The sequence below is a fragment of the Copadichromis virginalis genome, linkage group LG3 (assembly GCF_057382275.1).
Source record: "Copadichromis virginalis isolate Kocher_CV1m ecotype Utaka linkage group LG3, C_Virginalis_male_GT1.1, whole genome shotgun sequence".
NCBI classification, from domain to species: Eukaryota; Metazoa; Chordata; class Actinopteri; order Cichliformes; family Cichlidae; genus Copadichromis; species Copadichromis virginalis.
This window is the reverse complement of record NC_140620.1, coordinates 326,710-398,798: the sequence shown is the minus strand read 5'-3', so window position 1 is coordinate 398,798 and position 72,089 is coordinate 326,710. Positions and strand designations below refer to the sequence as shown.

The window sequence follows — 72,089 nt, the reverse complement described above, 5'->3', positions numbered from 1 at the left end:
CACTGGTCCGGCCGGGTTGAGTCAAACGATGATTTTAATGATCACACGCGTGGGAGATGGACACTGATGCAGACAGCATCAGATCTCAAAATGGTGGAGCATTGATCAAACTCTTATAGCCTCTGGTGCCCCCACCTTATCATAAAAGCCTAAACATTCACATGCTTTCTCTCACACGGCGCCTAAGCTACGACCTTGGCTCCCTGTTTATCTGCTCCTGCTGAGATGGGGCAGAAAACTCCAGTATGTTCCGTTCTCTTCTAATCAGACAAATAAGGCGATGACTTTCTGCAACCAGTATTTCTTATAACTCAGCAGTATAATGCATCATAAAACAATATCATTCATTCACAATAAATCAGCAGTCTAACAAATGCAATAGTTATCACCTTCTTCTAATTCAGGAGAATAATGCAAACCAAAACTACATAATAATTCACAATCTTTAATTAGGGGTCTAACATGGCATAAAATAATATTATAATCCAACATTCCCCCTGATGAGCTCTGGAGAATCCAGAGCTCACCTACACCCTGCAATCCAGTGCAGCCGGGTCCATTTCGACTTACTCCTGAGGCCCTTTGTCCCTCTGTTGGGCGAACCATATGTGAGATGACCTCTGTGTTTGCGTGGTTCAGATGCAAGAAAAACTATTATTACAACAACAATAGCAGGTACAGATGACACTCCCATCACTCCCCAGTTCTCCCACAGCTTTATTTTGGTGCTCCCTTATACCCTTCAGACGTACTCAGACTAGAACCTCTGTCCAAGGAGCTTTTAGCCTTTATTTTATTGCTGCAGCCACCAGTGTCGGCCAGTTGGGTGATCCTCTGCTCTTCTTTCTTCAACCTCAGGGGTTAGACAACCCTTCAGTCGTGGCACAGATCAGGGGATTATTCTGCCCCGATTTCAAACAACGATCTGTGTATCCTCCAGAAAAAGGAACCGGAACGTGTCCCCCTCTTGCCCCAGAGCCTCTCGAACCTCGTTGGTCTGGTATTCCCGGATTTCCGCCAACCCCTTCATGGTTATTGCTGTATTTATGGGATCCATCCTTTGAGGTGACTAATCGGAGCCCAAACGCCATGACCCTTGGACCCAGTTGGTGTCTCGGCAGTCACTGTGTCTGTCTCTGCTGCGAAGGATCCTCGTATCTCTGTGACCTCGTCTGGTGTCTGTTCCTTTCTCTGTAAGAGACAGAAAACCAAAACACCTCTCTGCCTAGCCCTAATAATCTAATGTTGTTATCTACTGACCTTCTAGTGATTCAGAATTGGTTTAGAATATTCAGAATGTCCCAGGGACTTATTCTTTTTTTTTTTTTTTTTTTTTTTTTTTTGTGTCCCGTTTGGATCTATAGCCATCAGAATTGTTGTCTTAAGGCCAAGAGAGATGCCAAGCGGATTTATTTTACCAAGTGGATCATCATGGCCTTGCCATATTGGTCCATTTGATTGACCTTTATTATAATTATGAATTTATTTTATTTTCAGTTGCTACAAACGGGACAGACATGACTGGGGGATAGGACAGGGAGAAAGAATGAAAGAAAGAGAGGGAGAGAAAGAAAACCAAAGGGGAGAAGAGAGGGTGAGAAGGGGGGGGAAGAAAGAAAAAAACAAAAACCAAAAAAAAAAAAACCAAACAAAACACCTGGGTCACCTGTATGGAGAAAAAAAAACAGAAGAGAAAGCAAACAGCAAAGAGCAACATCATAAAAAAAGCAGCACCATCACAATAAACTAGCTAGCAGCCAGGGACCTATTCTAATCATATCCTATGTGTGTGTAAGCGTGTTTGCATTTAGCCCTCTGCACTCAAGGCATTTCCTACACTTTATCAGTCCGGACCATCACGCCGAACGAAGCTTATGACCTTCAAAAGACCGAGTGCCAACTCATTATAAGCACATTTGCAAGGTGTGTAAGAAAATTATTAGAACCACTCATTTTAACAAAAGACATCAAAAACAAATTAGCCATTTTTAATCCCAACATTTGCCCCCTCCCCCCCAAAAAATTCAGTTCATTTCAATGATTAACGCTTAACCCTGGAAAAATGATTTATGAAACCTCTTGGGTCTTAAGCTTTACCAAACCTAAGTTATTAAAACACCAATGAAGTCATAAAACTGTTCATATCACCCTTGTTTCATGTTAACACTCAACTCCCCCCCTTTTTTGACACATTCCCATGTGTCAAATCAACGGAGCTAGAACATTAAAAGGTTAGTGACCTCATATCTTAGAAAGTATGAGACCTTCCCCTATCCAGTGTCGTTGCTCCAGTGTTGTCATCCTGTGTTATGGATTGAAATCAATTTAATTGACATGTTAGATCTGTTTAACTCCTGGCTCCACCCAGAGCCTGCGTCCTTAGAATTGCCAAGAAACAAAACCTGCATTAATATGAACTTCACTTGAATATGAACTCGTTGACTACTTTTTGACACAGCAAAGGAATATTCTCCTTTTCTCGAGGACAGGCACTGACTCCCCCTTATCTCCTGGAGCCAACTGTCCCTTATGGAGACACAATATTGCAGCTACAAGGCTTTGCAGACTGTTAAGTTGATCTGTGTGTAATGTTCTGAATCAGGTATGTAATATTAAATGAATGTCGTTTAATTAACTGCCACTACTTAAAACTTATCAAAAGATATAACTGAAAAAAGATCACAAAGAATAACATGATATCAGTGTTATGTAAGCGCGTGCGGCCTTCTATGCTCAAAGTCACTCCACTCCATAGATCAGCCAAACACCGCGCTGACTGTAGCTTTTAACCCTTATTAACTTGAACACAACTCTATAATGAGCAACAAACTGCAATATGTCTAAAAATGATCATGATTACACCTGCAATGGGAGATCATATGATTATCCTGACACCTGTAAATAGAAGGTTAACCTCAGGTTATAACAATCACTGGAACACAAAAGTTAGTACAATGTCAAAAGCTTCAATAAATCATTAATGCAATGCTTGTTATATGATTCTGATGCAATAATAATGCTGATGCTGAAATAACAGTAAAACACCCCCTTTTTATCCCTTCTACTTCAGATATAAACGTTTATAATTGTATCTTTACCAGCCTCTTTTAAATTTTATTTCCCCCCATTTTTCCCTCACTGACCACAGCAGGGGAAACTTAGTTTTGATTCAGCCATGGATGAAGCTCACCTGATTCATCACTGAGCCCCACCGGCACTGGCGTCTGACGGGGTGGCACCGCATGCTCTTCCTTTAATGTCACTATTTTCAACCTGTTAATTAGAGTGCTTAAACATGAAGCAGACTGCGTCCACAACAAGTCAATACAGCTGTAAATGTGGCCAATTATCAATCTATTACTATTATTAATGAGTCTGTCCTCCTTCCATGCCCTGGTAACTTGTCCATCCAGAGCCATATGATCATGAAATATACATACAACAAGCCAAACCACACCTTGGTCACACCAACCCTTTTCCGCCCTGAAGATGTCCAACGCCATCTTAGTCTGGACTGTCAAAGGGTGACTTTAACGCTGACTGTTCCGACAATCCATTTCATAACATTTCCTGGTCAGATTTGCCAATCTCTGCACACTGGAATAAACATAATCAACATGGTCAACATTTTACTGCGTGTGATTTCACCATCTTATCGATTCCAACGCTCCATCCTTATGTGGTTTGCGACATTATATTTATCTAGACCTCCACTCTGTCTCTAAATGTATGAAGAATCTTTCATGTTTGGGGTCAAATTTTGAGAATTTGACCATAAGTGAAAGTTATGGTGTTGTCACCCCCTTTGGGGCTTACCTTTCCCAGCTTTGAGTCCAATTCCTCCCTATTCTTTGCAAGTACCCCCTGTTGGTGGCGAGAAACTGTTGGTGTGGTCAAGTGGGTGCTGTAAAAACAAAAGCTCAGAACAGAACAGTTATCAGTCATGTACTTCATATAAAATTAGCATATATTGAATTTCATATTGATCCTCTGAGTGCAATGGTACATTTTAATTTGAATTTCTCAAAGCTAAACACAATAATTTTCTTTATTTTGCTCTTGTTCTTGTGCAGCACCACCTCTCAGCACATGCCCCTGTCGGTTATATCCTACTTTTAAATTGCTGACTATTTCAACAAAGCACCTAAAAGACGGGGCCCAGTGTTTATCATTACATATCTCCATTTTGAGTGTGACAAGTCTATCATTCCCCTGTTATTCATTTTTTGGCCTTTTTTTTTACCGCTATAAAAGTTAATTGACTCTTTACAGTGGCCTGCTATGGTTAATAATAACATGTTCAGTCATGAGTGAAATCAAACCTTTTCTTCACTTTAGCATTTAACATTCCCAACCATATAATCTGATACATTAATCGAAACACAGCTACTAAAACACAATTTTCTTAATGCAAACATCAGTAACTCAAAATTAGCAACTAAAGGGTTCAGTCTGCAGTTCACACTCCTGTGAAGCTACAGCCTCCCCCTTTAGTCTCTCTCATCCTTCTGTTCTTACAAAAACAAAACAAAGCAAGACAAAACACCCACCCTTCTTTTACAGGCTGGGTGAATTGTTTGTGGACATTCACTAATCCTAAAGTCGGTACCGTTTTTGTCTCAGTATCAAGTCAGTTAAACTTTTAGTCGTCAGTCCATCACAGTCCAGTCACATGCATACATCCACACACATTCATACCAGATATTGCTGATAATGGAGTCTCACGCGCAACCTATATCAGCAGGGATGATGAGACAGAGTACCGGGCTGTGGTCGACTCCTTTGTCACGTGGTGTGAGCAGAATCATCTGCAGCTCAACGTGGCAAAGACCAAGGAACTGATCGTGGACTTCAGGAAGACCAGGAAACACTTGACCCCTGTTTCAATCCAGGGGGTCAGTGTTGACATTGTGGAGGACTATAAATACCTTGGAGTACACATTGACAATAAACTGGACTGGGCTAAAAACACCACAGCACTTTACAGGAAGGGCCAGAGTCGTCTCTATTTTTTGAGGCGACTGAGGTCCTTCAACATCTGCCAGAAAATGCTGAGGATTTTCTATGAGTCTGTTGTGGCCAGTGCGATCCTCTATGCTGTTGCATGCTGGGGGAGCAGGCTGAGGGTCGCAGATGCCAACAGACTTAATAAACTGATCCGTAAGGCCAGCAATGTTGTGGGGATGGAGCTGGACACCCTCAAGGTGGTGTCAGAGAGGCGGATGCTGTCCAAGATAAAGACAATGTTGGATAACACCTCCCACCCACTCCATGACATGCTGGTCAGTCACAGGAGCACGTTCAGTGAGAGACTGAGATTACCGAAAAGCACCACTGAACGACACAGGAAATCATTCCTGCCTGTGGCCATCTCCCTGTACAACGCATCCACTTAACACACTGGTTACTGCTACAACTACACATGTTTCTTTTCCAAATATTTATTTATGAGTGACTTATGTATGTATGTATGTATGTATGTATGTATATATATGTATATATTGTACTATTCTTAGTTAGTGTCTTGTCTGTCTTGTCTTAATGTTGGTTTTAAAATGGAGCACTGTAACAAAAAATAATTTCCCCCAGGGATCAATAAAGTATTCTGATTCTGATTCTGATATTCGAGCCTACATCACCAGCAAGATGACGTCATCATTTTAAAGGAAAACAGTTCCTCGGTTTTTGGACTGGATTGACTCGCTGCAATCCTTTTAGGCTCAGGACTTCTCATGTGATCAATGTCCCATCTAAGTGAATTTCTCCCACGCCCATTATAATCATGGAGAAAACACTTTGCGACTGTTTTCAGAAAGAATATTTTATAGCGCTTTAAAGTTCAATCTCTCAGGCCTGGATTAAAGAGCTGATTTGTTAAATCAGGAACTCACAAAATACCAAAATATCACCACCGGTGGATCACACCTCTCTGATGTTCTTATCTCAGTGCACTGTAACAAAAGCAAAAACAAACCTAACCAATAACATACTAATAAAGTAACAAATACTGGGGCCCATTGCAAACATGTCCAAGCATAAACCATCTTTCTCTCTCTTAGAGAAAGAAAACAATCCAAACCTCACTGATAAAATACACCTAGTGTCAAACAAAACCCAAAAATCAACCAAAACTTCACCAGAAAGTTTTTCTCCCTCCCGGGACAATACTGTGTAGGAGCACAGATACCGTAACTCCTTTTTGCACTGACAAAAACATGTTGGATTTACTTGATTCAATAGTGGACACTGGCTGCACACAAATGTTTTGCTTTGGTAGAAACTTAAACAACTGAGTTAAATCAACACAACCTTTTCATATTCGGTAAACCTGTGCCTTTTGTGTTCATAAAACACGATTGAAACATGTTCAGATGGAGTCAGTTGAGCTCCTGGAATATTTTAATCCTTCAATTCTGTCAGTTTATTTCAACACTATTCAATAACTTTTATCCAAATACTACTTGGTCACTTAAATACTACATGTTGTCTTCACATTGCATGCGGTTCAACAAAGTCTACATCATGGTTACCATAAAAATTGAAGGGGTCTACAACAACTACTATCCTCCTATCTTTATCCTGGTTGCAGCAGGGCTGGGAAATAACCCTGAAGTGATAGGTTACCAGGCAGGGTACACCCTGGACAGCTCACCAGTCTATCAGATAGAAACAAATAACCATTTACACTTACATTCATGGATAATTTAGAATCATTAATTAACATAGCTCTAATAACTGTATGGCTTTTCACTGTGGCAGGAAACCAGAATACCCAGAGAGAAACCACTGCAAACTAGCCAGACTGTGGATTTGCACCCAGGACCTTCTTACTGTGGAGCAACAGCACTAACCAGCATGCCAACAATGTAGGAAATACAGGAAAGCTATGATTTCCTGTATTTGATGCAGAATTCTTTTGTTCTTGCCCTTGACAGGTTAATCCACAATAAATAGCAACAGCATGCATGTGGTGTGTGTGTCGTTGTCTGCCTCTTATAACTCCAGTGATTTTCCTGTAGTTTGAAGTCTTATGCGGTGTTGTGAATTCCGTGAGTTCAGCAATAACCACTCTTAATAGATTGTATCGTGTCATCTCAATGAGAACAAATTGAGTTGTTGGATTTCGTACAGATCTTTAAAGCCTGAGGTAATTGTGTTAAATACACGCGAGATGCTTACGTAAATCCAAGGGCTGGCCCCTTTTTTTTCAGTGTGTTCCTCCTTCAATTAAATCTCACTCACAACAATGTGGCGCTCGGAAATAAGGCTCACACCGTTAATTCATCATTTTCACTCTGTACCACTGCTCCTTATCAGGCCGTGTGAAGCACAGTAAACAATTCAGTGGAGGCCTTAAGCCATAAACAGACATCACGCACAGACATTGTTTTCATAACCAAACCGCCTTAGACCTTGTCCCCCAAATCTACACAAATGCCCTCTGGGCGGCATGAAATGCATTTAACCAATAAACAATCAATGGCTTCTTGTTGTTGTAACAGATTCTGTATTTGGATGTTTGTGTGCAGCATTTGTTAGTAAAGCATTCTTCATTGCATCAGCGTGTGTGTGCGTCATTTCTCACTCAATCAACGAGTGCATATGTGTTCATGTGTGTGTTTCTCTTCGTTCTGAGTCAGTGCATGTAGATGTGTGTGTTTGTGTGTGTTTGTGTTCATCACTTTCCTGTTCTGGTGTTCTGGGTAAACCGCGGCCTGAAGCGTGCCCTGGGGTCCTGCCCTCCTCCATCTCAGTCTGTTTGCATCCATTGATGCTGCTGCTCAAAGTTCTGTCCATACTGGTTCTGGCCCCAATTGAGGCAGTCCTTTTCTCCAGTGTCCTGCATCTTCTCCTTGTTCCGCTCCTCCTTAAGTTGACCCTTTTGCTTCTGTAGCTCCTTCAGGGTTTGCTCCTGCTGTTGGAGCTTTTTCGTCAGATTTGGCAACCTCCTGCTCCAGCAAGCTCCGGCCTGATTTCAAGTCCTGTGTCTGGGACTCCAAGCCTGATGGGTTCGATTATCAGCCAGCTCCTCCTGAGCCATGCTCAGTTTCTGCTCTGATGCTTTGAGCTCTTACTGAGGGCAGAAACCTCAGAGTCTTCTCCGTACAGGTCAGAGTGAAGTCCATTGATGTTTCCCTTGCTTTGTCCACGGCCTTCTGCGGCTCTGCTGTTCGGCTCTTCTCAGAGGTCAGCTCCTGGCCGAGCCCCGACACCTGTGCCTTCAGCTTATTTTCTCCTGGTGCTTTTGTCCATTCTGAGGTACCTCCTGACCTCAGTTACTCCTCCTGTCTCTGGCACGCCCTTTTTGCTGCCCGATCATCTGTGTTGGTCCGTCACTGTCCTGCACAGTTTTAATGCAGAATTGTTAAGGTCAGCATTGTTTTGCTCAGCCTCACTTTTCCTCCGGGCTTAATGGGCGTCTCGTCACAGCTCTGTCAGCTGAAGCTGTCTGGAAATCTCCCCCGTGTAGTGAAACGGGCCTTGGATTTAACGCTCTCCGTCTCCGCTGCATGAGATCGTTTTCCTGCAGCACTGTTGACGTTTTCAGGTTGTTGTTGTGGGTCCAGCTGCTGTAGCATTTGGTCAGGGTCACATCAAAGATGGTAGAGGAGTGAGCAAAGATGGTAGAGGGGAGAGCAGGAGTCCAGGGTCCGCCTCGGCTTTCCGGGCCGACAAAGCAGCCTGTAATCAAACATAAAGAGAAAAAACAAAACAAACACAAAACAAAAACAAAACAAAAATTGGTTAAAAATATTTAACCAACTCAAAAAACTGCAGGCAGATGTTGTCCTTTTACAAGAGACCCACAGACCTCTTAGAGGTTCGAATGAACTTAAAACACCTGAGTTTCCTAATGTGTTCTCAGCTTGTTATAATTCTAGACAAAGGGGAGTAGCAATTTTAATACATAAAAATATTAATTTCACAGTACTTGATACAGTTATAGATCCAGAGGGCAGATTCTTAATCATTAAACTATCTATACTTGATAAAAAGCTATGTATTGCAAGTGTATATGGTCCAAATGTTGATGATCCCTCATTCTTTCACGGTTTTTTCAGTGCACTCTCTGAACACTTAGATGGCACACTTGTTCTTGGAGGCGACCTCAACCTTGGACTAAATGAAGACATGGATAGGCTCAATACAGCGGGAACTCAGCGTAATTGGCAGTCCACAAATATAATCAAACAGTATATGAGCGACTTTGGTCTTTGCGATGCATGGCGCTCCCTTCACCCCACCAGTAAGGAATATACTTTTTTCTCACATGTCCATCACTCCTACTCTCGTCTGGATTATTTTTTGGTCAGCAGCTCACTGCTGAGCGACATTTCAGACACTGAGATTCACCCTATAGCTGTCAGCGATCATGCTCCTGTATCTTTAACACTAATGCACAAGAATAATACTACGCCAAGTAAAAACTGGAGATTTAATATATCACTACTTAAAGATGAATACTTTATTAAATATTTTAAAAAAGAGTGGACTTCATATTTGGACTATAATGACACTCCCGAAACATCAGCTTCTGTTCTATGGGAAGCAGGGAAAGCTGTGATGAGAGGTAAAATAATTTCTTTCTCATCACATAAAAAGAAAAAAGAAAACAAAAATATTCAGGAATTAGAAAAAAACATCAAATCACTAGAAGAAGCCTACACGTCCCACCAGGATCAGGAAACATTGAACAAAATACGCAAAACAAAACTAGAATTAAATGAGATAATTGATAAAAAAAAAAAAAATTCTTAGTACAAAGACTACGCCTACAAAATTATGAACACGGTAATAAATCCGGTCAATTTCTAGCAAACCAGCTAAAAATAAATAAAGAAAAAACAACTATATGTGCTGTTCAAGATTTATCTGGAACACAATATATGAACCGATACAAATAAACAACATTTTCAGGGATTTCTATAAAACGTTGTATTCACCACAAATAAACCCATCTAAAAAAGAAATTGATCAGTTTTTGGACAACATAACTCTTCCAAAATTATTAGACACTCAAGCAATGGCACTGGATTCACCACTGACACCAGGTGAACTCCAGGAAGCCCTGATAAGTATGCCCAATAATAAGGCTCCAGGTCCAGACGGCTTTCCTGCAGAATTCTACAAAGAATTCTGGTCGATTCTAGCACCAGTTTTCTACAGAACGTTGTTGGAAATCAAAGAAAAGGGCAGACTTCCATCAAATATGAATTCTGCAAACATTAATCTCCTGCTAAAACCAGGCAAAGACCCTGTATATCCCTCAAGCTATCGTCCAATATCCCTTATAAATGTAGACCTTAAAATAATCTGCAAAGCTCTCTCAAAGAGACTGGAGAAAATAACCCCCCTCTTAATTCATCCTGACCAAACTGGTTTCATAAAAGGTAGGCACTCATCAACAAATACACGTAGATTACTTAATTTGATAGACTACTCATACAACTGTGCACTGTGCAACTGGCTGTTGGATTTCCTCAGCAGAAGACCTCAAGCAGTACGGGTCGGCAGTAATACATCCAGCACCATCATTTTAAACACGGGGGCCCCGCAGGGATGTGTGCTGAGCCCCCTCCTCTTCACTCTGCTGACCCATGACTGCACTCCATCATATAGCTCCAACCTCTTCATCAAGTTTGCGGACGACACAACGGTGGTGGGTCTCATTAGCAACAGGGATGAGACCGACTACAGAAGTGAGGTGAGACGCCTGGCCACGTGGTGTGTTGACAACAATCTCTCTCTGAATGTGGAGAAGACGAAGGAGATTGTTGTGGACTTCAGGAGAATGCACACCCAACATGCTCCTCTGGCCATTGACGGAGCGTCTGTGGAGAGAGTGAGCAGCACCAAGTTCTTGGGTGTGCACATCACAGAGGATCTCTCCTGGACGTACAACACCACAGCACTGGCCAAGAAATCACAGCAGCGTCTCTTCTTTCTCCGCAAACTAAGAAGAGCAGGAGCACCAGCCCCCATCATGTACACTTTCTACAGAGGCACCATCGAGAGCATCCTGTCGAGCTGCATCACTGTGTGGTTTGGAGCCTGCAATGCGTCCTGTCATAGAACCCTCCAACGCATAGTGAGAGCTGCAGAGAGGATCATTGGTGTCTCTCTCCCCTCCCTCCAGGACATTTACAGCACCCATCTCACTAAGAAAGCCCTTTGCATAGCGGCTGATCCCACGCACCCAATGCAAAGCTTCTTCAAGCTGCTGCCGTCAGGGAGGAGACTGCGGAGTCTCCAGGCCAGGACCAGCAGACTGAAGGACAGCTTCATCCATCAGGCTGTCAGGAAGCTTAACTCCCTCCCGATTCTGCCCCCTCTCCCCTCTCTCCTCCACGGTCTCACTGAACTCTGTCACACACACACACACACACACACACACACACACACACACACACACACACACACACACACACACACACACACACACTCTCTGACTCACTCACTGGCCTGCACCAGTTACCAGTCACTTTGTGGAGCATTGGACTGCCATTACCTCATAAGACTTTGTTGTTACACTATCTCTTACCGTACATTACTAAATCTCCATTTGCACTATTTGCCTATTTGCACTACTCTGCCTGGTTTACATTCAATGTCATTTACCCTTACTTGAATATTGTATATTGTATATTGTATAGCTTTCTTGTTATACGTAAAATTGTATTGTATTTATTTAAATTTTTACTTTTTAATTATTTTACTTGCATTTTTTTAAATCACTCTCTTATATTTAAATGTTCATTTGCTATTTATCTAGGGTTTGAGAGTAACGAAATTTCTATTCTCTGTATGTCCTGTACATGTGGCAGAATTGACAAATAAAGTTGACTTTGACTTTGACTTTGACAGTAAAAACATTGAAACTACAATATTCTCTTTAGACGCAGAAAAAGCATTTGACAGAGTTAACTGGAAATTTCTATTTGCAACTTTACACAAAGTTGGTTTTGGATCCTCTTTCATAAACTGGTTAAAAATATTATATAACTCCCCAACAGCTTGTGTCAGAACAAATGACCAGACATCCTCCAGCTTCTGTCTCTTGAGGGGCACCAGGCAGGGATGCCCACTCTCCCCTTCACTGTTTGCAATTTTTATTGAACCACTAGCAGCAGCAATTAGACAGAATTCAGTAATTAAGGGCATAAAATGCAAGAACGTGGAACATAAAATCAGCCTTTATGCGGATGATGTATTACTCTTTCTCCAAAATTCACAAACCAATATCTCTGGGGTGATTGAATTGATAAACTCTTTTGCAAGAATATCAGATTACTCAATTAACTGGTCAAAATCTACAGTCCTACCGATTAATTGCTCCCTCCATAATTCCTCTTCTACACCACTGCAATCGGGAAATATAAAATATTTAGGTATTAATGTTTCTCCCAAGCTTGCAGATCTAACTAAATTAAACCATATCCCACTTTTAAAGAAGGTAGAAGGTGATCTGGCTAGGTAGAAATGTCTACCCATATCACTCATGGGAAGGGTTGCCGCTATAAAAATGATGGTCTTACCAAAAATAAATTATTTATTCTCAATGATCCCAACTAAACCGCCACAAGATTGGTTTAGATCTCTAGATTCATGTATGTCCAAATTCCTTTGGAAAAATAAACCCCCACGTACAAGCTTAAAAACACTACAAAAGACCAAGGATAAAGGAGGATTAGAACTACCTAACTTTCAGCACTACTTCTTAGCCAACAGGCTTCAGTTTATCTCAGGATGGCTAAAACATACCCTCTTAGATGAACCTTGGCTAGATGTAGAACAAGCACTCTGCAATAATCTAGAGATCTCAGACCTACCATTTATCAGCTCAAACATCCAACGACGTGAATGCTTTAAAAGCATCAACATCAGCTCTTCTCTGACAGCATGGTGGGAGTTTCTAAAATTGACGGCGTCTTCATTAATCCCATGCAAACGTACACCAATCTGGAACAACCCTGACATATTACAAAACAATAATATGATAAACTTTTCAGATTGGAGTGGTAAAGGAATCAAATATTTAGAACATATACTAGAAGGAACAGAATTTATTTCATTTGACGGACTAGTTACACAATATGGGATCAACAAGAAAAGATTTTTAGAATATCAACAAATTAAATCCATAGTAAAAAAGAAATTTAAACCGGGTCAAGTTGAACTACAAACACCACCAAGTGTGGTTCAATTTCTTACTCTTAAACCCCCCAAATTACTATCCAAAATATACAGAATGCTTTCTAAAACAGATGAATCAATATCACTTCCTATTGCAAAATGGGAAGCGGATTTATCAGTTAACGTAGACCAAAACTTCTGGTCTCAGATTTGCTTAAAAACCTTTCATCTAATCAGAAATCCCAGTCTTCAATTAATTCAATACAAAATATTACATAGAGTGCACTATACAGGTCATCGGATGTTCAAGATGGGCTTTACGTCTACCAACAACTGCTCACACTGCCAAACTAATTCACCGGACAATTATATCCACGCTCTTTGGTTCTGTCCACCAGTTCAGAAGTTTTGGCGCGAGATATGTGAAGACTTATCAAAGTGTCTGAAATGTAACATTCCAACTTCCCCCTTAGTGTGTTTGTTGGGCAGCTTAGATAATGTCACTTCAGAAAAGAATATAGCCCATATGGTTTTCACTGCCCTATGCATAGCCAAGAAAACAGTCCTCATGAACTGGAAAAATAAAAATAATCTTAATTCTAACCAATATAGAAATTATCTATTAGATTACATTAGTCTTGATACAGCCTCTGCCACCACATCAGATCAATTGCTCTGGGCTCCTTTGATCAGCTCCATCACCTAGTGGGGGTGGGGGGTCATAGTTTGGTCCCGCCTTCACTGCTGTGATTGGTGTGGGGGTAGGGACAGGCTTAGGGCGTCGGGGGGTTCCCCGGAGGCATCTTCCTTGGGGGGCTCAAACCGGGGTAGCAGTCATGTCCCATTGGGGGCTCTGTTGGCTCTTAGGTGACGGTTTCCTCGTGGCTGCGTGCAGCGGGGCTAGGGGAGGGTCTGTGCTGACGGACGTGGGTTACTGACCTGGTAGCCTGGCTGCCCCTGGGTGGGTCCGGGATGGGCGTGAGGTTCTGGAGGCGCTCCGTCTCTGGGCTGGGGCCCTGGCCGGGCCTCAGGGGCTTGGGTCCTGGTTGGTGTGTTGCCGGGGTGGTGGGCGGGTGGGTGCATGGGGGCCTGGCCCTGGCGCAGGGTGCCGCCGGTGCGTCGAGCCACCTGGGGGGCTCTTCAACTGGTGGTGGAGATTGTCACATCTTGCAGGAGCTTTCCTCTCTTCAGGAACTCTCTCTGCAGGAGGGGGAGATATAGGAGAGGTGGAGGAAGATCTCAGCCTGGGCGTCTATTGTCTTATGTAGTCTGGAAGATGAGTGGATGGTGGGGTGGGTGCAGTTTTTTCTGTGGTGGGGTTGGGTGGACTGTCCCGGGCTCTGTGGGGCCGGGCGGTGCTGCTGCACTGGGCCCCGGTCTGGATGGGCCTGGGCCCCCTTTCCCTGATGGGTCGTGGAGTATGGGGGTGCCTACTGGGGTCAGCGGGGGAGCTGGCCCCAGGGAGGGGTCACTTGCCCCTCCCTTCCTTCCCGCCCCATCTCCAGCTGCCTCCCTCTTCCCGCTCCACCACAACCACCCACACATGCAGGGCCTCGGAGTAGGGGTGTGTCACCAGGGTGTAGAGGAGGCTACCCCCCCCCTCTGTCCCCTTCCGGCTGCCTCTGCCTCAATTTTATCCCACAACTTAGACATTCACATTACTCACACTCTCATTACACATACATATAGGATCTTGGGGGTGGGCACGATACACAGAACCCAAGTTACCATCAGGGTGTACACCTCACCCCTGGCGTCGTTGCCCACCTCTCAATTTTAAATACACGTAGACATTGAGGGCTAGCAGGAGGGACTATGCGCTTACCTGCTGCTCTCTGGCAGGTAGCTCCCTGCCCTCCTGGGTTTTAAATGCACCTTAGAACACACATGCATCAACACTACAATGAGCGGGTGGAGGGAGGTTTGGAGTCTTCTCTCACCCCCGTTCTCTGCGGCCTGCTGGAGCGGGGGGGCTAGGAGGAGGAGTTGGCCGTCCGACTGCGGTCTGGAGTGTGGGGCCTCCCTGCTGCTGCGGAGTCGGGGCGGTCTGCCTCTCCCCACCGTAGGGAAAAGGGTAACACCACCTGGGTCTGGGTGCAGTTCCCCCCTCCAGGGGCAAGGGTACCTAGACCCGGTTCGTAGAGTACGCTTGGGGAGTGTGATCGTGTGTACAGCGTCTCTTTATGTCTGTCTCCACGTCGGTTGAGTGTGAAGTGCACATGAGAGCATGAGGGTGGGAATGGATGTTTGTGTCTGTGTGTGCCTGTATGTTTGTGTCTATATGTCAGGTTGGGTATCAGACGCCACCTCTTTGGGGACATCTCGGGCCCTCCAAGGTTTGGAGGCCTATCTCCACCCACCACCACTTCCCCTGCCGGTGGCGGACTCCCTCAGGTGTCGGTGCGTTGGTGGTTCTTTTTATCTGGGGGTGGGCGTCCGGGTACACACCGGCTCACTCCTTGGCGGCCGCTCGCTCGGGCCATTTCGGAGGTGGGGACACATCCGGGACTTTTTCGCGTTCTCGGCTTGATGCGTACTTCGAATTGGAACAGTACTTAGTCTACGACTGATGACGTATCACGAGTACACGAGAACGCAAGTACGCACAAGTACGCATATTGAGAAAGACCCACTGACACCTCTGAATAAACATGTTCTCATAAATGCCATTAAAATACTGGATCAACAGTTAATGACACATTTCTGAGGTTTGTGATTCATCGTCCTCCTCACTGTCAGCTCTACTGGAACAGTCACTGTTTAATATTAATGGCTCGTTGATCTGGACTTACAATAAGAAGTATTTAGTCACCAACAAGGTCGAAGTTTACTTCACAGTAATTGATGGAATATATCCAACAAACTGATTTATTCAAGTATACAAATGATCTGGATGAATCTTGGACCTTCTGTAAAATAGTCAGAGAAACAATTTCACTTCTTTGTAACGACTGTATTTATCTTCATCCCCAAACGTTGATCCTGTCCATCTGGACGCTGCACTGTACAGCAGACACTACGATGTTAGGTTTGTGTTTGGATGAACCAGTTTGTGTCTGAGTGTATTGCTGGGTCTCCACCAGTTACTCTGAGAACTGAAGAAGCTTCTCTGATGAAACGTCTTCAAGAAACTCAAAGAAGTCCAGACGCTTTTCTCTCCAAGCTCCTCAGACTACTGACGCTTGTTTCTCTCTTTGTAAAATGAAATTTAAAGTGAATTTTGAATCAAATGTTTCTTTTCTTTCTCCCTCAGAGTGCAGACATGTCTGCTGCCAGCAATCTGCGATCTGAAGATCAGTTTCTGTGCTCCATCTGTCTGGATGTGTTCACTGATCCAGTCTCTACACCATGTGGACACAACTTCTGCAAAACCTGCATCAGTCAGCACTGGGACATGAATGTCATCTGTCAGTGTCCCATGTGTAAAGAGACTTTCTACACTCGACCTCAGCTGAGGGTCAACACTTTGTTCTCTGAGATGGTTTCTCAGTTCAGACGTGAAGCTCAGCAGAAAGCCAGCAGCAGCAGCTCAGAGCAACAAGCTGCCAAACCAGGAGAAGTTCCCTGTGACGTCTGCACTGGAACCAGACTGAAGGCCCTGAAGTCCTGCCTGGTGTGTCAGACCTCCTACTGTCAGACTCACCTGGAGCCTCATCTGACAGTGAAACGTCTGAAAAGACATCAGCTGGTTGATGCTGTGGAGAACCTGGAAGGCAGGATGTGCACGAAGCACGATAAACTCCTGGAGCTGTTCTGTAAGACCGACCAGACATGTGTCTGCGTGCTCTGCTCTGTTTTAGACCACAAGAACCACGAGTTTGTTCCTCTGAGAGAAGAATATGAAGGAAAGAAGGCAGAGCTGGAGAAGACAGAGGCTGAGATTCAGCAGATGATCCAGAAGAGACGACTGAAGATTCAGGAGATCACAGAGTCGGTGAAGATGAGTAAAGATGCTGCAGACAGACAGAAAGCAGAAGGTGTTCAGGTCCTCACGGCTCTGATGGAGTCTGTTGAGAGACGCCTGAAGGAGCTCATGAAGGAGATCGAAGACAAACAGGAAACTACAGAGAAACAGGCTGAAGGTCTCATCAAAGATCTGGAACAGGAAATCTCTGAGCTGATGGAGAGAAGCTCTGAGATGGAGCAGCTCTCACGCTCTGAAGACCACCTCCACCTCCTCCAAAGCTTATCCTCCCTGAAAGCTGCTCCACCCAGCAAGGACTGGACAGAGGTCAGAGTTCATCCACCATCATATGAGGGGACTGTGGGGAGAGCTGTGGCTCAGCTGGAGGAGACAATCAGGAAACTCATGAAGAAGAAGCTGTTTGAGGCTGAGCTGCAGAGGGTGCAGCAGCATGAGGTGGATGTGACTCTGGATCCTGATACAGCAAATCCTAAACTCATCCTGTCTGATGATGGAAAACAAGTGTATGATACTGATGTGAGGAAGAATCTTCCAGACAACCCAGAGAGATTTTCTCTGTGTCCTTGTGTTTTAGGAGAGCAGAGTTTCTCTTCAGGCAGATTTTACTTTGAGGTTCAGGTTAAAGGAAAGACTGAGTGGGCTTTAGGAGTGGCCACAGAGTCGATCAACAGGAAGGGACAAATCACACTGAGTCCTCGAAATGGTTTCTGGACTGTGATGCTGAGAAATGGAAATGAGTACAAAGCTGCTGCTGACCCTTCAGTCCCCCTCTGTCTCCATCCTGGTCCTGAGAAGGTGGGGGTGTTTGTGGATTATGAGGAGGGTCTGGTCTCCTTTTATGATGTAGGTGCTGCAGCTCTGATCTACTCCTTTACTGGCTGCTCCTTCACTCACAAACTCCACCCATTCTTCAGTCCCTGTAACAATGATGGAGGTAAAAACTCTGCACCTCTGATCATGTCCTGTCAATCAAACTGATCAACGACTGATTTAATTTGATGAATGATTGATTTTTCTTGAAGGGAACAAATGAACATATTGAGTGTAAATCCTCTACAGTCTCCATGTTTCTATAGAATCTGATCATCAGGACTCTGATTCACACTTTGATTCTCATGGAGTTTGATTTGAACAGAAGAAAAGTTGAATCAGGAAATGTTCCCACTGATGGAGACTCGAGCTGAAGAGCAAATATCAGAGAACAAATGTCCAAAAGCTTCATTTCCAATAAAGTTTGTTCAATGCTTTGAGTGAATCCAGACTCATGTGTGGCTGTTATACGGAGCATCAGAGTCCAGCTGAGTTATGTTGGATACAAACTGCTTATTTTGGCTCTGTGAGGAGTTTTGTTCACTGAAAACTGATGAGCCGGATAATATTCAAAGAACTCTGTAGAGATTCATGCATCCATGTTCTCCACCTGCAGGTGTGGAGGAGAAAGGTGGAGCACAGACTGCTGCATCCTTCCAGTCACATCATTTTGATGATTATATTTGCATGTTGTGATGATTTGGGTTAAAGACAAACAGAGTTGAACGGCTGCAGTCACAGCATGAAGACGATGCTGAAGCTGAGCTGTCAGTGAACATGTTTCACTGTGATTTGATTTGAAGAATAGAAAGTGTGTGTGGCTGCTGACAGCTGCAGTCTCTGCTAGTCTGCATAACACACACACAACTTTCCCCCTGAGGCAACGATGCAGCAACAACACAACAGCTGCAGACACACACACGATTGTGCGCTCCCTTTCAGTCTGAACTCTCAAACACACAAACAAACTCTATCAATGTCGTACTGTTAAAGAACTCCTCCTTCTGCAGTAACAATGATTTGAGGTCTCTACCAGTGTCTCTTGTTTTGACCTTTGACCTCTTTATTCCTTATAACCAAAAAAACCCTTTTATCTGATATTTTCACCTTATTGATTGATTATATATATCTATTATATTTTCTCACCTTATTTTGACCTTTGACCTATGTCCTTGTTAGCCTTGATCTTCCTTCATCAAACGTGAAATTTCTTTCACCTTTGAACTTAAAGCTTAAATCAAACCTTTGTTAAAAAGCTTCTTACCAACTTGTAATTCCAACTCTCTGCATTAAACACGTATCTTATCATATAAACACTGGATCACTGAGAGAACTTTAGGCAGAACCAAATGAAGCAGCTGACCTCGTCAAACTCACAGCGACAGTAACTGACAGTGAATTATTTTAATCTTCTTCATTGTATTTGTTAGAAACATTTATTTTCCTTTAATTGGACTTTGGTTAAGTTAAATCCGATGTATTAACCGACCTTTGAGGTGAAGTGCAGCTGCGAAGAACGCTACGGCAGGCAATGAGGTGCGTTTAATGTCGCTCTGTTAATTTGAGCGTCCATAAATTGAATGTCTTATTTTTTCTTACTTTATTATTGCTAATTTATTGGAGAATTAGGCCTTTTAATCAAGATAGATTTTATGTTGTTGGTGGTAAAGATCTGGATGGATGTTTTATTTTATTCTGTGTTTCTATTTTTCAGTTTTACTTTTCAAGACTTGGTGAATTGCCTTTTTCTACTTTTTGTTTAGTTTTGTTAAAATTAGCAGCAGTGAGAAGTGTTGTTGTCGGTCTTGAATATATTTGATGTAGCCCACACTGTTAAGGTAAGTGTCATGTTTTTAGTTGTTAGTCTGATGAAGAATCTTTTATTTTTCTCCAAAAGTTGATTGTGTTTATCTGGACATAGTGTTTTTCAGGTCCAGCTGAATGCAGGTTTCCCCAGTCTTATACGTTGTGACAGCCACTATGGTGTGGTGTCCCTTTAAGACACCCAAGTCGAGGGTTGATGGTGTCATCAGTTTGTGCCGCTGCTCTCTCTCTGGGATTATGAGGACACGTGCCTGCATGCTTCTGCTTAACGAGGGACGGATTTACGTTTTCTTCTTGTTTTGTTTGCAACGCTTGGGTTGTATGAACGCTGGGCGTTATGTTGTTGAGCCGCAGCCGTTCAGCCGGGCTTTTATATGGTTGTTGAAGAAGGCGTATTAAAGAACCACCGTGGATTACCGATACCAGCGTGGGTGTGTGTTCTTCCGACTAGCCTGCTAGGTGTTTTGCCGCCTCCTCTCAACCATGCAACACAACCCAACGTTACAACGTGTCAGGAGCATCAGCACAGCTGAAATGCATTTTTTCTAAGCACCGCGTCTCTGTGGCTTTTAAACCCCAAAACACGCTACAACAAAAATGGGTCCACCCCAAGGATGGGGTCCCCCGGTGTAGTTTCCACTGTGACAGACTGTGGGCTTCCTCAGAGTGAGGCTGAGAGCGGCAGGCCCAGGTGGAGTCTGACCTGTGGCCCTTCAGATAAAGCTGAAAAAGGCCAATATATGATATTAAATATAAAATATAATTAAAAAACAACATCAGAATGAACAACGAGCTGCTGTTAAGAACTCCCGACGTCCATCCAAGGCCCGATTGGTTTCTGTTTCCATGACAACAACAACCGTATGTGGAAAAGACCAAAAACTGAAGCGGTGAAAAAGTTTTGTTGCAGATTAACTATTAACTTTATGTTATTCATTGTCAGCTCGTGCCATCATTAAAGCATGTTAGAACACACATGTAGGATTTCACAAATCATCGCTCCTACATTTAATCGTCTCCATAACAACTGTGTGTACGTGTTCGCTTTGAAAACATCACATTCTTTATGTTGGTTGGTTTAGACGAGTGATCTCCAGGATGAATGAGGGCAGAGGCCCGTTTCATGGAGACTGTTTAAGTGTAAACCTGGATTAAAAGCCCACATTTGAACACCTTCATCAGAGGCTGTGACCATGTTGAAGGACTGATGCTGACGTGCTCTGACACTCATTAGCATAGAAAACAAAGTGGTGAAAGCACAGAGCCCTGAGGAGCTCCACTGGACGGTCTGTTCACAGAACATTTAATTATTTCACTTTTATTTACATGCAAAACAGCCTCAGAGAGAACAGCTGTTTCAGAGCTGCCAGCTTTATTGGAAAGATGAACTGAAATCCTAAAATAGTCCAATTTATGACAAACTGACACGGTGAAATGTTGCAGGATTAAAATGTGTCGATTTTTTTACTTTCCTTATGAGTGCAAGGGAGACGCATTATGCACTTATGAATCAGAAAAGTCAACAGAGATTCTAACAACTGGTTCATGGTGATGGCTAAGTGGAAAACACATCTGACTTGGCTCAGGGCTACTTATGGCTGACAGAGAACAAAGAGCCATAAAGACTGAAAATGTGAGTGCCTCAGTTTGCTCCCTGATGATTATGTTAACTGTGATTTAGCAAAAAGGAAGGTTTTAAGCCTAATCTTAAAAGTAGAGATAGTGTCTGTCTCCCGAATCCAAACTGGAAGCTGGTTCCACAGAAGAGGGGCCTGAAAACTGAAGGCTCTGCCTCCCATTCTACTTTTAAATACTCTAGGAACAACAAGTAGGCCTGCAGAGCGAGAGCGAAGTGCTCTAATAGGGTGATATGGGTACTACAAGGTCATTAAGATAAGATGGGGCCTGATTATTTAAGACCTTGTATGTGAGGAGCAGGATTTTGAATTCAATTCTGGATTTAACAGGAAGCCAATGAAGGGAAGCCAAAACAGGAGAAATATGCTCTCTCTTTCTAGTCCCTGTCAGGACTCTTGCTGCAGCATTTCGGATTAGTTGAAGGCTTTTCAGCGAGTTTTTTGGACATCCTGATAATAATGAATTACAGTCGTCCAGCCTGGAAGTAATAAATGCATGAACTAGTTTTTCAGCGTCACTCTGAGACAGGATATTTCTAATTTTAGAGATGTTGCGCAAATGGAAGAAAGCAGTCTTACATATTTGTTTAATATGTGCGTTGAAGGACATGTCCTGGTCAAAAATGACTCCAAGGTTCCTCACAGCGTTACTGGAGGCCAAGGTAATGCCATCCAGATTAAGAATCTGGTTAGATACCATATTTCTAAGATTTTCAGGGCCGAGTACAATAACCTCAGTTTTATCTGAATTAAGAAGCAGAAAGTTAGCGGCCATCCAGGTCTTTATGTCTTTAAGACATTCCTGCAGTTTAACTCATTGGTGTGTGTTATCTGGCTTCATGGACAGATAGAGCTGGGTGTCATCTGCATAGCATTGAAAATGTATGCTATGTCTTCTAATGATACTGCCTAAGGGAAGCATGTATAATGTAAACAGAATTGGTCCTAGCACTGAACCCTGTGGAACTCCATAATTAACCTCAGTGTGTGAAGAGGACTCTCCATTTACATGCACAAATTGGAGTCTATTAGATAGATATGATACAAACCACTGCAGCGCAGTACCTGTAATACCTACAGCATGTTCTAATCGCTCTAATAGGATATTATGGTCAACAGTATCAAACGCTGCACTGAGGTCTAGCAGGACAAGCACAGAGATGAGTCCACTGTCAGAGGCCATAAGAAGATCATTTGTAACCTTCACTAAAGCTGTTTCTGTGCTGTGATGAGCTCTGAAACCTGACTGAAACTCTTCAAATAAACCTCTGCAGATGATCTGTTAGCTGTTTGACAACTACTCTTTCAAGGATGTTTGATATGAAAGGAAGGTTGGAGATTGGCCTATAATTAGCTAAGACTGCTGGGTCTAGAGATGCTTTTTGAGTAAAGGTTTAACTACAGCCAGCTTGAAGGCCTGTGGTACATAGCCGATTATTAGAGATAGGTTGATCATATTTAAGATCGAAGAATTAATTAATGGCAGGACTTCTTTGAGCAGTTTTGTAGGAATGGGGTCTAAAAGACACGTTGATGGTTTGGAGGAAGTAATTATTGAAGTTAACTCAGAAAGATCAATTGGAGAAAAAGAGTCTAACTTAACATCAATGGTACTAAGAGTAGCTGTAGATAATATTACATCTGTGGGATGATTATTGGTAATTTTTTCTCTAATGATAAAAATTTTATTTGTGAAGAAGTTCATGAAGTCATTACTAGTTAACGTTAAAGGGATGGTTGGCTCAAAAGAGCTCTGACTGTTTGTCAGCCTGGCTACAGAGCTGAAGAGAAACCTGGGGTTGTTCTTATTTTCTTCAATCAGTGATGAATAGTAAGATGTTCTGGCTTTGCGGAGGGCTTTCTTATAAAGCAGCAAGCTATTTCTCCAGGCTAAATGATGATCCTCTAGATTTGTGACACGCCATTTCCTCTCCAGATTACGAGTCATCTGCTTTAGGGTACGTGTTTGAGAATTATACCACGGAGTCAGGTACTTCTGATTTGAGGCCTTAGTTTTCACAGGAGCTACAGTATCCAGAGTCGTACGTAGTGAGGAGGTGAAATTATTAACAAGATAATCGACCTCTGTTGGGGTAGCGTTCAGATAGCTGCTCTGCTCTGTGTTGGTACAGGGCATTGGAGATGATAACAGTGGGTGGATTATATTCTTAAACTTAGTTACAGCACTTTCAGAAAGACATCTACTTTGATAAAGTCTACTCTCCACCGCTGTGTAATCAATTATTGTAAATGTAAATGTTATCAGGAAATGATCAGACAGGAGAGGGTTTTCAGGAAACACTGTTAAATGTTCAGGTTCGATGCCATATGTTAAAACAAGATCTAGAGTGTGATTAAAGTGGTGGGTGGGTTCTTTTACATTTTGAGAGAAACCAATTGAGTCTAATAACAGATTAAATGCCATGTTGAGGCTGTCATTTTTAGCATCTACATGGATGTTAAAATCACCCACAATAATTATTTTATCTGAGCTCAGAACTAAATTAGATATAAAGTCTGAGAAATCAGACAGAAACTCTGTGTAAGGCCCAGGTGGACGATAGATGATAACAAGTAAGACTGGTTTCTGAGTTTCACAGCTGGGGTGGACAATGTTAAGCATCAGGCTTTCAAATGAATTAAAAGTCTGTCTTGGTCTTTCATTAATTAATAGGCTGGTGTGAGAAATTGCTGCCACACCGCCCCCTCGGCCTGTGCTTCGAGATTTCTGGTAGTTAGAATGACTCGGGGGTGTTGATTCATTTAAACTAACATAATCATCCTGCTGCAACCAGGTTTCTGTAAGGCAGAGTAAATCGATTTGTTGATCAATTATTAAGTCATGTACTAACAGAGACTTGGAGGAGAGAGACCTAATATTTAATAATCCACATTTCACTGTTTTACTCTTTGGTTCAGATGTGGATACTGTATTGTTCTTTCTTTGTGATTGTTTATGTTTAAGTTGTTTGTTGCTGGTTTTTAGTTTGTTTTTTGTCTTTTTGGAAGCTGACACAGTCTCAAAGGAGATGGGTTTTGGGGGGGGTAGCAGGAGGAGAGAAGCTGCAGAGAGGCGTGTAAGACTGCAACTCTGCTTCCTGGTCCCAACTCTGGATAGTCATATTTTGGGGGGTTTAATAAATTTGTCCATATTTCTAGAAATGAGAGCTGCTCCATCCAAAGTGGGATGGATGCCGTCTCTCCTAACAAGACCAGGTTTCCTCCAGAAGGTTTGCCAATTATCTATGAAGCCCACATCGTTTCTGGGACACCACTCAGACAGCCAGCAATTTAAGGAGAACATGCGGCTAAACATGTCACTCCTGGTCTGATTGGGGAGGGGACCAGAGAAAACTACAGAGTCCGACATTGTTTTGGCAAAGTTGCACACCGATTCAATATTGATTTTAGTGACCTCCGATTGGCGTAACCGGGTGTCATTACTGCCGACGTGAATTATGATTTTACTGAATTTACGTTTACCCTTAGCCAGCAGTTTTAAATTTCCTTCAATGTCGCCTGCTCTGGCCCCTGGAAGACAATTGACTATGGTTGCAGGTGTCTCTAGCTTCACATGTCTGAGAAAAGAATTACCAATTACCAGAGTTTGACCCCCGACGGGTGTGTCGCCGAGTCGGGAAAAACGGTTAGACATATGTATGAATCTGAGGAGTGGACCCAAAATGCAGACACAAAGGAACGTGAAAGAAAATTTGAATATTAACAGAAAGCAAGCCGTTTATTAATCTCTACTTTTAAGATTAGGCTTCAAACTTTCCTTTTTGCTATAGCATATAGTTAGGGCTGGATCAGGTGACCCTGGATCCTCCCTTAGTTGTGCTGCAATAGATGTAGGCTGCCGGAGGATTCCCATGAAGCACTGAGTTTTTTCCTTTCCAGTCACCTTTCTCACTCACTGTGTGTTAATAGACCTCTCTGCACTGAATCAGAATTGTTATTAATCCACAGCATGTCTTTGTCCTTTCTTCCTTTTCTCACCCCAACGGGTCACAGCAGATGCCCGCCGCTCCCTGAGCCTGGTTCTGTCGGAGGTTTCTTCCTGTTAAAAGGGAGTTTTTCCTTCCCACTGTCGCCAAAGCGCTTGCTCATAGGTGGTCCTATGATTGTTGGGTTTTTCTCTGTATCTATTATTGTGCGATCTACTGTACAATATAAAGCACCTTCAGGCGATTGTTGTTGTGATTTGGCGCTATATAAATAAAATTTAATTAAAAGATTACAAAACAAAAGGCAGAGGTGAAGCTAAACAATAACCTAACCTGGGGAAAATATTTTTTATTAAAAAACAAACAAACCATGAAACCTGACATGGATACAAAGATACGTGGAACATGGAAACGTGGCACCAAAGACAACAGATGACCTGACACTGAACAAATGAGGACAGGACTTACAGTGGATGCAAAAGTATTCGGCCCCCTTGAACTTTCCCACATTTTGTCACATTACAGCCACAAACATGAATCAATTTTATTGGAATTCCACATGAAAGACCAACACAAAGTGGTGCACACGTGAGAAGTGGAACAAAAATCATACATGATTCCAAACATTTTTTACAAATAAATAACTGCAAAGTGGGGTGTGCGCAATTATTCAGCCCCCTGAGTCAATACTTTGTAGAACCACCTTTTGCTGCAATTGGATTCCATTAAAATTGATTTGTGTCACGGCTGGGAAGGCGAGCCGTGTGGTGTGGAGGAAGGAGGACCCAAGATGCATGCAGTGGATGAAAATGCTAGTGAAGTTTATTTACATGTTGTAGTGGCAAACAAGCAGTGGGGCATGACAAATAACTGAAGACACCTAAACTGGGAAGAACTAAAATAACAGACCTGGGAGCATACGACAAAGGGATGCGCGGCAGCCGCCGAGCAGGACACCGAGTAACAGGCAGGAGAACACACAGGGCTTAAATACACACACCAGTAATCAGGGGATGAGAGACAGGAGGGCAACACGGCTGGGAGGAATCAGAGCTGACGGGACAGGGGAAACGTAACCGGGACAGGGGAAACGTAACCTGAACACACTCACATCAGACAGAGACCTTCACAATAAAACAGGAAACTCAGACACGGGGAACCAAACAAGACACAGAACTAAACAGACAGATTCACAAACAGACGGGGTGACACCATAGACAGAGACACAGACTCAGAGGCAGACCAAATATAACACATAGAACTCAAACAATAATAATAATCATCATCATCATCATCATCATCATAATAAACTAGAAAATGATAAACTAAAAGCGCTGGGTCACCGACCCAGGACCATGACAATTTGTGTTTGTGGCAGTAATGTGACAAAATGTGGAAAAGAGGGACGAATACTTTTGCAAGCCACTGCAAGTACACAGAGAGATAATGAGGGGATGAGGAACAGCTGGGACAAGGGGAAACAAAACTAGACTCACTGCATATAGGACAAAGACTTTCCCAATAAAACAGACATCACAAGGGTAATCTAATAAACAAATGAACTTAGCAAACCTAAAGAACTTATAAACAAACATCGACATCCAAACAAACTAAAACTTAAAACGCTGGGTCAACAGACACAGGAAAGTGACAGTAAAATCATTTATTATACACATTATACTTATTTTCTTAAATTGCTTATCTATTATGTGTATTTTCACCTGGGGGTCTAGGGGTGCTGCTCTTCTTTTCATAACAAATTAGGACATGTTTATGATAACACACTGACAATATCAGGACAATTTTGGCCTCACTCTATCAGTGAACAGCATACCCATGCTAACTTAAACTAGACCAGCAAGCTAACCCCATGTGTATTAAGTGTTACTTCAGAATAGGAACCAAACAAATTAACGGAACGAAATTAACTGTAACAGCAGTTTGCAAAACATTGTGACAGTTCTCAAGTGTTCCTACCTCAAATCCAGCACGTGTTGCTGTGTTTTTGTTGTTAAATGGACGAGGAGAGACCGTGGCTGGTGAGAGGATGCAGCATTTCGTCAGTGGAGCATAGAACGACGTCTCTGATTGGTCAACAAGTGAGTAAAGATGCATCTGATTGTTCGAAAGCCTCAACCAAAGAGCTGCTGGTCACGGCAAGATAAAAACTCGCCGGAGCTCTGCGTGAACGGCACATCCGGGACCTTCAGCACTCAGGAGAGATTTATCTTGAGGTATGTATTTACCTTTGATATCCATGCTTCGACGCACGCTTGGCGAGGTAAAGTTGTATGTTTAACAAGCTAATTAAGGTTAGTTAAACGGAATTAAAACAATACACAATCGATTTGAACAAATTGAAAGTGGTGAATGATGATAAATGTTAAAAAATTACTTAAGATTTATCTTTAACAATAGATATTAGAAGTTAAATTTAGCTGTTTTTAAATTCCCACCGGAGTTAAAGGTACGGCCTTGCATGTGCTCTGCATCTTCAACTGCAGAGACAGTCAGTCTAAGCTCAGTGTAGCTAACTGCAACACACATTTTTTTCAACACAAGATATGCTTGGGGGGATTTAAATGATAATATTAATGTTTTCGTATTCGGCACAAATCAATAATATTATAGTTATTTGCTCACGGTCTGGGTCTCTGGCCCAGCGTTTCTCATGTTATTCTACGGTTTTTGAGTTTCTTATGTTTAATGGCGGGTTAGGTGAGTTTGGCTTAACGTTATTAATATTGGTTTAAGGAGTTTATGTTAGGGCTGTATATTACCACGTTTGTATTTTCATGCCATGTTTCCTGTTTTATTTTGAAAGAGTCTGTTGCGTTCAGTTCATTAATCTCACTTCCCTGTTGTGTCAATAGAATCATTTGTGCAAGCTACTACCCTGCTGTCCCTCTATCGTGTCTCAACCTCCAACAGGAAAGTAGAAGTCCTCATATGGTAGGACCAGTGATTGTAGTGTGTGTTACACTGTCCTCATATTGTTTTAAGCTGTGAAGGACATGACTGTGTTTCAGTTGCCTTCCTCATGTGGTAGGACCAACAACTCTAGTGTGTGTTACACTGTCATCATATCGTTGGGTAGCAGAACCGTACAGTCTTAAGTTTCTATAGAATCTGGTATAAGGAAGTCAGATCCTTCTGTAATAATATTCACTGATACAAATATGATCTGTAGTTAATTAAATAGTCGGGATTTATACTAGAGAATGTTTCTGACGTTATATTGTTGTCTTTTGTTGCAGACACCAAGTGCCGAGGTCCTGCCTCAACCTCCTTCAGACCAATTGGTGAGTGACACACCCACTTCATTCTTCCAACAGGTTACACATTATTTTTTTGTATTTGGCATCAAGTATATGTGTCAGTTGGGCCTAGTGCATAAATGAAATGCACTTTAATTGTACTAAAACAATCAGTTTGAGTTAAAGTTAACCAAAACCAACATTAGCATTAGGATAAAGTAATTGTCTATACCATTTGTTAGTCCAAACTTTCCCTTAAAGCATCAGCTTGGTCTTTATTCTGACAAAATTTGATATTTTTGTCCTTTTACACATGTTTTTGTCCAATTAAGCTCCCGCTGATCAGTTTACATGATTTAATTTCTGGGGAAATAGATGGCTTTACATCAGAATCAGAATCAGAATCAGAAAGGGTTTTATTGCCAAATGTTGAGCAGGTTTACAACATTAGGAAATTGCTGCGGTGCTTCAGTGCAAACATACTGTCATAAAATTGCGCTTAAATAGACATGAAAAAATAAAAGTAAGAATAAGAATTAAAAGTGCTACGTAGAAAGATATATGCATGAGATATACATGAGATATATACATGAGAATAAGAATTAAAAGTGCTACGTAGAAAGATATATACATGAGTGCAGGTGGTGATCAGTGCCAAACATGGAATGATGCAGTGACACAGCGTAGGGTCATGTGTTAGTGGTGGGAACAGTCGTACGTTTATTGTTCATGTGTCCAACAGCAGAGGGGAAGAAACTGTTCTTATGGCGAGAGGTTCTGGTGCGAATGGACCGGAGCCTCCTGCCTGAGGGGAGCAGGTCAAACAGACTGTGTCCAGGGTGAGAAGGGTCAGCTGAGATCCGAGCTGCACGCCCCAGTGTCCTGGAGGTGTACAGGTCCTGCAGAGATGGGAGTCTGCAGCCAATCACCTTCTCAGCAGAGCGCACAACACGCTGCAGTGTGTTGGGTTTAGAGCTTTTATTGACAACAGCAGGAGAAGTTAGAAGTCAGGAATGTGAACTCTACACGTGTTCAGTCGTCATGTCCTCATATTGTTTTAAGCTGTGAAGGACATGACTGTGTTTCAGTTGCCTTCCTCATGTGGTAGGACCAACAACTCTAGTGTGTGTTACACTGTCCTCATATCGTTGGGTAGCAGAACCGTACAGTGTTAAGTTTCTATAGAATCTGGTATAAGGAAGTCAGATCCTTCTGTAATAATATTCACTGATGCAAATATGATCTGTAGTTAATTAAATAGTCGGGATTTATACTAGAGAATGTCTCTGACGTTATATTGTTGTCTTTTGTTGCAGACACCAAGTGCCGAGGTCTTGCCTCAACCTCCTTCAGACCAATTGGTGAGTGACACACCCACTTCATTTTTTGTATTTTGCATCAAGTATATGTGTCAGTTGGGCCTAGTGCATAAATGAAATGCACTTTAATTGTACTAAAATAATCAGTTTGATTTAAAGTTTCCCATATTCAACATTAGCATTACTTGTTTGTGAACATCTTAGGAGAAAGAAATTGGCGTATGATTTGTTAGTCCTAACTTTCCCTTTAAAGCATCAGCTTGATCTTTATTCCTACTAAATTTGATCTTTTTGTGTTACATTGTCCTCAGATTGTTTTAAGCCATGAAGGACATGAATTTGTTTTTTTTAGCCTTTCTCAATTGGTAGAACCAACAACTCTAGTTTGTGTTACATTGAAACTGAACAGCAGGGATGTTTGTCATGAATATAATAACACTCTATCCGATTTCAAACAATCACACTGTGATGAGTATTATTAGTAGATTATGTTCACATGTAAAATATTCATATCAAATGGTAAATATCCTATATTTATATAGCGCTTTTCTAGTCCCTAAGGACCCCAAAGCGCTTTACACATCCAATCATCCACCCATTCACACACACATTCACACACTGGTGATGGCAGCTACAGTGTAGCCACAGCCACCCTGCGGCGCACTGACAGAGGCGAGGCTGCCGGACACTGGCGCCACCGGGCCCTCTGACCACCACCAGTAGGCAACGGGTGAAGTGTCTCGCCCAAGGACACAACGACCGAGACTGTTGGAGCTGGGGCTCGAACCGGTAACCTTCTGATTACAACTCTTGAGCCACGATCGCCCCTTAGCCCCTTAATGTAGAATTACACACTGCCCAATGCTGACTTTGCCTACAATGCAGAGAAAAAAGCAAACAGACCTATTGCATGCATTGATTCTCATATTTCACTGTTACTTTTCAAAGGCTCAAGGACCAAGTATTCCGGGGGTTCCAAGCCACACGCTTTACTCAGCTGCCCTGGACAACATGAAGGGCACCTCTGCCTCAATCACCCTGGACAACAAAAACATTAGCAACACTTCACCAAGAAGGGGTAAAGGCACCCAAATACAAAATGTTTTAGGTTAATATACTTGTGATCAAAGAACAAGTTTGTTTTCAGACATGACACTATTCAGAGCTTTTATCATAAATCATTTCATCTTATTTGATTCCCAGCAGAACACAGCACTTCAAATGGTTCATTCCAAGCATCCTTAAAGGAGCAATAAGCAATATCTTTTCACTGCTAGGTGTGATGTTTTGCACTGCCTGTAAACCAAACCAAAGTCTATGGCTGGAGATCAACACAGAGAGAGGGATTGTGACTTCATGCTGTACTCCAGATGTAATTACACCTCTAGTTCTTCACATAGTCATTTTTAATTCCTTCAACCTAAGTATGATGAATTGTGCTTATTGCTCCTTTAAAGTGCTCCAGTAGAAAGCAAGGTTTAAGAATATTTTGTATTCACATTATAAACTAGAATATTTTCTATCTTTTCTTGCATTCACATTAAGATATTTTCTTTTGTTTCCATTTATGACAGCTGGGACGGTGAGAAGCAAGTGGACAAATGATGAAGTGAAGGTTGCTGAGCGGCACGTTTCACTTCATAAAAAGCTGCAAAGTACCAGGTAAAAAGGAATGTGACTGCTGAGTGATCACAAAACGGTGTATAACTGAACACAGTAGTGCAATTTTTAACCAGGTCTTCCCATTAACACCTGACCTGTCCAGAGGGTCAGTCAATGAGCTCGTCAATAGCTTCAATGCTAACATGTTAAATGTAATGGACACTATTGCTCCCATTAAGGTGAAGGTTATCTCTGGAAGGAAAAAGTCTCCATGGAGAAACTCCACACTGGTGAAAAATGAAAAAAGAGAGTGTAGGAAAGCTGAGCGCAGATGGAGAAAAACAAACCTCCAGGTTCATTATGACATTTATAAAGAGAAAATTCACAATTATAATTTACAACTGAGGAGTGCAAGGAGGTCCTACTTCTCTGACATCATCACTAAAAACAGCCATAATGCTCGGGTCTTATTTTCTACAGTTGACAGGCTAACAAACCCTCCTGTGTCAGTGGCAGCTGAACTTCATTCGACCATGGCCTGCAATGACTTTGCCAAATTCTTCACAGAAAAAATCCAAAAAATTAGACAAGCAATCGGTACATCAACAGCAGATCCAGGATATGTACTGTGTCCACCAAAAAACTGTTTAAACACCATGAAACAGTTTCAACCTATTAACAGCAAAGACCTGGAGGACATCTTGGGTCAACTGAACTCCTCCTCCTGCTGTTTAGATGTCCTGCCAACAAGTTTTTTCAAAAAGGTCTCAAAGACTTTAGAGTCAGACCTGTTACAGATCGTCAACTTTTCTTTATTATCAGGTGTGTTTCCAGAACCACTAAAAACTGCTGTAATCAAACCTATACTGAAAAAGGACAATCTTGACAAGACACAAATGAACAACTACAGGCCGATCTCAAATCTCCCATTTTTAAGTAAGATCATTGAAAAAGCAGTTTCTCAACAGCTCAATTACTTCTTAAAACAGAATAATTGCTACGATGCCTTCCAGTCAGGTTTTAGACAGAACCACAGCACTGAAACCGCTCTGACCAAAGTGTTTAATGACATATGTCTGAATACAGACAGTGGAAAAATGTCAGTCTTAGTTTTACTGGATCTCAGTGCAGCATTTGATACAGTTGACCACAACATATTACTCAAACGACTGGAGAACTGGACAGGTCTTTCAGGAACTGTACTAAACTGGTTCAAAACATACTTAGAAAACAGGAAATACTTTGTATCAATAGGTAACTTCACATCTGAGCAGACAAGTATCACATGTGGAGTTCCCCAAGGTTCCATCTTGGGACCCCTTCTGTTTAACATTTACATGCTCCCACTGGCACAGATTATAAACAACAACAAAATAAACTATCACAGCTATGCAGATGACACACAAATATATATCACAATGTCACCAGGAGACCAAGGCCCTGTGCAGGCTCTTGGTAAATGCATTGAGGAAATCAATGACTGGTTGTGCCACAATTTTCTCCAGCTAAACAAAAACAAAACTGAGGTAATAGTCTTTGGCGCCAAAGAAAAACGATTACAGGTCACCAGAGAACTTCAATCTATACATCTAAAAACCACAAACCAGGCGAGAAATTTGGGTGTAGTGATGGATGCAGACCTAAACTTAGAAAAAAACATTAAGACAATAACAAAGTCAGCTTACTATCACCTCAAGAATATTTCAAGGATAAAAGATCTGATGTCTCAACAGGACCTGGAAAAACTAGTCCATGCATTCATCTTTAGTAGGCTTGATTACTGTAACAGCATCTTTACAAGTCTACCTAAAAAATCAGTCAGACAACTACAGCTCATTCAGAACTCTGCTGCTCGAGTCCTCACTAAGACCAAAAAAGTGGACCACATCAGTCCAGCTCTGAGGTCTTTACACTGGCTGCCTGTCCGTCAGAGGATAGACTTTAAAGTTCTGATGCTGGTCTATAAAGCTCTGAATGGATTAGGACCAAAATACATCAGGGACCTCCTGACCCAGTATGAACCTTCCAGATCACTCAGGTCATCTGGATCCGGTCTTTTATCAGTTCCCAGAGTCAGAACCACACACGGAGAAGCTGCATTCAGCTTTTATGCTCCTTATATCTGGAACAAACTCCCAGAAAGCCTCAGATCAGCTGAAACACTCAGTTTATTTAAATCCAGGTTGAAGACTCACCTGTTCTCAGCTGCATTTGAATAAAGCACCAAATCCACACTTTTAAGCTTAAATTTCAAAACTTACATTTAACTACTGATTTTATCTACTGTTCTGATTTTATATACTGTTTTGTTTGTTTGTTTGTTTGTTAATTAGTTAGTTTATTTGCTTGTTTTAATCAATTTTAAATCATGCTTTTTATTTGTTTTTGTTTCTAATGTCTCTGTAAAGCACTTTGAATCACCTTGTTGTTGAATTGTGCTATACAAATAAACTTGCCTTGCCTTGCCTTGCTGCCTCCAAGCAGAGCCGGCAGCTCTGAAAGGCAGAGACTGGGTTGTCATAAGGTACTACATCCACAACAGGATCATAGCATTAAAAGAAAGATGCAAGAAAAAAGAAACAAGCAAGAGAGATACTTTGTTACTTCCACAGTTATGTCAGCATTGCAGTTTTCTGTATTGCATTGTTCTTACTCATAAATCTGTGGTTTATGCTGGGTGCTTTTTGCAATTAAATGATAAGAAAGGCAGATAATGTTACACGTTTTTATTCACATGAACATTCACTACAAAATGAATTAATGCATTACAATATCAAGACTTAAAAAGTAGACTGACCACATTTGACCCATGTCTTTTTTTTTTAAGTCAGCTCAGATTTACTGTTTTATTAACACATAAATGTCTGATATTTCTGTCAGAAGTTACCCGACTGGTGAGCATTACTATTGTGCATCCATGTCTATTATATTGTAATCTCAAAAGGAGCCAAGCTAAAAATGCAGAACCTACCCTTACCTGGTCCTTATAAGTCATGTATACTTGAAAATTATGTGTTTCCATGAGCTTCACAATTCACCTAAACATGAAATATCTGTGTGTGACCTTATGGTACTCATAAGTCACATAAACCTGACAGTGTCCTCACAAGTAGCATTAAATTCAGGTTTGACCAAAATTTAGCCCTAGCCAAAATCTCAACAGATGGGCGTGTTCCTGGAAGCATGGGTCAAATTCTTTGAGATTCCCATGCCTCTAGGACCTTCAGAAAAGCACGTTCCCATTTGTCACATTTTTGTCATATGTACTGATATATCATGAAAACACGTATGTGTGTGTGTGTGTGTGTGTATGTGTGTGTGATTTGTGTGAGGTCAAGATGTGACCCTGTGAAGAGTCTAGCGGGTCCATCTGAACAAAAGGCTCTTATACTTAAACAGATATACGTGTGTTTGCTATGCCATAAATCAACAAGAGAAGATACGGATCTATGCCAGAACACTCTAGAGGAGTGAACGCACTCCCCTCTTCATGCTACATCAGAGTTGTTACAGACCTCCTAGGATGAGACATTCTTTCAATCTACAAATGATTATACACCTCTAAGCATATATGGTTAAATATTTCTAAGCATAAATGACAATCAACAATACAAAATCTAACAGACATCCTGATAATAATGAATTACAGTCGTCCAGCCTGGAAGTAATAAATGCATGAACTAGTTTTTCAGCGTTACTCTGAGACAGGATATTTCTAATTTTAGAGATGTTGCGCAAATGGAAGAAAGCAGTCTTACATATTTGTTTAATATGAGCGTTGAAGGACATGTCCTGGTCAAAAATGACTCCAAGGTTCCTCACAGCGTTACTGGAGGCCAAGGTAATGCCATCCAGAGTAAGAATCTGCTTAGATACCATATTTCTAAGATTTTCAGGGCCGAGTACAATAACCTCAGTTTGATCTGAATTATGGTCAACAGTCTCGAACGCTGCACTGAGGTCCAGCAGGACAAGCACAGAGATGAGTCCACTGTCAGAGGCCATAAGAAGATCATTTGTAACCTTCACTAAAGCTGTTTCTGTGCTGTGCTGAGCTCTGAAACCTGACTGAAACTCTTCAAATAAACCATTCCTCTGCAGATGATCTGTTAGCTGTTTGACAACTACTCTTTCAAGGATGTTTGATATGAAAGGAAGGTTGGAGATTGGCCTATAATTAGCTAAGACTGCTGGGTCTAGAGATGCTTTTTGAGTAAAGGTTTAACTACAGCCAGCTTGAAGGCCTGTGGTACATAGCCGATTATTAGAGATAGGTTGTTCATATTTAAGATCGAAGAATTAATTAATGGCAGGACTTCTTTGAGCAGTTTTGTAGGAATGGGGTCTAAAAGACACGTTGAAGGTTTGGAGGAAGTAATTATTGAAGTTAACTCAGAAAGATCAATTGGAGAAAAAGAGTCTAACTTAACATCAATGGTACTAAGAGTAGCTGTAGATAATATTACATCTGTGGGATGATTACTGGTCATTTTTTCTCTAATGATAAAAATTTTCTCTTTACACTCCACTCAGCACACACGCTGAGGAACCAGACCTGACCCAAAACCCAGGATAAAGCATTTCAGTGAATGTGGTGTTGAAGGTGTGGAGGTGGATCAGAGAGTCAGAGGAGACTCTGTAGAAGGACAGAGTGCCAGCAGGACAGTCCACATACACTGCCACTCTGTTAGAGACAGAGGAGGAGGCGGATATGAGTGTTTGTCTGTTACTGTCACAGACACGAAGACGACCATCATCAGAGCATCTCAGACTCCAGGAGTGATCATTGTTTCCAAACCTACAGTCATAACTGCCTCCTTTCCTTTTGATGCTCCTGTAACTCACTGCTATATCAACCCTTCCTCTCCACTCGACCTCCCAGTAACAGCGACCAGTCAGACCATCTGTACACAGCAGCTGAGGTTCCTCAAATCTGTCTGGATGATCAGGATATGACTGAACCTCCTCCACATGTGTCACCTTCCTGTTGTTGTCAGACAGTTGGAGGTTTGTGTTCACTGTGTTTTTGTCGATTGTGAGTTTGCAGGAATCTGATGGAGAGAACAAACACAATCCAGCTGCAGTTATTGATCCATCATCTGTTCATTGATTTGACACTTTGATGATGACTCCTGACATCAGAGATGTGAATGAGTGATGTGACAGTTTGAAGATGGTTGAATGTGTGCTGCTTTGTTTTCATGAATCACAATAAAAACACACTTACATTTCCTCAGACCTCCTGTTGTTAACCATTGGACTCCAGCAGGCTCCACCCTGAAAGGAGGAGGGGGGTCAGAGCAGCACAGTCTCTTTCAGCAGGCACACATGGACATTACATGGCTCTCATACATATACTGTTAGACACTGATAAAGGAACAGTCCAACATTTTCACAAATACACTTCAATCCATATGTGGATCAAACTGCTGATGATACACAGTGTTGGGGAGTAACGGAATACATGTACCGCAGTTACGTATTTACAATACAGAATATGAGTAACTGTATTCCGTTACAGTTACCATTTAAAAAGGTGGTATTCAGAATACAGTTACTAACAAGAGTGGTTTTGTTTGTTTGTTTGTTTTTACCAATTTGTTTGGGGTCAATGATGTCATTTGTCATTTTATTGATTCCAAAACCTGTAGAACTAATTATTGGAACTCAAATTGTCTCGGTAAGCTCAGTGACCCCTGACCTACATACACAGGTGAATACAATAATGAGAAAGAGTATTTAAGGAGGTCAAGTGTAAGTTTCCCTCCTCTTTTAGTTTTCTCTGAACAGTAGCAACATGGAGGTCTCAAAACAACTCTCAAATGACCTGAAGACAAAGACTGTTCACCATCATGGTTTAGGGGAAGGATACAGAAATCTGTCTCAGAGATTTAAGCCGTCTGTTTCCACAGTTAGGAACATATTGTAAAGGTTTAACTACAGCCACCGTGAAGGACTACGGCTATGTACCACAGGCCTTCATTTTATTTATTTTTTTGCTCTCAGCGAAGGCGGTCGCACTTTTCTCCTCCTCCTCTTCCTTATGTTCCCTGCTTAGCTTCTTATGTCCTTGTCTTGTCTCGTGTGTATTACTTTCCCTGGAACACTCTCTCACAGTCTGTTCTCTAAAACCTAAAAGAGGAATTATGGATTTGATCAACTGGTCTCTGAATGCAATTGACACCCCTTTCTCAATGAGAAGTTTGGGCTTAGGTGAGCCTGAGTGCTGAAGATATCTACCTATTCGGAACCATGATAACAGGGTTCTGGCTGATCGGAGCTGGCTTGGCCCTGACTTATCGAAGAATTAAGAAAATGGAACCGGCTGTTCAAACCCCCACAAGGCTGCCCGCTGGGATTGGAATGATGGGAGAGGCGTGAGTTTCTCAAAATGGGCTCATTGAGTGCAGCACGGATAAGATCTTGGAGAGGCTACGGCTGCTGTGAATACTCAGAACAAGATGTCTGTGAAGGTTCTCAGTCATCCAGGTCATCATAGTCAAAGGAGCTTGCAAAGAAAAGCGTCTGGACTTCTTTAAGTTACTTGAAGATGTTTCACCTCTCATCCGAGAAGCTTCTTCAGTTCTAAGGTCAAATGGTGGAGAGTCCCAGATATAAGCCTAGTGGGAGTGACCCCCCACAGAGGGACAAAAGGACCCCCTGATGATCCTCTAATCGCCTGAGCCAAGGTGTGAAAATGGCTTTTACAGACAAAAACATGGCTGTGCCATGGGCTCCCCCGTGGCACCTATTGTAGCCAACCTTTACATGGAGGAAGTGGAAAGGAAGGCTCTTGGCTCTTTCAAAGGAAGAGTACCCAGCCACTGGTACAGATATGTGGACGGCACCTGGGTCAAAATCAAGACACAAGAAGTGGAATCCTTCACTGCGCACATTAACGCTGTGGATAAAAACATCAAGTTCACCAGGGAAGACACAAAGGACAACTGTTTGCCTTTCCTGGACTGCGCTGTGCACATTGAAGAGAACGGCAACCTCAACATCGAAGTTTACCGGAAGCCCACACATACGGACCAGTACCTCCGCTTTGACTCCCATCACCCTCTGGAACACAAACTTGGAGTAATTAGGACCCTACACCACCGGGCAGAACATGTTCCCTCTAAGCCGGAAGGAAAAAAGAAGGAACACACACATGTAAAGGAAGCACTCAAAACGTGTGGCTATCCTAAATGGGCGTTCTTAAAGTCAGCAAAGAGGCACAGAAAAGAAGACCAGACACCAGCGAGGGAGGATAAGAAGGACAGACGCAACAACATTGTCATCCCCTATGTAGCCGGTGTATCAGAGAAACTCAGGAGAGTTTTCTCCAAGCATGACATCCCGGTGCACTTCAGACCCAGCAACACACTCAGACAAAAACTGGTTAAAGATAAAACGCCAAAACACAGACTTAACAATGTGGTGTATGCTGTACAGTGCAGCGAGGAATGCCCAGACCTCTACATTGGAGAGACCAAACAGCCACTTCACAAGCGCATGGCACAACACAGAAGAGCCACCTCCACAGGACAAGACTCAGCAGTCCATCTGCATCTTAAGGACACAGGTCACTCTTTCGAGGATGCCAATGTTCACATTTTGGACAGAGAGGACAGATGGTTTGAAAGAGGAGTGAAAGAAGCCATCTATGTCCACTGTGAGCGACCATCTTTGAACAGAGGCGGGGGTTTACGACACCAACTCTCTGCCATCTAGAATCCAGTTTTGAGATCCCTTCCCAGACGCCTTAACGCCCACTCACATCCTGGGCCATCTGATCTCAGGAATTCGCATGATAAGGTGGGGCCAGGTTTCACAATGAACTCACCCGAAACTGGCTGATTGGGGCCCACACCCATTTTCACACCTTGGCTCAGGCGATTAGAGGATCATCAGGGGGTCCTTTTGTCCCTCTGTCACTCCCACTAGGCTTATATCTGGGACTCTCCACCATTTGACCTTAGAACTGAAGAAGCTTCTCGGATGAGAGGTGAAACGTCTTCAAGTAACTTAAAGAAGTCCAGACGCTTTTCTTTGCAAGCGCCTCAGAACAAGACCTCCGAGTGAAAAACTGGGGCTAGCTCGAATAACACCTTTGAGCGTAAATTGGATGACATCTTGGGGAAGTGCACTGCGGTCGTGAGTTCTCAGAACCTGCTCTTTGAGCAAAAAGAATGACAACATCACGGAGCGTAAGTTTGGATAACATCATAGGAAGCTCACGGCTCTCCAACGGGAGATTGAGAGACCAGTGTTGGACTGTTAGAACAGCTTTGAAATTCATATGAGTTGTTCGCACTAAAGTAAAAACCACCATCACTTCATGCGGATACCCCTTTGGCGCCAGCTGCGGCCTCAAGGCTGGAGCCGAAAACAAAACACCAAAAACACCCTGATAGCGACTGTGTTTAGTCTGTTCCTTCCCATTCTATGTAAGGCCACCTGGGTTGGCTGGAAGACTGTTTACTTAGCCTGGCGGGGCGAAGGACACTGTCTCAGCTGAACTATGGACACATACACACATACACATGCACTGATATGCACACACTGATCCCCCCTCCCTTTCCAAATGCCTTCGATGCTTGTGCCCTCCCGGGGAAGATGGCGGTCAACTGGACCAGCGCAGACATGCTGCAGTACCGGATGCGCTGTCTACACCGGCTCTCTCTTACCCTTTACCCGCCCCTGTTGCTTGTCTTGTGTTTCTATGGTGTATTGATAGTCATGTGCTTTTGTGCTGAGGTGTTTTTTCTGTTATCAAACTGTTCTCCCACTAGGAGCTCAGTCTGAGTGAACTTTTTTTCTCCGTCACTATGCATCGTTCAACCATTCGGTGCACTCTACACAAGGACATGCTATATGCGAGAGTGTCTGACGTTATTTTTGTGCCACTATTCTGAGCGCACGTAAAAAAGAAAAAATTGCAGGTGCAAGTGTTGCATTTTGAGGAGAAATTTATTTTGAGTGAAGAAAAGCTAAATTTGAGGGAACAAAATTCATTGCTGCATGCAAAAAACTGTATTTCAGTGTTTGCTATTATCCATACACACACACACACACCCCCGTTCAGCTATCTTAGTGAGGACCCTCATTGACATAATGCTTTCCCTGGCCCCTTACCCTAACCATTAAAAATGAATGCCTAACCCTAACCCTTACCCTAAACCTAACCATAACCTAATTGTAACCCTGACACTAAAACCACATTTTGAGCGTCAAAAATGCCTTTAAATGCCTTCAAAAATGTGAGGACCGGGTTGTGTGTCCTCACAAGTGACTGCTGGTTCTCACAAGTGTGGTAGAATGCAGATTTCGGTCCTCACAAAGATAGCTAGACAGGAACACACACACACACACACACACACACACACACACACCGTCCAAAACTCAAAAGAGGCAGTGGCGGAGGAATGCAGCCAATCAGATTTGTTTGCATCCAAGTCTGTGATTGGCTGGTTTTGTGGCACAAATATAATGGTGTACAGAAAGAGTTGAACGTGCACAGGCGAAAATGTTGAAAGTGCAACACATTGTGAGAGAGCGCAAATGCAAAAACTGAGCGAGAGGGGCTGCTGTCGTGTGTGTGTGTGTGTGTGTGTGTGTGTGTGTGTGTGTGTGTGTGTGTGTGTGTGTGTGTGTGTGTATAATAGCAAACACTGAAATACAGTTTTTTGCACGCAGCAATGAATTTTGTTCCCTCAAATTTAGCTTTTCTTCACTCAAAATAAATTTATAGTCAAAATACAACACTTGCATGTACAAATTTTGTTTTAAGTGCGCTCAGAATACTGGCACAAAAATAACGCCATAAGAGTGATGCAGAGGAAGCCTTTTCTCCGCCCACAGCACAAACTGAGCCGCTTGAGGTTTGCTAAAGCAGATTTGGACAAGCCAGCTTCATTCTGGAATAAGGTGCCGTGGAGTGATGAAACTACAATTGAGTTATTTGGGCATAACAAGGGGCACTATGTCATGGAGGAAAAAGAACACAGCATTGCAAGAAAAAACACCTGCTAACTACAGTAAAATATGGTGGTGGTTCCATCATGCTGTGGGCTGTGTGGCCAGTGCAGGGACTGGGAATCTTGTCACAGTTGAGGGACACATGTATTCCACTCAGTATCTGCAAATTCTGGAGACCAATGTCCAGGAATCAGTGACAAAGCTGAAGCTGCGCCGGGGCTGGATCTTTCAACAAGACAACGACTCAAAAAACTGCTCAAAATCCACTAAGGCATATATTGTTTAGTATTAAGCTTTGCTTGTTCCATATTCAGTTTTTCAGCAAAACATGTTTGAGTCCATAAGAAAAGATTCATTCTTATATCTGGAGGAATAAATATATTTCAATAAATATTAACGTTAGCCCACGACTTTGATCCAGTTTTGAATTTTGGCCCACTGTGTATTTGAGTTTGACACCCCTGCACTAAGGCTTTCATGCAGAGGAACAAGTACGTTCTGGAACGGCCATCTCAGTCCCCAGACCTGAATATTACTGAATATCTGTGGTGTGAATTAAAGAGAGGTGTCCATGCTCGGAAGCTATCAAACCTGAATGAACTAGAGATGTTTTGTAAAGAGGAATGGTCCAAAATACCTACAACCACAATCTCATTGGAACCTACAGGAAGCGTTTAGAGGCTGTAATTTCTGCAAAAGGCAGATCTACTAAATATTGATTTCATTTCTTTTTTTGTGGTGCCCAAATTTATGCACCTGCCTGATTTTGTTTAAACAATTATTGCACACTTTCTGTAAATCCAATGAACTTCATTTCACTTCTTAAATATCACTGTGTGTCTCCTATATGATATATTTAACTGACATTTTTTATTGTAACAGCCAACGATTTATACAGGAAAATAATGACTATTAACAAGGCCCAAACTTTTGCATCCCACTGTACATTATACATTGTTTACATAAGTAGTCCAATACCTCCAGGGTCTGAGCCTCAGTGTATGAACCCTGATTCTGGGTTCAAACTACTCTGCGTTTATTAAGGCTGTTGTGTTTTTAACATGTTTTAATGCTTTGTATGCAGCACCTGAATTGAGACACAGCAATTCTCTCCATACCTGAGAGTGTCCAGTCTCCAGCCTGGATTCTTCAGTCCATCCGACAGCAGCTTAATTCCTGAGTCTCCTGGATGATTGTAGCTCAGGTCCAGCTCTCTCAGATGGGAGAGGTTGGAGCTCAGAGCTGAGGCCAGAGAAATACAGCCTTCCTCTGTGATCAGACAGCCTGACAGACTGAAGACACACAAAACACAAGAATAAATCTGTAAACACTGCAGGAAAAGATTGTTTTATTTGTTTTTCTTTCTTTCTCCCAAACATAAGTGTCATTCATTATAGTGCCATTCATTCATTTGATTTAGTTAAGCTTTATTTATGATGTATCATTTCATAACAAATAACACATTTGTTTACTAATCAAAATGTACTTTTGGAAAAACTAAGAAAAGCTAGTAGCCCAACCTTAAGGTACAAAATGCTCAAACACTCGGAGACTGAATATTTTTAATTTTAGCACTATTGGTCAATTAAAAGAAGAACCCAGCCACAACCATGCAAAGCTTGGCACCAGTGTACTACAAACGCGGGTCCTGTATTAATGGGGAGAGTTGCATCAAAGAGGACATATGGTAAAATGTGTTTGTCAAAAAATAAAATGTAAATCATCAAGATTTTGACTTCTATCCTTGATTAGTGTTGGGATTTATTTTAATCTTTAAGGCTAATGATATTATTAGCATCACATATTGGTGTTTGGCATGAGCAGTGAAGCATCTCTGGGGAATGTAGTCAAGGCCATAAATCAGGTGTTAGAAGATGGTATGCACTCTACACCTCTTATTTAACTCTACAGGTCTAACTGGGGTGCAAGAGTTGGCTGCCATGGTAACAGGAGCATTGGCTGGTCATTTCCAAATACGAAGAAGATCAGAAAGCTGTAGAAGAAGAAACATGAGCCTGACTGAGAACTGTGGCTTTCCTCCACTGTCGATGGCGAGTTGCAAAACTAATTTGAAATTTTAACCATTTAGATAATAATTTGTGAAACCCCTTAACTACAGCATAGTTTTCATATTTGTCAAACAGTAACAATGAAAGGAAATTGATATGTGATAAAAAAAAAAAATAATATCCTAAATCTCTCACTTGACATGTGGATGAGATAACATGTTATATAAACAGATTCTTGCTCATCAGAGATAAAAAAACAAAAAAACAAAACAAAAACAAACAAACAAACAAACCCAGAAAGCATATGGAAAAAATATTAAATGAATAAAACACTAAATTAAAGACTAAGGATACACCTAAATGTAAATACAAGGTCAATTTAAAATTCCATATATTTTTATTAGTAAAGTAATGTAATCCAGATTTTAAAATACACATTAATTCATTTTATTTATATAGCACTAAATGAGAAAAACCTTTGCTTGAATGATAAAATGTAAAACCTGACCTGAGAGTCTTCAGTGTACAGTTTGGACTCTTCAATCCATAAGACAGAAACTTTACTCCGGAGTCTTGCAGGTCATTGTTACTCAGGTCCAATTCACCCAGACTGGAAGATGAGGAGCTAAGAACTTTGGACAGCGTGTCGCAGCTTCTCTCTGAAAGTTTGCAGCCATTTAGCCTGAAAATCAATTATATTTGAGCTCAAGTGACATTACTCTTATTTTCAACCAACTACAATAAAAACAAATATTTCCATGTACACTTTATAAATTGCAATACTACTACTATAAAACTTGAAATTTAAGTCTGAGGGGAAAAAAAAACCTTTTGAATTTCTGTTGTAAAAACACATTTACATCTCTATATCAGTGATGACTGAAAAAAAAGAACACCTTTTATTTTTGATGCTATGTACAGATTAAAATAATCCTTATTTATCATTCAACCCTTACACAGCCCCGCATTCATCGTCTGTATAAAACACGTCCCTTTTGCTTCTTCCAGAAGTTACAGTTTGCTGTATAAACTATACGCATTAGAAAGCAAGTACATAACTAACGAACATGGAGACAAGATCATGATAAACTTCCTGATTCATGTACACCTGGATGAGACAGCGGAAAGATCAGACCCCTGTTACTATAGTGGTAAAATTGATGGTAGAGGTGCTTGTTGTTAACGACAGAATTATGCTGGAAACAGTGCCTTGGCTGATAATGTTGCACCAAAAAACTTGGCCAGGACACAAAGGAAATCTTTCAATTGACCAAATGGTTCACAAGTTACGGGAGTTATTGACGTTCAAAACAAAGCTGCATAACAACTGTTGGAAGCCAGCAAGAGGTCATGCTTTAGAGGAGGGTTCTCAAACTCAATTGAGCCACTGTCCACTGCTGGCACAGTCATTTCATTGGAGGGCCACTTCAGTGTTTAAGTAGTACTAAACAAACAAGAAACACCCACTAATATTTCCTAAAATCTCGTGTTTTCTAGTTTTTTTTTTATTTTGTTTGATTGTTTAAAACTCAAATATTGTTTAGCAAGACAAAACTGCAAATGTAACACATTTTATATCTCCAATCTGTGGTAAATGGACCCTCTGGCTAATACATCTGGCTCCGTGTTGAGCTCGTAGCCGGTAACTAGCTTTACTGTCTGGGTCACCTTTGCTAGTGAGAAACACAGAGAGGCGTTGAAAGGCTGCTCCAATGGAACTTTGTTTCAGAGGCGGCAAACACAGTGTACAGTCAAGTCTTAACAACTTACTTACAACTGGGCTCATCAGGCACTCTTTTTGGCAGCAGTGGTCATAATTATACTTACAGTGGCTTGCAAAAGTATTTGGCCCCCCGTGAACTTTCCCACATTTTGTCACATTACAGCCACAAACATGAATCGATTTTATTGGAATTTCACGTGAAAGACCAACACAAAGTGGTGCACACGTGAGAAGTGGAACGAAAATCATACATGAATCCAAACATTTTTTACAAATAAATAACTGCAAAGTGGGGTGTGCGTAATTATTCAGCCCCCTGAGTCAATACTTTGTAGAACCAGCTTTTGCTGCAGTTCCAGCTGCCAGTCTTTTAGGGTCTGTCTCTACCAGCTTTGCACGTCTACAGACTGAAATCTTTGCCCATTCTTCTTTGAAACAGCTCCAGCTCAGTCAGATTAGATGGACAGTGTTAGTGAACAGCAGTTTTCAGATCTTGCCACAGATTCTGGATTGGATTTAGATCTGGACTTTGACTGGGCCGCTCTAACACATGGATGTGTTTTGTTTTAAACCATCCCATTGTTGCCCTGGCTTTATGTTTAGGGTCGTTGTCCTGCTGGAAGGTGAACCTCAGCCCCAGTCTCAAGTCTTTTGCAGACTCCAAGAGGTTTTCTTCCAAGACTTCCCTGTATTTGGCTCCATCCATCTTCCCATCAACTCTGACCAGCTTCCCTGTCCCTGCTGAAGAGAAGCACCCCCAGAGCATGATGCTGCCACCACCATATTTGACAGTGGGGATGGTGTGTTCAGAGTGATGTGCAGTGTTAGTTTTCCACCACACATAGCGTTTTGCATTTTGGCCAAAGGGTTCCATTTTGGTCTCATCTGACCAGAGCAGCTTCTTCCACATGTTTGCTGTGTCCCCCGCATGGCTTGTGGCAAACTGCAAACGGGACTTCTTATGGTTTTCTGTTAACAATGGCTTTCTTCTTGCCACTCTTCCATAAAGGCCAACTTTGTGCAGTGCACGACTAATAGTTGTCCCATGGACAGATTCCCCCACCTGAGCTGTAGATCTCTGCAGCTCGTCCAGAGTCACCATGGGCCTCTTGGCTGCATTTCTGATCAGCGCTCTCCTTGTTCGGCCTGTGAGTTTAGGTGGACGGCCTTGTCTTGGTAGGTTTACAGTTGTGCCACACTCCTTCCATTTCTGAATGATGGCTTGAACAGTGCTCCGTGGGATGTTCAAAGCTTGGTAAATCTTTTTGTAGCCTAAGCCTGCCTTAAATTTCTCAATAACTTTATCCCTGACCTGTCTGGTGTGTTCTTTGGACTTCATGGTGTTGTTGCTCCCAATATTCTCTTAGACAACCTCTGAGGCCGTCACAGAGCAGCTGTATTTGTACTGACATTAGATTACACACAGGTGCACTCTATTTAGTCATTAGCACTCATCAGTCTATGTGCAACTGACTGCACTCAGACCAAAGGGGGCTGAATAATTACACACACCCCACTTTGCAGTTATTTATTTGTAACAAATGTTTGGAATCATGTATGATTTTCGTTCCACTTCTCACATGTGCACCACTTTGTGTTGGTCTTTCACCTGGAATTCCAATAAAACTGATTCATGTTTGTGGTGGTAATGTGACAAAATGTGGGAAAGTTCAAGGGGCTGAATACTTTTGCAAGCCACTGTATGTGCTTCCATCTCCCATTTCTGGTCGGTAGCAACAGGTACTTTTCGACTCGTCTTTTTTGAAAAATATATTTTTTCACGTCAATACGCGGGCCACAAGTAGAGGGGACAGGGGCTGCAAGTGGCGCATGGGCCGCAAGTTTGAGACCCCTGCTTTAGAGGATTAAACAATGGGGATAATGCGATATATATTAAGTGAAGAATTTAATTTTTTCAGAATCAGCTTGGCTATATGATACATACTGAGTAAGGTTGATTATAACAAAAACAAAAAATGTTAATTATAAGTGTTATCAACTAAATGTGAACTGATGGAGAGAATTTATTCATGAATATTTATTATTTTCTTTTTATGTGTATTCAGTTTGGAGGAGTTAAAGAAAAGCGGTGGGTGCACTACAGATGGGTCAATGAGTATCATTTTGAGGGTGACATGCACAAATGTTTCAGAAATGCTAACACTTCTTGCTTCTGCAAACTATACATTGAATCAATATTTTAAAATAAAATAAAGAGTAGATGTTTACATACAGAGCTTTGTTGGAGGCTTTGACCACTGGCAGCAGCCTCAGAAGAGCCTCCTCTGAAGCAGAGTATTTCTTCAGGTCAAACACATCCAGATCTTCTTCTGATGACAGTAAGATGAAGACCAGAGCTGACCACTGAGCAGGAGACAGTTTATCTGTGGAGAGACTTCCTGATCTCAGGGACTGTTGGATCTCCTCCACTAGAGAACGATCATTCAGTTCATTCAGACAGTGGAACAGATTGATGCTTTTCTCTGCAGACAGATTCTCACTGAGCTTCTCCTTGATGTACTCGACTGTTTCCTGATTGGTCTGTGAACTACTTCCTGTCTGTGTCAGCAGACCTCGTAAGAGAGTCTGATTGGTCTGCAGTGAAAGACCCAGGAGGAAGCGGAGGAACAAGTCCAGGTGTCCACTTGGACTCTGTAAGGCCTTGTTCACAGCACTCTGATAGAAGTGTTTCTCTGCAGATTCTCTTGTTTCAGACTTCTGGGAGGTTTGTTGTTCTTCCAGCAGATTAATTCCAGAGTTGATGAAGGTCAGATGCACATGAAGAGCAGCCAGAAACTCCTGAACACTCAGATGGATGAAGCAGAACACCTTGTCCTGGTACAGTCCTCTCTCCTCTTTAAAGATCTGTGTGAACACTCCTGAGTACACTGAGGCTGCTCTGATATCGATGCCACACTCTGTCAGGTCTGATTCATAGAAGATCAGGTTTCCTTTCTGCAGCTGATCAAAAGCCAGTTTTCCCAGAGACTCAATCATCTTCTTGCTCTCTGGACTCCAGTGTGGATCTGTCTCAGCTCCTCCATCATACTTGACCTTCTTCACCTTGGCCTGAACCACCAGGAAGTGGATGTACATCTCAGTCAGGGTCTTGGGCAGCTGTCCTCCCTCTCTGGTTTCCAGCACATCCTCCAGAACTGTAGCAGTGATCCAGCAGAAGACTGGGATGTGGCACATGATGTGGAGGCTTCGTGATGTCTTGATGTGGGAGATGATCCTGCTGGCCTGCTTCTTTTCTCTGAATCTCTTCCTGAAGTACTCCTCCTTCTGTGGGTCAGTGAACCCTCTGACCTCTGTCACCATGCCAACACAGTCAGGAGGGATCTGATTGGCTGCTGCAGGTCGTGTGGTTATCCAGAGGCGAGCAGAGGGAAGCAGTTTCCCCCTGATGATGTTTATCAGCAGCACATCCACTGAGGTGGACTTTCTAGGGTCAGTTATGATTGTAGTTTTGTGGAAGTCCAGAGGAAGTCGACACTCATCCAGACCATCAAAGATGAACACAACCTGGAAGTCTTCAAAGCTGCAGATTCCTGCTTCTTTGGTTTCAGTAAAGAAGTAATGAACAAGTTCCACCAAGCTGAACTTTTCCTCTTTCAGCACATTCAGCTCTCTGAAAGTGAATGGAAATATGAACTGGATGTCCTGGTTGGCTTTGTCTTCAGCCCAGTCCAGGGTGTATTTCTGTGTTAAGACTGTTTTCCCAATGCCAGCCACTCCCTTTGTCAGCACTGTTCTGATTGGTTCGTCTCTTCCAGGTGAGGCTTTAAAGATGTCCTCTTGTCTGATTGTTGTTTCTAGTCTGTCTGGTTTCCTGGATGCTGTTTCAATCTGTCTGACCTCATGTTCATCATTGACCTCTGCAGTCCCTCCCTCTGTGATGTAGAGCTCTGTGTAGATCTGATTCAGAAGGGTTGGGTTTCCTGCTTTAGCGATCCCCTCAAACACACACTGGAACTTCTTCTTCAGGGTGGATTTAAATTCATTCTGACACCAGTTCCCAGTGGAGGTTCCTCAAAGAACGAATAGAAAAAACAAATTAATCATACATTAATCAAGTGCACATTTTGAATGATTTTCTTGTCATTTTTTAGACGTTAGTAAATGTTTCATTGATCGAGCAGGTTAAATATTTAGAGAAATATTCTTACTTGTCTGAAGACGGTCCGCCAACTCCTCCTGCTTCATTCTCCTCAGTAATTCCGCTGTAATCGTCAGAAATGCGTCTCTGCTATTTATACTCTCCTCTTCATCCTTACCTTGTAATACATCCTCATCCTCACATCGACTCTTTAAGCATTGTAGGTCATCTGGACTCAGATCTGTCTGGATCTTCTTTAGCCCGTTTTTCACGAAAGTGATGATTTTGGCCTCCAGTATCTAGAATAGAATACTTATGAATGCCCCAAAAACGTTTCTCTCACAAGAGAGAAAAGAAGAACAGGAATTAGAACAACAATGTCCAATGTGGGAAAAGGTAAAATCCCCATTTTTCTAAAATATTTTCCACTTATCTATCCCTATCTATTGTTCTTAAATTTTTTGGAACACTAACCAGGTCTGGTGAAGTGAATACAAGAGCCCATTTTGCTACTGTAAACAGCATCCTTTAGCCACCTGAAAATTAACACTTCTTCTGATGACAGTAAGATGAAGACCAGAGCTGACCACTGAGCACGAGACAGTTTATCTGTGGAGAGACTTCCTGATCTCAGGGACTGTTGGATCTCCTCCATTAGTGAACGATCATTCAGTTCATTCAGACAGTGGAACATATTGATGCTTTTCTCTGCAGACAGATTCTCACTGAGCTCAGTTTTACTGCACTGTGCAGTGTAATACCTTTATTCCCCTTTAAGTACTATAATTTTAAATATTCCTCAGCAGCTGGCTCTAGATCCATACAGTACATTGTATGACCATACATTTTTTTAGCTGAAGAGCTTAGGTGTTTCTCTTTATATCGCCATAAGTTTTGAAAAATGCAAAGTATTACTTGGTCATCATATTTCCAGCTACATAATGTTAGTTATCATTCCCCACAGCTAACACTACTGCTATTCTTCTGCATCCTCTGATTATCTTCTATTTGGATTATCATATCATATATCGCTCTACTGTCTGAATCAGAACCCAGCACAGAGATAACTGTGAACAGAATAGATGTAAAAGTAGTTGTACATGTACAGACCCTAAATAGGGAGTCCAGTTGTTTTTGACGCTTCTGGGCAGACTGACCACTGGGAACTTCTGAGCTCTGCTGGTCCACTCTGTGGAGGAACCATGAAGAGTCAGAATAACACAACAAAACATCACAACTTAAAATAAAACCTGCTCTTCATTTAAAAAAACAAAACACTTGATAATGCATGGAGTTCTGATGGTACGATGCCTGAAAAAAAGACATCATGTTAGTTTTTTTAATCTTAATATTCTCTTGCTATCTGAATGTTGACAGCATGTAGCTCCATTCACTGTATAAATCCGAATCCTGATAGCAAAAGCTGAACAGTGATTTTTGTTTTTGTAAAAATACTGTAAACAAAAAAAGGCAATTAAAAAATATGAACAGCTAGAGATTCAGTACTCTCACAGAATTTGCAATAAAACTATTACATCTTTTGGAGACAGTATATAGACCCTCAGCAGTCGAAGATAACAAGAAAAATCTGCACAGCACTTATAAAACAATACTGTACTGTGTGCAGTCCCCAACGTCCCCTTAATCAAATAAAATTCAGGGAGTTGTGGTGGAACTTCTACATTCTATTTATTGATCAATATTTTAACAATATCACTCTAGTAATAGTAAAATCACTTTCTTACTTAGTTATATGCATGTAGTTGTATGCAATGTTATCAAAAGTGGGCCTCATGTTTAACACACTTTCACAGTGGGATTATTGTATGAGGTAGAGACATCTAGGCGCTGAATCAAAGAGAGGTGATGGGTGGTTGTAATTCTCCTGAAGGGGGAAGGGGATCAAGGATGAGATGAACTGAAGGTATAGAGTAAAATTGTATTGAGAAATTTTATTTGACTTTGGTCAAAACATATATAAAAGACGTTTTTTAGAGACCATTTGGTTGTGTTCCCCTAGTAATCTCTCTGCTGCAGCATTAAAATAAACTCACACCATTTTGAAGCTGTGTAAGAGCAGTCTTGGATCAAGTTTTGATGACAGTAGTACTTAACCAAGTAGACGTTTGGAATGGGGTAAATGCAGAGAAAAGGAGCAGAAATAGTGAGACTGGCCCAGATGACGGAGAGTAGCAGCTGTCTAAGTATGTTTAATCTTAGTCTAAGCATGATTCAGTTCCAATGTTGGGAAAAGTCAGGGAGCATCATTTCTGTTATGTTCAATTAAAGTTCCATTAATTCATGTCCTCAGTTTTAAGGTGTTGGCAATGTTCTTATAACATACTCCATTTTTATGTTGAGCGTGTGGCGGACCACTCGAGGGCTCCACTCACACCCAGTGTTGAGGAAGTGTGTTGCTGTGTTTTGTGGCGTGATGTGTTCAGTTGATGTGAGAAGAGAAATAAAGCAGGAGTGAGAACTGAGAGCTCCATGTCGTCCGTTTAAAAAAAAGCAAATTCTTTTTTTCAGATCTACAGAGAGTTCCTTGCAGTGAGGTTCGATGTTGAACTTCCAGTGACCAGTATGAGAGAGTGTGAGCGCAGTAACGCCAAATTGAACACACTTGCTCCACATTCATACTGGAGACCTTGTAACACTAACCAATTGGGAGCTATGAGAATTTGGTGTGTTGTTTTACTTTACTTACTTTTACTTAAAGACAAAAGTGGACGAAAGAGGCAAACTTGTGGCTCCACAACTATAATTATAACGTAACATAGACTATATCGATATAAAGGATATTGCCACATCTTATATCTCGTATAAAAATATATCGATATTTTTAAAAAACTCGATATATCGCCCAGCCCTAGGGCTGAGGCAATAAAGGTCCCAGTTGTTCACTTCCAAGCCAACTCCTTTTGTGAGTCTCCAAAACAAAACCTCCTTCTGAACCTAGTTAGATGTCTAGGGTCTCTATTCGAACTGAAATTGTACTGGTCCTGAGTAGAGGCACAACAACTCCAACACACCACTTCACATATAAACATAGAAATGTCCGTGAAACAGAGCTAAACATGATGGAGGATTTATTCACAAACACTGAGTCATAACAACATTTAGACACACATTACCTCTCTGCAGGACGACACACGCCTGATTTAAAGAAAATGATACCATCTTTAGACTGGCCACTCTGTAAGGACACAGAGCTGGGTGGAGGTCCAGGCTGGTTCCTGTGAATAATGATGGAGCAGTGATGTGAGCTGTGACACGGAGAAGAGTCATGGACAGTTAGGCTACGTTCACTCTGCAGGTTTTAATGCTCAATTCTGATTTTTTGATCAAATCCGATTTATTTTTCTGCTCGTTCACACTACAAATAAAATGCGACAGCAAACGCGCTCTAGTGTGAACGCTCAAAGCATGCACAAAAGAAGACGTCACACACAGCGTGCTCTGTTTAGACCCAGAGCAAACAGTGTTGTTTGACTGATGGCCGTTAATATAAAGACTTCGGACTTTACGTTTCCCAATTTTTGCTTTAAGTTATTTTGTTATTTACATAATAATGTAAATAACAAAATAATGATCCTTATTCAGTGTTGGGAAGGTTACTTTTAAAATGTATTCCATTACAGAATACAGAATACATGCCCCAAAATGTATTCTGTAACGTATTCCGTTACGTTACTCAATGACAGTAACGTATTCTGAATACTTTGGATTACTTAATATATTATCATGCTTTTTACAACAACGTGAATGTACTATTGCTGTGTGATTTATTACTATTACTGAAGGTCCGCGACTCCAAACTGTAGTAAAGGGACCTCTGACTAATACGGCGGGGTCCCTGTCGGCTCGTAGCCGAAAAATAGCTTTACTTTGTTGTGTGGGTCAACTTTTCTTGCGAGAGACAGATAGAGGCGTTGAAAGGCTGCTCCAATGGAACTTATTGTTTTCGGAGGAAAACACGAACACTGTGTACAGTCGAGTCTTAATAGCTTACTTACAACTGGGCTCGTCAGGCTCTCTTCTTGGCTGAAGTGGTTATTATTATATTTACATGCTTCCAGCTCCCGTTTTTCCTCGATGACAACTCGTACCTTTCCACTCCCCTTTTTCTCCCTCCTCGCGCTCACAGACCCATAACGTGTATGGCAGTCCATTCTCCCTGCAGCACGGACTACACTGCCCATGATGCTACATTCTTTAGAGCTATGCTTGTAGCATTCTGCCTGTTAGCTTAGCACAACAACAACAACAACGAAAATGCGCTCTCTCACCCAGGAAACACACAGTCGCAGAGAGAGAGAGAGAGCGTCGCCCTGTAACCATGGCAACCGTAACGCTGCCGCCTGGAACGAAAGAACGTAGCTGTCAAACAAAACCCAAACAGTCCTGACCCGCGACAAAATGAAACAGGAAAGTACCGCAGTGTAATCCATTTATTTCAACAAAGTAACTGTATTCTGAATACCACCTTTTTAAACGGTAACTGTAACGGAATACAGTTACTCATATTTTGTATTTTAAATACGTAACGGCGGTACATGTATTCCGTTACTCCCCAACACTGTCCTTGTTGCCGTTTTAGAGGAGCGGTGCTTCAAAGGATAGCTGCAGATTTCTGTCAGAATCTGCAGATTATACAGTACAAATAAAATGTTCACGTTTCTCCAACGTTGTCTTCCCAACAGTTTCACGGGATGGTCAGGAAGCGTTCGTGATGTCTTCTTGGGCGCTGATAATTAGCGTCTGTCTTGTGTCAGTGACGTAAAAGACGGATTTAATGCGACATGACCATCAAACAGCAGTCGCTTTCTAAAACATCGGATATGTATCGGATTCAGCACCACATACGAAAGTGACCCAGATCGGATTTGAAAATATCGGATTTGTGCCGTTCACACTGTCACACCATGATCGGATAGATGGGTCGCATAGGGTAAAAAAAAAATCGGATTTGATGCGCTTTCGCCTGCAGTGTGAACGTAGCCTTAGAGATGGTCATCTCACCTCTGAGCTTTGGTCTGGCTCTCATGTTCCCCACACAGAGTGCTTTTAGAGGGAGGGGCTCCCTCCTCTCTGTCCTCACACTGATCCATGCTGCTCAGCTCACACACACTTTCTACCTGCAGAGGAAACACAAATCATTCATGTGCACATCAACTGAAACCCTGCTTTCCATCATGTGTGCTGTCCAAACATCAGCTGCTTCTTTCCTGCTTCATCTCAGTGTCAGCTGAATGCAGTCAGGCAGCAGTGTGAGGCAGAGGAAGCTGCCATCAGCTGCTCTGCTATCAGGCCACTAGATGGAGCCATGAAGCACACACGATGCATTCACTGACACACACTGATTCACCGTGACTGGAAGCTTCAGTCAGTTCAACACGTGTGAACAACATTTTAAACATTTCAGCTGATCCATGATTCAAAGAGGATCAGCTGAGTAAAAGCTTCACACTGATTATTCCTGCTGAGTCTGAACAGGACAGGCAGAATCAGATGTTCTATCTCTACTTTTAAGATTAGTAATTATTAATCTCAGGCTTTCTTCCACAACGTGTGTTTGTCCTTCCTTCTTGCCCTTACCCCCTAGCACTTTCTGAACCTGGAAGCAGCCGCCATCACTTCCAACATTTCTAAACTAAAACAAATGTCGTCTGATTATGTTTGAAATATTTGCAGGTACATGGTGTTTCTTGGGCTCACCAAATAAAAACAACTTGAAAATCAACTTTGTTTCTGTACAAACAAATGTTAATGTATTTAAAATATTGTCTAACTGTACTGAATATGTGTTGTAAATTTGAGTTTCAGGAAATTAAATTAAAATAACTAGTTTTATAGTATATAAAAACACAGAAGCCATTTGGGGATTTAAATGTTTCATCTGTTATTATACATTTCCTTGTTGTTTATGGACACAGTCACTGTGTCTAATTTTCACTATGAATCTTAAAACTACTGTTGCAGGCTCTGTTTTATGGCTGCTCGCCTGATACATGATGGGTTTCCATATATGGGAACAAGTTGTGCTGAATCCTTTGGACCCGGATTGTCTGAACAAAACGCATCTTTGTATTTTTATTTCTGGCAGTAAAACAGTACTATTATGGTTTAATATTATTTCTGCACAACTCAGTGTGACGCCCACAAGTGTATGGTCACAATTGTAATTTTGTTGTGAATTGTTTTTGATGTAAAAGACCTGATTTTATGGTGGTATTGCACTTTTCATTTAGCGTTATGGACAATGTAATTGCGTGGCATTGCCACAAGGGGGAGATAGTGGTGAGTGCGATAGGCCGTTGCAACGCGTCTCTGCCTCAGACGAGGAAGAGCCTGCAGACCGAACGCAACTGATGTCTCCTGTCTCTGCTTTTCTGTTAAAAAAACAGGTTAGTGGTTCAAGTTTGCTCACTGCAATGTACATATAAAGGCAAGAAACCTTTTTCTGTCTTTGTTTAAAGACCACGAATGTTGTGAGAGAGTGTGTTTTCACTGACTGAGAGAAAGCTAACTATACCGCCATTTGTAATGGAAGCCGCCATTTCACTCGTAGTCTAAATAGGCAGCTGGTCTTATTACCTGTTTTATTTTGTGACAAATGGAGCTCTTAGACACTTCTTTTATCCTGACATTATTGGAAGTTACAGTTGATTAGGACCTACCCAGTTCTTATGTGTCAAATGTAAATAGTCTGATGTATACTGTTTGTGGATGATTGTGAACTGTTTGTGAGCAATGGAAGAATATTTTTGTTTATTGGTTACAAATGTAATATATTGTTTGAATCTGTTAAAGTATAAGAAAAGTATAAAGGTGACATAAGCGGGTTAATTGCAGTGTTAGTGGTGCTGCACAGAAATGTTTTGATGCTGAAATGCAGTAAAATTGGTTACAGATTTATTGTAAATAAGGATGTTCATATACAATGATTATTTTGTAAGTTTATTCTTGTGAGAGTGCAAGGTAACCAAAAGGGTTTGAGCAATGGACCTAATTGAATGTTTGTGTTGTTAAAAGCGAAATGTGTGTGTCTAAATGAAAAGAAAAGGACGTTGTTAAACTCTGTTAATAAATCAGACGAGGAAGAGCCTGCAGACCGAACGCAACTGATGTCTCCTGTCTCTGCTTTTCTGTTAAAAAAACAGTTTAAAAACAGACCCCATCGAAGGCCTGTAACATAATTTTGGTGGCCCGTACGGGGATCAGCATGCTACGTGGGTGACTGCTGATCCTTTAATCAACGAACCAGAGACAGCCATCACAGGGCAGGCGTGTTGGAACAGCAGACGTGCAACTGAGGCAGCAGCGGGACCTGTGTCGAGGAGGGGAACCCCTGCTGGAGAGGTGACGGGCTGCGTGTTTGAGCTGACTGCACTGTGAGGAGTGCTAGCCAAAAGACACAGAATGGAGGACAGTGAAAGAAAAGAACTGGCTTGGCAGATCAGAAAGAGTCTTTATGCACTGACAGCAGAGGAACTCTTCCAGATTGCTACAAACATCACACCAGTACCTGATGTGGACCCCGCAAGTGTAAGACGTGGTGATGAGGAAAGTTGTTTTGATTATGTTTGTGCTTATCTACGCTGTAAGACATTGCTTGACTTAGAGGATCAGGGGTTTTCACACCTACTGCTGTTGAAAGATGCTATTATTCATCTCATTGATAGTCATGCCGCTGAAGTATCTCACCCTGTAGTCTCAGAGGAAAATGTTGTTACTCTCACAACACTTAAGCACCCGGAACAGAGTGATGTACTTACCTCAGCTATATTGCCTCTTGAGTCTGTTAATCCACAAATAACAGAGTATGAAATGCTAAAGGCTAACTACGAGGCACTTGGTAAAAAGTTAGCAGATTTACAAGTGACATCTGCAACACAAGACACACCCACCCCCACTATTACACAGTCACTCCAGCCTCGAGCTGAGAGCGTGACAAACAGCCGCTCCACCACAGACATGCGACAATCTAAGCCTGATCACATGGTTTCCCTAAGAGACCTGCCATTTTTGCAACGCAGAGAGTTTAAAGTACATGGTGGTCAGGTTGGGGACATTGCATCTGACATTAGCTACCATGGACTGTGTAAGCAGATTGAGGAGGGGCTCAAGGTGAAGCACACAGAGGGAGAGATCATTCAAGGTGTGCTCCGTATTATCAAGCCTGGACAGTTTAAGGACATGTTGATCAGTAAAGATGACTTGACCCTCATTGAACTCAAAAGCTTACTACGTTCACACCTGAGTGAGAAGAGTGGGAGTGAGTTATTTCAGGAATTGTTGAGCACTAAGCAACATGACCATGAAACTCCACAACAGTTCCTCTACAGGATGATTGGACTGAAGCAGAAAGTCATGTTTGCATCCAGGCAGGATAACATGGACGTTGCGTATGAGACACGTACGATCCAAAATGTATTTCTACGCACCATTCATCAAGGTCTTCTACCAAAATATAGTGACATTCGTAATGAACTCAAGCCACTACTATCAGACTACAGTGTGTCAGATGAAGCCTTGATAAGGCAAGTGAACAAAGTGTCAAGCGAAGAGAGTGAGCGACAGCGAAGACTGGGATATTCCACTCGACAAAAGGTAACACATGCTCATACTGCTCAACTTGAACCTGCCAAAGACACTGAAATGACTGACTGTAAATCTAAGAGTAAGAATAAAGTCATAGAAGAGCTGGCTGCGAAGGTGGAAACCCTGACCAAAGTGGTTGAGTCTCTCACAGCCAGTCAGGCTCGTGAACCCACTTGTCAGTGTGCACACCCAAAGCAGAAGCCCAGACAAACTGCAAAACAGTATGGCTGTCCCAAGTGTATTGAAAGTGGGGCTACTTCATGCACTCATTGTTTTATCTGTGGGGAGACAGGTCACAGGGCAGTGGGATGTCTCAAACGAAGCCAACCCAGAAGCTCTAGTTGGCCTCCTGCTGATACACACACGCCCAGAACCAGTGGACAGCCAGACCCAAAATCACGAGGTATGTGCTCAGAAGAGTTTGCTCATGTCAGAAGTAGTTGGGCGACCCTTCCAACGAAAAATGCAGACACAGGGGAAAGTGAGAGAGTGGCACAGCTTGTTGGGAAAAAATGTAAAATCAAGTGTTACATTCATAGCTTTGCAGTGGACTGTTTATTAGACACAGGTGCACAAGTGAGTCTCATTGATCGCCAGTGGGCAAAAACCTACCTCTCTGACCACAAACTCCGGCCACTGACAGAACTTATTGGAGATAAGGCTCTTAGTGTGCTTGGTGTTAATGGCCAGCCATTACCCTACGACGGCTGGGTGGGCGTGATGGTGAGTCTCCCAGAGAATAGTGACCCAAACTTGACTGTACAAGTCCCCTTTTTAGTAAGCAGTGTGCCCATGGACTGCCCCCTGATTGGTTTCAATGTAATTGAACAGCTGATACTGGGGCCAAATGCTAGTACAAACCTCATACCCACCATTGTGAGCCTCCTGCGCAGCGCGATGAACCTCCAGGATGACACAGCGACGGCACTGGTCAACTTCATCCAGACCAAGCTTACCAGTGATAACGTGGTCAGCCAGAGTGTCCTAAAAGTGGGCCTGTATGATGTAGTAATCCCGGCTGGTCAAGTTAAGTATGTTAAGTGTAAAGTCTCCTCTACAGTTGACATGTCCAACCCCCTCGTGCTCTTTGAACCAACTGAGAGCAACCCACAACTGCAACAGCTTGATGTTGGCAACAGCCTCCTCACAGTTTGTGATGCCAGAGTCCCATATGTCAAAGTACCTATTGGCAACCACACTAAGCATGATGTGACCCTCACCGGCAGAGCAGCCCTTGGAACTATTGAACCAATAGCAGGAGTCGTACAAACTGACTTACCAAACCTCGGTGAGCCCAAAGTGACTCAAGATGTCGACCCTGATGTATCTCAAATACCCCAGCAGTGCGGTGAAGATCAAGCAACACAGGAATGGGATCCACCTGTTGATGTTAGTCACCTGACTGAAGACCAACAGACTGTTGCCAAGAAAATGTTAAGGGAAGAGTCAGGGGCTTTTGCACGTGATGAGAATGACATGGGGTGCATTCCCAGCTTGGAAATGACAATAACACTCAAAGACACAACCCCAATTCAGAAATCGTACACCTCAATTCCAAAACCCCTCTATAAGGAGGTTAAAGAGTATATTGAGGACCTCTTAGCAAGAGGATGGATTGTAAAGTCTAGATCCCCTTACTCTGCGCCAATAGTTTGCGTGCGGAAAAAGGATGGCTCCCTAAGGCTCTGTATCGACTACCGTCTCCTGAACCAGCGCACAGTACCTGATCGCCACCCATTACCAAGAATCCAGGACCTCATTGACACCTTGGGAGGGTACAACTGGTTCTCCATTTTGGACCAGGGAAAAGCCTATCACCAGGGCTTTATAGCAGAAGGATCCCGCCATCTGACTGCATTCATCACCCCCTGGGGCCTTTATGAATGGGTGCGAATTCCCTTCGGTCTTACCAACGCACCTGCTGCATTCCAACGCAGTATGGAAGAAATGCTGGCTCCCCTTCGGGATGAGTGCTGCATCCCATACTTGGATGACATCTTGTGCTACGCCAAGACTTTTGAGGAACATGTGGAAGGGCTGAGGAAAGTCTTGAGAGCCCTGCAGAACTACGGAGTCAAACTCCGGCCGACAAAATGTGACCTATTTAAAAGAGAAGTGAGGTATGTTGGGCGCTTAGTGTCAGCTGAAGGAGTACGCATTGACCCAAAAGATCTCGAGGCAGTGTACGCCCTGAAAAAGGAGACACCTGCCACAGTGGGAGATGTGAGGAGGATTGCTGGGTTCCTGAGTTACTATCGCTCATATATCCAGGATTTCTCGAGAATAGCAAAACCCATTTATGAGCTTTTGCAACCCAAGAAAACCAAAGAGGAGCATCTTCTGGGGAAGGTTACAGGACAGAAGGGGAAAGGCGCACAGTTACCATCCAAAACACCAGTTGAGTGGGCAGAGAAGCACCAGGGTGCCCTGTGTAAGTTGATTGATATGTTGGTAAACCCCCCTGTACTTGCCTACCCGGATTTTGAGCTTCCCTTCGTCCTTCATACAGACGCATCTGATAAAGGACTTGGGGCCGTTCTCTACCAACATCAGAGTGGGAAGCTAAGAGTGATTGGATACGGCTCCCGAACACTGACACCGGCTGAAAAGAATTACAGACTCCACTCGGGCAAGCTTGAGTTTCTCGCCCTCAAGTGGGCTGTCTGTGAGAAGTTCAGGGATTACTTGTTCTATGCCCCGTATTTTACCATCTACACAGACAACAATCCCTTAACTTATGTCATGAGTACCGCCAAGTTGAATGCGGTTGGGTTCAGATGGGTGGGAGAGCTATCAGATTTCAGGTTTGATATAAGGTACAGACCTGGCAAAGTAAATGTTGACGCAGACACCCTGTCGAGGAGTCCCCTTGACATTGACAGATACGTCACTGAATGTACAAAAGAGCTCTCCAAAGAAGCTGTTGCCGCTACTTGGGAGGGATGTGGAGCAGGCAAGCATGGAGATGTCGCATGGATCGCTGCTCTGGCTTTAGCGCAAGGTGACCAGCTTGAACCAGTAATCCAAGAAATGGTCACGCCCATCAATTTGGATGAACTACAAAGGGCTCAAAGAGCAGATCCTGCGATAGGTGAGATCATGAAAATGAAAGACTCAGATCAAAAGCTGACAGATGACATGAGACGGAATGTGAGAGGTCCGGCAAGGAAAATGATGCATGAGTGGACAAAGCTGAGCTTAGAAGACGGAGTTCTGTATCGTAAGACTGCAGAAAAGCGCCAACTAGTCTTACCAGCTAGCTTCAAATCCCTGGTCCTGAAACATCTGCATGATGACATGGGGCATGTCGGGGTAGAAAGAGTTCTCAGCCTGGCGAGGCAACGGTTCTACTGGCCATACATGAGGCGAGACATCGAAGCCTATGTCACCCGGCAGTGTCCGTGCATCAAACAGAAGAAACCGGTGACACATGTCCGAGCTCCCATGTCCAGCATTACCACAAGCTCACCAATGGAATTGGTTTCAGTCGATTACCTCCACTTAGAGCCAAGCAGGGGCGGATATCAGTATATCCTAGTTGTGGTAGACCACTTTACTAGGTATGCCCAGGCCTATCCAACCCGCAACAAGAGTGGCAAAACTGCAGCTGAAAGGATTTTCAGTGATTATATCCCCAGGTTTGGCTACCCTTTAAGGCTGCACCATGATCAGGGGCGGGAGTTCGAGAACGAGCTTTTCCGGACTCTACAACAGTTGAGCAATGTGGGGCACTCTCGAACAACTCCGTACCACCCTCAGGGCAACCCAGCTGAACGCTTTAATCGTACCATCTTGCAGATGCTGAGGACCCTGAGTGAAGAAAAAAAAGAAAGATGGAGAGAATATCTCCCACAGATGGTTCATGCGTACAATTGCACTCGCCATGAAGCAACGGGTTACTCGCCATTCTTTCTGCTTTTTGGTCGACATCCACGAATGCCAGTAGACCTCCTGTTCAAGTTGGTTACTGATGGAGAGCCACAAACTGCAAGAGGTTATGCTGAGAAATGGAAAGAACGAATGACTGAGGCTTACAGGATTGCATCTGGAAACAGCCAAAAGTCAAGTGATCGTGGAAAGAAACACTATGACCGGCACTTGAAAGGAGTGGTACTCCAACCTGGAGACAGAGTACTAGTGCGGAACCTGACTGAGAGGGGTGGTCCTGGCAAGTTAAGGTCCTACTGGGAGAACACCATCTATGTGGTGAAGGAACAGATCAATGACAGCCCAGTGTACAGAGTGACCTCAGAGGCAAAGGGGAAGAAAGTGCGTGTTCTGCATCGCAATCTATTGCATCTTGTCAATGAGCTTCCTGTGGACTTGCCTGCTGTAAATAAGGGGGACGGGCCATCCGCTGTCAAGAAAAAGAAACCAAAACCAGCTCAAGGAGAGACCGAGTTTCAACCCCACTCTGACGCAAGCTCCGATGAGGATGAGAGTTCCATGTATTATGAGTTGAGGTATGATTTGAGAAGTGGGAACAAAGAGGATGCACTACATACCTGTAACCATACTGTTGGACCCCCAAGAGGAACAGCTGAGTTCAGCAGAGTGGTCAACTGTGGAGCACCTCAGCCAACAGAAGCAACAGATGAATTGAGGGAACAAGGAATGGAACAGGATGGTGGACACCAAAGCACTGAACTTGACAACGACATGGGAGAGGAGGAACATGAGAGAGTACGGGAATCAGGAGTCACTGAAGTGCCTTTCACAGTTGACGAAGGAGAAGTTGGACTGCCGCTTTCAGAAAGGGCACAGTATACACCTAACGGGACCCCGCCGACTAATGAATCAGTTCTAAGAAGGTCTACTAGAGAACGACGGCCTGTTACACATTTCACATATGACACCCTTGGCCAGCCCTCTCTCCGGGTGCATCCATCAGTCAGTTGTGCTGAAGTGCACGAGTCACCAAACACAACACACTACACCATGCCACCATATCCCCTGTTACCTTACTTCCCCCTAGTGCCATATCGCATTCCAACATCTCACTGTGCACACCCAGGCACCTTCCCTCTGTATTATAACTGTCCAATCTATACATGTTAGTAGTATACAAGGAATGTGGGTATGTGGGAAGGGGATGTGATTTGAGCTGTTTGAATAATGAGTATAATGAGTTTTAGAGGGTAAGAGGTTAAATGTCAGGAGCCATTTTCTTTTTGTTGGGGAGTGTGTGACGCCCACAAGTGTATGGTCACAATTGTAATTTTGTTGTGAATTGTTTTTGATGTAAAAGACCTGATTTTATGGTGGTATTGCACTTTTCATTTAGCGTTATGGACAATGTAATTGCGTGGCATTGCCACAAGGGGGAGATAGTGGTGAGTGCGATAGGCCGTTGCAACGCGTCTCTGCCTCAGACGAGGAAGAGCCTGCAGACCGAACGCAACTGATGTCTCCTGTCTCTGCTTTTCTGTTAAAAAAACAGGTTAGTGGTTCAAGTTTGCTCACTGCAATGTACATATAAAGGCAAGAAACCTTTTTCTGTCTTTGTTTAAAGACCACGAATGTTGTGAGAGAGTGTGTTTTCACTGACTGAGAGAAAGCTAACTATACCGCCATTTGTAATGGAAGCCGCCATTTCACTCGTAGTCTAAATAGGCAGCTGGTCTTATTACCTGTTTTATTTTGTGACAAATGGAGCTCTTAGACACTTCTTTTATCCTGACATTATTGGAAGTTACAGTTGATTAGGACCTACCCAGTTCTTATGTGTCAAATGTAAATAGTCTGATGTATACTGTTTGTGGATGATTGTGAACTGTTTGTGAGCAATGGAAGAATATTTTTGTTTATTGGTTACAAATGTAATATATTGTTTGAATCTGTTAAAGTATAAGAAAAGTATAAAGGTGACATAAGCGGGTTAATTGCAGTGTTAGTGGTGCTGCACAGAAATGTTTTGATGCTGAAATGCAGTAAAATTGGTTACAGATTTATTGTAAATAAGGATGTTCATATACAATGATTATTTTGTAAGTTTATTCTTGTGAGAGTGCAAGGTAACCAAAAGGGTTTGAGCAATGGACCTAATTGAATGTTTGTGTTGTTAAAAGCGAAATGTGTGTGTCTAAATGAAAAGAAAAGGACGTTGTTAAACTCTGTTAATAAATCAGACGAGGAAGAGCCTGCAGACCGAACGCAACTGATGTCTCCTGTCTCTGCTTTTCTGTTAAAAAAACAGTTTAAAAACAGACCCCATCGAAGGCCTGTAACATCAGCATTTACAAAAATCTGCAGTGGCTCGTTTATATAGGCTCTTAACTTTCTATCAGGAATATCAGTTTCATTTGAAAGCAGGAGTCACTAATGGTCATCTTGATTCCTGAGAGTCTTCTTCACTTGGCTGAAATTGTGATGACGGTTTTGTTTTTAAACGTTTCTTTACCATGAAAGGATCTTGTCTTCTGTGGACGTCCAGGCCTTTTGCTGTACTTTTCTTCTGTAAATGAACTGTTGATGTGTCCTCTCCTGCTGTTACTACCTCTGTGTCTAAACTGAACAGAATCTGCTTCAGTAAAATCCTCTTCCTTTTTTTTAACAGTCTTTAAAATGGATCAGCATCTTTAAACTATCAGAATTGAACTTGAAAAACACATGCAGTATACTACTAAAGTATTAAGAGACACACTAAACATTGGATGTTGGATAGCCGTGCAGATCATGTCTATATTGGGTCCATCGGTCCGTGACCTACTGTAGACATCTAAAGGATGTCCAACCATGGCCCAACTTGGATGTCAATATGGTGTTCAACATTCAAAATTTGGACTGTGTAATTTTTTTCAACATCAGGTGGATGTTTATGACAAGTTTAGTACGCATTAAAAAACAAACAAACAAAAGAAAATGAAAAAACAACTTTTCAGTGGACCAAAATCCAAAAACAAAATATAAAAGACATTAATCCAACATCACTTGGCACGATGGATTTCTATTAAACGAGTTCATACTGACATTTCAAGCAGTAGTACGTTAATGTCTACCTACAGTTTTCCATGCCGTTAAAAAAATTCTAAAATCCAGACTTTCCAGACTGACTGATCAGTTTCAACAGTCAGATGGAAATATTTCTACAGCAGCTCTGAGAACTTCTATCAACAGTTTCTGAAGCTTGAACTTGAAGTTACTGTGAAGTTCAGTCTCTGCACAGCAAATACCAACTGCAATTATTTTTTCTTTTGAAAACATGGCTCCTCTCCACCTGCTCCACAAACTGATGGAGGCAAGAAAATGTGCCTTCAGTCATCAGGAAGTGGATCCACAGTAACAACAACTCTGAGTTCAGCTGTTGACCATCAACTAACTCTGCTTCATTATCAGATGAGTGTCTGACTGTTTAATTTTGTGTCGTCAGACTAGTTTTAATCCAAAATGGATTTACCAAAGTTTTAATCCAAAGTAGATTAAAAATTTGGATACTGTTTTAATCCACAGTATCCAAAGTGGATTAAATCTAGTGTCATTTCTGTTTGTCACTCAGCCGATTTAGCTTTTAATAAAAATAATGGTGTAACTTTGTATCTTTCTCCACATTCATAATTATCAGTAAAATTCCCTGAGAAATACCTCAGTGTAGGGCTGGGCGATATGGCCTAAAATTCATATCGCGATATAATTTGAAGCACGTGCGGTAACTATATATATCACGATATATTCTTTTCTTCTGTATAACGTATTTTCCACACTATAGGGCACACTTAAAATCCTTTCATTTTCTCAAAAATCGAGAGTGTGCCTTATGTATGAATTCTGGTTGTGCTTACTGACCTCGAACCGATTTGGGCGTGCAGAAATCTGTTCAAAAATGTTTTAGTAGAACTTTGGTAAGCCGCACTGCTTGATGGATTGTCAGAGCATTATGGCTGCTGTAGTGAGGAGCTTCGCGGAGTAATCTGGGTCCTAAACACCGTTACCTTCAGGTCCCAAAGTCAAACGAATACTGAGAGTTAAAATCGGTCTAAATTCTTTCATCTTTAATTAAATCATCAGCGTTGCTGCTTTACCAGGTGTAACAATTAAGTTTAACATCCAGGCATCCATGAAAACAGAAGTTATTACATTTAACGGAGTTAGAAGTTAACAGGAAGTTAGCTCGTTAGCTCGCTAGATTCCACCTAAACATGTTGTGCTACGTGATTGCTAGCAACACAGCTATGTTAGCATAACATTAGCACAGTGCAGCTGGAGGATGAACGCCAACTTTTTTTCCACTCGATAAAAGTTAACGTGAGGGATTCTGGTGGTGCTATACACGGACCAAACTTCAGTCAGGAGAACAACTGAGATCATTCATCCACAATACGAGGTTAGTTATTAATATACTGCAACAACATGGGAATAGAGCAGCTGCGAGAGAATTCAGCATTATTGAATTAATGTTACCGAGGTGGAGGAAGCGCAGTTTTTGGCTTTCCCCATATTTCAAAAGTGCTTCATCTCTTTGCTATGACTGTCGCCCGGCATAATTTGCAGATGATAATGGTTGTAGCCGCTGTGATGCTTTCGACCAAAACAGGCACAGCTTGATGACATCATCAACATGCGCTATCGCAATAGAGTGATATAGTCAAAATCTCTATCGTTGGCCAAATTTATATCGTTTCTATCGTATATCGTTTATATCGCCCACCCCTACCTCAGTGTGAAAGTCAACATAGCTTGGTACTGAAACAAGACCCTCCTTTTCAAGGTCGCCTTTGAAACTGTTTCTAAACTATGGAGAATATCTGTCTGTTCAGCTGTTTCAGTGTTGCTCCTGAATGCAACTCATGAGAAACTTTCCACTCTAAGTTTCATATGACTTCAATACAGACTGATGAGATGTCTGTGTCAGTCGTTTTCTTTTGAAATAAACTTTACTGAGATGAATGAAGATCAGGAATTTAAAGGATTCAGAAAACTGATGATAAAAGTTCTCGGAGTTCAGTGTAGAAATATCTTTTAACTCATTGTGGAAACTCTGTCAAAGTTAAAGTCTGGTTTTAAACTTTGAGCTTTTTTGCTCAAACAGTGTTACAGAAATAATATTAAACTATAACAGTACTGTCATATGCAGTGATAACCCCAAAACTAAACACATAGAGATATAAAACATTAAAACATAAAAAAAAAAATCTGATCAGGCACTGTTGATCTGTTTATGAAGAACAAGCAAAAATGGTATAAGATCATCAGAGGTGGGAAAAATCCCCAAAATGACTCTTTTGTATTCAAATGTAAAGTAACCGTTCATGTGTTGTTCCTACACGTCTCATAAAAATTACATTTGTTACAAATCAAAGTTTGAATTCATATTCACTGCAGTGAGCGAAAACAGTACAATTTAGTGCAAAAACACTTTTTCTGTTTCACAGTAAAATATAGATATGAAAACATCTGTAACATTGCACTTTGACCAAATATATTCCTATTATTTCTATTTTGTACAGACCGAAGACAAAAGGTTTAATTTAGTATTTATATATAATAAATAAAAGGCCTCTACAAATTAAATCAATATGTAAAATACAAAACAGGTTTTCCTTCAAACTTTTTTTCTCACCCGGAAACAAACAAAACTTTTGTCACAGCTCAACGTCTGAGTTTTACTAATCATATAAAAATAGTGACTGAAGCATCTTTAAATGTTCTGATTTATTAACAGAGTGTTTTAAATTTAACTTTTGTTCAGTCTGAGAAATGTAAAACCTGTTTCAGTGTGAAGCCAACAGTTGATGATAATTTTAACAGAGGCCGACCTGCTGAATCGAGGCTGTGTCGGTCCTCTGCTGTCTGCTGTCCTCCACCTGAACACAAAGAGGGTGAGAACTTTATGGGTAGATATGTAACCACCTTTAAATGATCTCGGTGACTGACAAATGAAGGAAGACATCTGTGGTGGCTCCACCCGAAACATATCCACAGACTGCAGGGTTGTTATACTTTTGTCATTTCTAATTAGCTTATATTTGCATTTCTTTTTCACTTTGTCTTTTTAATTCTGTTTAATTTTGGTTCGTTTGCTTCTTTTACTTTAGATTTTATTTTTTAATTATTATGTATTTAGGGTGCATGTCAGAGGCTGGACTGATTTATATTAATGCAGATTTCATAATAAAAACATTAAACTCTTTGAAAGCAGTGACAGGTGTTTTTTTCATTGTTTGTTTTTAGCCAAACTAAAAAACACTAACGGGACATTTCCTGTAAAATGTTATTTAAATCATTTCATTGCTCATTATAAACAAATTAGTTTTTATTTGTATTTTAACTTTTTTTCAGATATAGTTTTAGTTCAGGGTTCAGTTTTAGTGAACTACAATAACGTTTGTGTGTTTGGTTACACTTCCTCCTGTTGGAGCGGAGCCAACTGTTTGTGGCGCAGTATTTTTAAGACCGCCATGTTGAATCTGTATCTAACACACATCTACACAAAATAATCATTCACAAAGTCCGCTCTCGGTGTCCTGCTGTCCCTGTAAATAAAAACACCCGGAGCTCATAGTGTCTCCGATCGAGCTCAGGGCCCTGTTTCAGGAAGCCGGTTTAGTGGAAAAACTGAGTAAGTATACCCTGAGTTAACGAAAACTCTGGGTTTTCGGTTTCACAAAGCGAGTTCAGCTGAAGCCTGAGTGAGTCACTATGACGACACACGCCGTGAAGCTAACCTGCCCCCTAGCAGGTTTACTACAACTAACCCTGACTGTCTCCGCCCCTTTGTCGGAAACCTGACAGTAGGAAGTGTCAGACATGGCGTGCTCCTTCCTTGAAGAGCCAGTAGATCGTGAAGCCCAAATTCTCCGCAGAGCTCTCCGCCGGGAGAGAGTGATTAGAGCGCGTTTGGACATTTTATCATTTCCTGATGATTTCCTGTGTGAACGTTACCGTTTCTCAGCACAATCTATAATTTATTTGGATAACATCCTCAGGCCATATATTACGCATGTGACACATCGCGGACATTCTCTCAGTTCTGTACATATTATTTGTATTGCACTTCGTTTTTTTGCAAACGGGAGCTTTCTGTATAATATTGGTGACGCTGAGCACGTTTCCAAGGCTACCGTCTGTCGGGCAGTCAGGAATGTTACAGTTGCACTGAAACGTCTCCTGTACTCGTCTGTGGTGTTCCCCGGTCATAGACCCACAAGATTTATCAAAGAGGGATTCCACAAAATTGCAGGTATCAGGATGACCAAAACTTAATTTATGATGTGGTGATACTTGAACTACTACTTACATTTTACATTTATTTTCAGGGTTCCCAGGCGTGATTGGCTGTATAGATGGCACTCACATTCCAGTCATTGCTCCTTTAGTAAATGAAGGAGACTATGTGAACAGGAAGTCTTTCCACAGCATTAATGTACAGGTACATAGTTCCCTGTAGCATTTCAAACTAACAAATTATTTTATCATAGTAATGGATGCTAATTTGTGTTCTCTGCACTGTGAAGATCATATATGATGCTGCCAACATTATCACAAATGTGGAAGCCAAGTGGCCAGGCTCTGTCCATGACTCACAAATATTCCGTGAATGTACACTGAGCACAAAATTTGGACATGGTGAGTTGAGAATACTTTAAAATATATAAAGACCAATTGCTTCAGGGACATTTGAACTGAAGTGTATCCTTCTGTCTTAGGAGAGTTCACTGGCTACTTGCTTGGTGATAGGGGGTATCCATGTTTACCCTATTTGCTTACCCCTTACTCTGACCCTGAACCGGGCCCACAGCAGCGATATAATCTGGCTAATTGCAGGACAAGAGCCAGAATTGAAATGACTATCGGAATGCTTAAGGCCCGGTTCCAGTGCCTGCAAAGACTCAGGGTCACCCCAGAAAGGGCATGTGACATTATTGTGGCATGTGTGATTCTTCACAACATTGCCACAATTAGAGGAGAACACTGTCCTTCTGAACCAAACATCAGCAGTGATCCAAACCATGAACATCCTGACCCTCCCACGGACATACAAGATGGAAGCGCAGTCAGAGACACCATATGTCACAATCATTTCTTTTGACCCATCACCTCAACATGTTGAAAGAAGAATAAACAGATTTTTTGTTCAACTGGCTTTATTGGTCGCCTGTATTTCCTGTACACAAAGTATTAAAAGATGTAAACCTCATAAAGTGTCTCTGTTGCTTCCTCCTCTGTAACAGCTGTCAATGTTTCTTCATTATTTTCCTGTAGTAAAGAAGTTAACAACATTGCTGTTCTACTGTAAACTCATATAATCTGTGGAGTATTACTCACAACTGCATGTTGGTCTGGCTCAACAGGAGGCTGCACCAGATGCAGTACACCACCACCATCAACTGATAGAATATGAGGTTCATACAGGTCACTTATAACTTACAAGGGACCAAATGGCAATTAACAAACATACCAATCACCTTACACTTCATTGTCATTATGCTCTCAAAGACAACCAAGCCTGAGGGAAGGCAAAATCAGTAGGAAAATAACTTCACTACAAAATAATCCATTATGGTGAAGAGTTTATCAAATGAATGAGTAGCACTGCGAAGGTGACTGTGAAGAAAGGATGTATGCACATCATGTATTATTTTGAATTTACCCCTTATGTAGGCACTTGTGTCTTGCGGGGTTATTGACTCAGAGGATGTCCCCGCAGAGATGCCTTCGGCCACAGGGCGCCCACTGTTTTGGCTGAGGGCCAACTGCTCAGCCTCTGTGAGTGGTGGTGGTGGAGGACCCCCACCTGTTTTTCGGGCCTCTGCTTTTTTTCTGTTGGCTATAACGGGCCACATTTGAGCATACAGAGTAAGCAAATATGTACTTGTAATGTGCTCAGATAATTTCAATAAGTGCTTACAGAAAGAAAATTAATGTAGCCTCTAACTGCAATTGATTTACATCGGACAAACAGACCAAGCACTATGGCTCATAATACAATTACACCTTACCTGTTTGGACTATATTTTTATATTTCATTTTTACTTGCTGCCAGGCACGTTTGGGGCCTGTTGGGTTGCACCTGCGCTCACATCACGTCACAAAATAAAATGTATAAAATAAAAAATAAAATAAAATAACGTGTTAAATGGGTGGAAATCCCTAGATCGATGTTTAAATTAACACTCACGCATTGACTCTGTCGGCTATGTTTTGCCATGCATGCTCACTTTCTTTTGCAGCTGTGGCTGTGTTACTTTTTTCCGCGGAATTTGCATGTTATCGGCATATGCTGCCATCAGAATTTCGGCCTCAAGCGCTGTGAAATACATTGATCACGCCTTCTTTCCCTCCGTCTCCATGGTGACTCGCTTAATCTGTGCTCCGCTTATCAGGGCTTTATGTATCCTCGTCCGCGCGCTTCACTTGGGGTTAAAGCAACTCCGCGTTGACTGAACTAATTGTTATCAGCCTTTCTGAAACCGAATATTCCGAGTTGGACAGTTCGGGATTACTCAACCCTGCGTATCGTTTTTCACTCTGAGTTTTCTAAACCGGCTTCCTGAAACAGGGCCCAGGCCACATTCAGTGTGTTTGGTCTGATTCCCGGACTTTGATCACACACTAACAGAAAATGGCGGACACGGACGGGCTCGTCGGAAAACATTACAGACCGACTTTAACGGAGAGAACAGAAATAAAAACACAGTTTGTGTGTGAAGAAATCAAACATGAGCTGAACAAACAGTAAAGTACTAAAGACAAACTGTTAAAGGAGGAAACAAAGCAAACTTACAGTTTCTTCACACCAACAACAAGCAATAACAAGCACCACTCCACGAAGATCAGGAAAGTGAAAGTAAACTTTGAACAAGAAAAAAAACGCAGAGAGGCGTTTGAGGACACTCAGCAACATGAAACACTGTGTGCTGCGTTCAGGTGCATCTCGAAAACTCCCTGATCTCTGACAGGTGGTGATTTATTTCTGCTAGATTTCCTGTTTGAAACACAAACGTGTGTCATCACTTGGTTGCTCTTCTTACTGCAGCGTTTGAATATTTCACTAAACTGATGTTTCTTCAAAGCTCATTTCAACTGAATGAAAGTGCAGACTGAGAGTGGATCACATGATGTTTAAGGTGTGTCATGTGACATGTTCAGTAATGTCACACATGTCTAGATTGTCCCTGATATCATAACTGCTCAAACCCTGATGATTATATTTGAAGCATTATTACTGATGGCAGCAAAGGTTGAATGGAGCTCTCTGTCTGTGTCCCAATAGAGATTGAAAATGTGACGTCATTCA

General features: G+C 42.1%; 1 protein-coding gene, 1 long non-coding RNA gene and 1 pseudogene across 3 annotated transcripts; 2 read left to right on the top strand and 1 right to left on the bottom strand.

Annotated features, from left to right (window-relative positions):
- Positions 1-16,396: 16,396 nt before the first annotated feature.
- LOC146712161 (E3 ubiquitin-protein ligase TRIM21-like) lies at positions 16,397-18,314 on the top strand (annotated as a pseudogene).
- Positions 18,315-28,531: 10,217 nt separating this feature from the next.
- LOC146712160 (uncharacterized) lies at positions 28,532-31,816 on the top strand. Its single transcript, XR_014919010.1, has 4 exons — positions 28,532-28,579; positions 29,851-29,895; positions 30,802-30,931; positions 31,428-31,816. It is a non-coding gene; the product is annotated as an uncharacterized LOC146712160 (long non-coding RNA).
- A 3,859-nt stretch (positions 31,817-35,675) lies between these two features.
- Positions 35,676-67,650, bottom strand: LOC146712159 (protein NLRC3-like). Of its 2 annotated transcripts, XM_085451932.1 has the most exons (11): positions 67,609-67,650; positions 54,275-54,390; positions 52,387-52,488; positions 50,363-50,441; positions 49,323-49,551; positions 47,387-49,184; positions 43,939-44,112; positions 42,540-42,713; positions 36,683-36,732; positions 36,301-36,506; positions 36,009-36,139 (listed from the first exon to the last, which is right to left on the bottom strand). In XM_085451932.1, exons 2-11 carry the CDS (start codon positions 54,361-54,363, stop codon positions 36,080-36,082), a joined length of 2,961 nt encoding a protein of 986 aa, XP_085308058.1. In that variant the 5' UTR covers positions 54,364-54,390; positions 67,609-67,650; the 3' UTR covers positions 36,009-36,079. The 2 variants fall into 2 exon arrangements, with proteins under 2 accessions (XP_085308057.1, XP_085308058.1); XM_085451931.1 differs by having other exon boundaries at positions 35,676-36,506.
- Between the last annotated feature and the right edge of the window lie 4,439 nt (positions 67,651-72,089).

Bases quoted from the DNA above. Each gene is read 5' to 3' on its own strand.
- LOC146712159 (XM_085451931.1), bottom strand. From the start codon at position 54,363: ATGGATCAGTGTGAGGACAGAGAGGAGGGAGCCCCTCCCTCTAAAAGC. The intron at 52,489-54,274 runs GTGAGATGACCA...CATTATTCACAG, and splicing joins AGCCAGACCAAAGCTCAGAG to GAACCAGCCTGGACCTCCAC. The intron at 49,552-50,362 runs GTCTGTACATGT...ATTCTATTCTAG, and splicing joins AACTGGACTCCCTATTTAGG to ATACTGGAGGCCAAAATCAT.